General features: G+C 40.7%; 1 protein-coding gene across 2 annotated transcripts; it reads right to left on the reverse strand.

The window, feature by feature from the left end:
• Nucleotides 1–10,328: 10,328 nt before the first annotated feature.
• Nucleotides 10,329–38,379, reverse strand: LOC124137474 (protocadherin-11 X-linked-like). 2 transcript variants are annotated; one of them, XM_046503785.2, is made up of 4 exons: nt 34,168–38,379; nt 16,974–17,138; nt 15,865–16,036; nt 10,329–12,532 (listed from the first exon to the last, which is right to left on the reverse strand). In XM_046503785.2, the coding sequence occupies exons 1-4, from the start codon at nt 36,877–36,879 to the stop codon at nt 12,045–12,047; spliced, it is 3,537 nt and encodes a 1,178-aa protein (XP_046359741.2). In that variant the 5' UTR covers nt 36,880–38,379; the 3' UTR covers nt 10,329–12,044. The 2 variants fall into 2 exon arrangements, with proteins under 2 accessions (XP_046359741.2, XP_046359742.2); XM_046503786.2 differs by having other exon boundaries at nt 15,892–16,036; nt 34,168–38,377.
• Between the last annotated feature and the right edge of the window lie 33,710 nt (nt 38,380–72,089).

Below are 72,089 nucleotides of genomic sequence, written 5' to 3' on the forward strand. Positions count from 1 at the left end.
TATTAATGTCATGTGTCATTGAACTAGTAGAGCTACTTCTACATGTGTGTGCCCTTTGTCCATTACGTTAAAGCTTGTTTTGACTCGGATGTTGTATGACACAAATGCTGATTTCGTTGAGATTTTGATCTTTTTAAAAACATTTTACTTCATGCATCTATCTTTCGGGGTTTTAACTGAAGTGAACTATGGTAAAGTTTCTGTTGGTCATCAGTTCATATTTTTCTTATGAAGTGAACTATGGTAAAGTTTCTGTTGGTCATCAGTTCATATTTTTCTTATATGTCTTATATTTTTGGAGATTTGTTTGTATTCTGCCAATGCTTGAATAAACCGCAGGGCTATCCCACCCTCTGCCTGGATTAAATCTCAGGTAACAAGGTACCAAGAAATATCTTCAACACACGACAAACCGCCAGAATATACGATGGCGATGGGATCAATATGAGCACTGCAATAAAGTAAGAAGACATGCATAGTAAAAACGTGTTCACTGTGTAGGCAGCATTGTGATTGATCCACGACCAGCATAAGGAATACTCTGACAATGTGAGGAACAAAGTGACCTACATGACGGATGTAATCTATATAACATGTTACACGGCGCTGAAAATGTACAGCAGTACTCAGGGATTATAATCAGTAGGTATACCATTTGTTAATCAAATTCAAGATGCCACACTACGTGTACAGTTCTTGTCTGTGGAAAAACAAACAGAAACGAGAAATTTTCAGTGACCACGCGTTATCCCATCTTCCCGAGGAAAGGGAATTAACTAGGTTGGAATTTCTGAGCTCGATCGTATCGCCACCAGTGGATTTTACGAGTTATGTCCCTTCTATGTCCCTCCTATTGATCATATGTCATATCACTTGCGTTGGCTTCAAACAAAATGGCGGCGCCCAGTCAAGACGATCTGATCGATAATCAAAGTCTGTATTGTAATAAAACGGGTCTTACCTAGCGAAGCGCATCAGATCATTTGAGCAAATGATTAAAAATATGTAAAGATTTGGAAAATATCTGTCGACGCCCACTTGATTGTACACGTGCTTTGCAAATCCTGCAGTAGAACGAAATCTGCACGTTGAAATCCTTGTTGTTCATGAACCGGATGTCTAGTTTGTTACGTGATTTTGATTGGACTATGCAGAGACTCATTGGTCCATCTAAAATGTTACTCCACAACCCCAGCCTAGTTCGGCAAGGGTGGTAACTGGACTTGTATAGGTGTCTGTGGTTCAATGTTGACGAAGCGTTTTTCATTTAAGAACCTGATAAAACGATGGGTTTCTTTTATTATTTTGTATTATTTTATACGTTGTATGTTTAATAAATATATTAAGAAACATTTCTTTTCATTCGTATTACGATGTTTTATTTTTAACAAGCACCAAAGGGAGATAACTATACCTCGAAGTGGTTCAGCTGGATTGATGGCGTACTGTTGGGTGCAAAGTACACTAAGTTTGGTTGACTACAGGAATACGCCGTATTTTCGTAAGTCAACAAGCTTTATGTATATTGACAGCAAGTGTTTACAAATCCAAAGACATCACATTTTGAGAACCATATTATCAGTGCACCTTTGTGTAACTTAATCTATCAAGGGAGACAACCCTTCTGACGTTAAGCTTATGACATGAAGCGCCTAAAAATATAATGTTTTGAGGGTAAACGGAAAAGGGGAATGGTGATGAAGATCCATCCCATTTGATGAAGATGAAGATGTTTGGTCATTCGTCTGACCAATGTTTTATCATAACAAATACATTGACAAAACCCATACCTGGTAACAGGAGACAGAGCGACACTCCTAAAAGAGGGGTCGTGTAACAACTCAATGAACAATGTCGATATCGGGTGTGACAACCATTACAGGCGAGGCAGCGGCAGCTAAAAGTTGGTTGGTTTTACGCCGCGTTCAGCAATATTCCAGCTATATGACGGTGGTCTGTAAATAATCCAATATGAACCAGACAATCCAGTGATTAATATCATGAGCATCGATCCACGCAATTGGGATCGATGACATGCTTCAACAAGTCAGCGAGCCTGACCACCCGATCCCGTTAGTCGCCTATTACGACAAGCATAGTCGCCTTTTACGGCAAGAATGGGTTGCTGGAGACCTATTCTATCCCGGATTTTCACGGGTCGCAGCACATGGAAGACACCAGATAATTGAAACAGCCTGAGAGATGTAGTTCTAAATGTTTCCATATTTTTTTATTATTTTTTTTGTAAAACGTTACATGGCGGCGGTCTGTAAATAATCCAGTGATTTACATCCTGAAAATAGATCTACGCGACTGGTATACGATGACATGCATCAACCAAGTCAGCGAGCCTGACCACCCGATGCCGCTGTCGCCTCTAACGACAAGCATACTCGAAGACCTATTCTAACCCGTATCTTCACTGGTTCAAATCACGGACTTTATTCTTATGCAAAGTGACGTTAGGTCCCTGAATTTCCACAAGGACATGATCTCGAGGTAGTACCGGTAGTGTACGCCATTCAAATTACCATTAATAATGATGGGCTGTGAAGCCACCCCTTACTATTACACTTCCACTCCTAAACTGACGACGACGTTGAGTAACGCAAGCGTCGCTAAAACGTTCTCCTGGACACCTGTAGACCCTTGCACGATCATCAGAACTGTCACGATGAAACCTGGACCCATCTGTAAACAGTATACTGTCCCCGTCTTGTCTTCTGAACCTCAGATGCTGTCTACAACAAGCTAGGCGTGCCTGACGTTGACGTGGAAACCTAATTGGGCGTATTGCTGGACGTCGGAGCCGAATGTTGTGCTCTCTCAGCCTGGTGCCAGCTGTTAATGTGACCCGGTGATTTTCATCAAGCCGAGGCTTTGAGTAATCATTATTTACTGTTAAAGAAAAGTGTTTTTGCTTGTTGGGTTTTGTTTTGGTTTTTTTTGGGGGGGGTTGTTGTTGTTTTTTTTTTGTTGTTTTTTGTTGTTTTTTGTTTGTTTTTGTTTTGTTTTGTTTTTTGTTGTCGTTTTTTGTTGTTGTTGTTGTTGTTGTTTTGGGGGGGTTATGAGCACCTGATAGCTAAACAATCATTTTAGTATATCAATGTTTACTATGCTACACTTCAACAAGAGAAGGCCCGCTCTCCTACACGCACGCACACACGCACGCACACACGCACGCACACACACACATACATAATATATAGATAATTAAGTAAGTGGAGTAAGATTGAACACATTTTTTATTGGCTGGCTCTTTCAATTCGAGTCTCATCAGGCCATAACTGAATAACGCACATGAAGTAGTAACATATAGTTACGTGACGTCATAACAAATAACTTACGCCTTTACATTTAACTTAGGCACGTATTTATGAATGAAAGTAGTACTATATTGTGCCTGAGAGTTGTAACTCTACTGTGTTTTTTTCTATATATATATAACCGACCTATAGATCAATCAACATTTTTAATTTAAATACGCATACGTTCCTGTTTACTTGTTGTGCACGCACATGTGCAACGCGCTGTGAACACGTTTCACGTCGTTGGTTTAACGTCACATCGTGGGTGTAACGTCACATCGTGGGTGTAACGTCACATCGTGGGTTTAACGTCACATCGTGGGTTTAACGTCACATCGTGGGTTTAACGTCACATCGTGGGTTTAACGTTGCGTTCAAGACTTGTACTTCTCTTGCGACATGCATGCACGTGTGCGATCGGGCGTGCGTGCTTTGTGCGTTCTCTTGCATTTGCAGGCTTGCCGGTTTTATAGTGCTATGCCACTGAGCTTTTATCATGTACCATCTTTTAACGTCTTTTGGTATGACACGACACAGGTCGAAACATCGACCGGGCGGATGCTGTATCCACTGGACCACAAAGCGTCGGGTCGGTTCAGAATATAGGAAGTCAGCCCCTCGGCGCTGCAACTTCACAAACAAAGCTATGGAAGCAGGATATTTCTCGTAATAGAAATGAGTTATAAAAATAAATGCTCTTGATCATCGTGGATGAGAAGTTACCAGGGAACAATCAAATGAAAAAAGGATAATTTAGGCTATCATGCTTACATAAAAGTACGAATCATTATGCGCATTGAAAGTAAACTCAATGAAGTGCTCGTAAAATAACCTATATTTTCCCTTTGGACCGGCAGTCCGGGCGAGCACAGCAGACACCCACCCACACGCTATATGCGTCGCGACATCTTTGTGCAATAATCGTGAACGCGACGTTAAACCTCAGCTCACTGCATAGGCCCACGGGGATCCGAGGTACTCAGTTAAACGGTGTTTGAAAGTAAGAAAAATAGAAATTCATTATTTTCATAATCGTAAACCCAGATTCGATTTCTTCGTCGGTCGCCACTATACAACACTACTACCCATGCTGAAAATTCCGTTACACGCCGACGATCGGGGACACTGTTTTCAACATTTGGTCAGGTGACCTTGTTCGTTACTAAGCACTGGCGAGACGTAATAGACACTCACTGATAATGATCTATCGAGATGCACTCCCAGGAGGCTGATCGGAGGCTATTCTTCACGCCTCAAAGTCAGATGGTAAATGGTAATAGCCTCCTTGCTGTAGTGCTGTATCCAAGGGTGTCATTGTATCTCCATTGCCTAGCATTATAACACCAGCACAAATAGTAGACGCAGACACACACACAAGTACAGGCACGTCGCTATGTCAGTGCAATATCTTGAATGCGACATTAAACCCCATTTAACCTCACCTGACTGAATGGTAGCTTCTGGAGAAAATATGTTCCGTGCTAGGTAACACGACATGATGAGTTCTGTACCTCACATAGATAGACTTGACCTTCACACCTAATGGTTTATTTTTCTACATAATCCCCTTCCCCACCGATACACTTTTGCCAACGATGCTGAAAGGATTTTATTCCCGCTTCGTAGATCTCCTTCTCTTGGTTGTCCAAAAGTTTCTCCACAGCTGCTGTGACGTCATCGTTCGAGTTCCGGCTGTTTGGGAACAGTTGGAAGTCTGACGAAGCCAGATCAGAAGCGTAAGGTGGATGATGAAGCAGTAGTATTGGATTGTAGTCTAGCCATGTCTGATTTGTCAGTGGCACATTTTTCAGACAGAAGAGCACAGCTTTCTTTTCTCGGTTTCCAGTGTCTCGTGGTTATAATTTCATCCCGTGTTGCCTCAAAAGTACTGCATCATATGCTCCGTCTATTGACTTGCCTTTTGGATTTGGTTGGTTTGTTGTTTAACGCCGCACTCAGCAATATTCCAGGTATATAACGGCGGTCTGTAATTAATCGAGTCTGGACCTGACAATCCAGTGATTGATATCATGAACATCGATCCACGCAATTGGAATCGATGACATGCATCAACCAAGTCAGCGAGCCTGACCACCCTATCGCCTTTTACGACAAGCATAGTCACTTTTACGGCAAGCATGGGTTGCTGAAGATCTATTCTACCCCGGAATCTTCACGGGTCTGCCTTTTGGAAGATAGTCCACCATAATGACACCCTCGGCCTGCCAGAACACGGATGCCATGACCTTTCCAGCTTTGCATTCTTTGGTGGTGGTCATCCCAAATACTTCCTTGGATTTCCTTGTTGTTTGGACTCATTCATTTAGTCACAAATCGTTGCAAGAACATTTATTGATCAGCTTCAAACAGCTAGATTATCACGTGACATGTTGTACCGGGTTCGTTTTCTATTAAATGTCAGTAGCTTTAGAACCAAACGAGCTGATACTTTCTTCATTGCCAAAGTTTCTGTGATAATGGAATGTACTGACTCTCTCCTGGGAAATGTCCACTCAACTAGCAACAGGACACTCAGTCATTCGCCAGCCGGTCATCTCCATATCGTGGATTCTCTGGATCATTTCTGGCTTTGCCGATGGCACAGGCCTTCCAGGACGGGGTCGTCTTCAAGGTGTTCCCTGCCACTCTTAAACTCTGCTTCCACCTCTTTACGACGACATAGGAAGGGCCATACTTCCACAGTGCTCATGTCTTCATGGATGGCTTTTGGCAAGTACTCGATCACTGCACTCGATCACATTCCCCAATACTGGTGTGGCTATTCAGTCTCTACCTCTTCTTTAATGACGGACCTTTAATACAGTACATACACAATGTCATCTACCTCATCGATCTGGAACACCCGAACCATCCGTATCTCCAATCAGTATTCCAGTTATACCACGGCGTGTCAGACTGATTCGGGAGGAAAGCCCGAAGTAACGTTTGCCACTTCGGTGAAACCCACGAACACGGGTATGGTGCTGACAAACCTAGAAACATAATCGGGGTGAACCGACGGATTCAAAAGACGGACAACGATACGGTTATGTTTTCAAAAGATAACCCGGTCACTCAGATCCTAGAGGAATTAAATATATAAACCCACATACATTTGACATCCCGTCATGTTACTGAAGTATTGTTCAGTGCGGCCTTGTACCAAACTTACTCATGCACTCTGGTGGCTTTAGTTTTTATTGGTATAATTACGAATAATGGTCAAATTGTCTTTGTTTAATAATTATTTCTTGCTTGTCAAATTAGGTCAATTGATTGTTTACATAGTTGTGTGTTTGTACTGTTTTTGTATGTTTCAGAGAGTCATTTTTCTCATTATTTCAACTATATAACAACCTGTCAACTATGTACAATCTAGTTTGTTTGAGAACTAGCCTGACCACCCGATTTTGGTAGTTTCAACTATATAACAACCTGTTAACTATATAACCTGTCAATTACATAACAACGTATCAGCTATATAACAACCTGTCAACTTATATAACAGCGTGTTAACTATATAACAACCTGTCAATTATATAACAGCGTGTCAACTATATAACAACGTGTCACGTGTCAGCTATATAACAACCTGTCAACTATTTAACATCCCGTCAACTATATAACAGCGTTACAACTATATAACAACCTGTTAACTATATAACCTGTCAATTATATCACAACGTGTGAACTATACAACCTGTCAATTATATAACAGCGTGTCAACTATATAACGTGTCACCTTTATAACAGTGTGTCAACTAAATATTAACCTGTCAACATTATAACAGTGTGTGAACATTATAACAGCGTGTCAACTATATAACATCCTGTCAACTATTTAACATCCCGTCAACTATATAACAGCGTGTCAACTATATAACGTGTCACCTTTATAACAACCTGTCAACATTATAACAGTGTGTCAACAGTATAACAGCGTGTCAACTATATAACAGTGTGTCATCATAATAACCGCGTGTCTTCTTTTTAACACCCTGTCGTGTCAACGTACATGGGGAGGGGATGGCAGTACTAGGTGATCGGGGTGTAGGTGTATTTTCACTTTGACCCGTTCAGATTCCCTGTTAGAATAAGGTAGTGTGCAATGGGATTTTGACGTTGCAGTCAAGATTATGGACTAATGCCGGCTGTGTAGTGCTAGCCCACCCATACACTGTATATCGACTCCGAGCAACAAATATTCTTACGTCTTTGGGTATGACGTGACAAGGGGGTCGTTCCACCGACCTTCCGCTCCTCGAGCAGACGCTATCCGCTACACCCTGGAGGCGGCCCCTCTCCGGAGTGCCCCATTACCAATGTCCTAAGAGGAGACTTAATGTGTCGAGTGGTCAGGCATGGTGACTCGGTGTGGATTGCGTGTCGATGATGATGATGATGATGATGATGATGATGATGATGATGATGAATGTATTGTATTGCGTGTCATTGTGACCCGACTGAGTAATATCAACCACTTGTTGGTCTGGTCCACACTCCAGTATTTACACGCTGCCATGTGACATACCACAGGGTAATGCAAGGGGCACAACTGTGCGTCGGGCAGCAATGATGACGCCAGTGTATACCGTTAATATAATAGTGTCAGCTGTCAAAATTAAGGCGAGATTGAGCTCGGTCGATCTCAGCACCGACGCCGCTCACAGAACGCACATGACACTTGTTACCATGGCGATGTGGAAAATAAATGAATTTCACCTTCTTACAACTTACACATTATACTCAGATTTCAGATAGGCCATGTGGAAACAAGACAACACATTCCATACTTCTTACATAAATGTATTTCCAAGTGATCATATTCTCATTTTTTCCTGTAGTGTAAAGTATTTTATCAAGATCACTTTGACCAATCAGATCTCATCATTCTGACATGGAGATATGATAACGGTATTTGTTAGTACCTGGCTGCTGATGTGACAGCAATGTAGCAGCGTAGACGGCCCACGGGGATATAATATCACATAAACAACTGGGATAATGTCTACTGTGCCTTTGTATTTGTTTGTTTGATGTTTATAACTCTGCACACAGCACAAATAAAGCTATATAACGGCGGTCCGTAAACAATCGAGTCAGGACCAGACAATCCAGTGATTGACATCATGAGCATCGATTTACGTAATTGGGATACGATGACATGCATCGTCAGCGAGCCGGACCACCTAATTTTGTTAGTTGCCTCTTTCGACAAGCACGGGTTGTTGAAGACCCATTCTAGCCCGGATCTTCACGGATCCCTGTATTTGTATTAAATTGAGTTTAAATACGACACGGATGCTGGAGTAAATTTGATATTTTTTACACTTTATGAAAACATGTATGTACTATGAAAACACAATGTCATTTAGAAACGGTCAAATGTAACAAATGATATATTTGGGTTGGTTCGTTGTTTAACGCCGCTCTCACCAATGTTCCAGCTATATGACGACGGTCTGTAAATAATTGAGTCTGGACCAGACAATCCAGTGATTAATATCATGAGCATCGATCCACGCAATTGGGATCGATGACATGCATCAACCAAGTCAGCGAGCCTGACCACCCGATCCCGTTAGTCGCCTCTTACGACAAGCACAGTCGCCTTTTACGTCAAGCATGGGTTGCTGAAGACCTATTCTACCCCGGATCTTCACGGGTGTTATATTTTGGAAACTTTGGATTTACATGTATGTACTACTACATTTCAACATGTAGCAAGAACGCATCCGTGTATCACAGACCATCAGGTCGCTTATTGCACGTTTATTACGTTAAGTGAGTGAGTATGGTTTTACGCCGCTTTAAGCAATATTCCAGCAATATCACGGCGGGGGACACCAGAAATAGGCTTCACACATTGTATCCATGTCGGGAATCGAATCCGGGTCTTCAGTGTGACGAGCGAATGCTTTAACCACTAGGCTACCCGACCGCCTCTTATTACTTTAAGAATTATTTTTTTGTAATGCAATAACACATGAACAAAATTTTGTTTTGACCGCTACTGTGTGAATCTTTTTGAACCAAGGCATAATGAGCGATGGTGAACATGCGAATACGATATGTGATATGTGTTGAGGAGAAACCTATCTCAAATGATAGTTTGACAAGTATGTAGTTATGCTGGTCCTGCTGGGCGATTTAATGATGGCCAGGCTCGGCGATACGTGTCATCGTACCCTGACATCTTCCCGATTCGAGAGAGTTAACTGACACAAAATGTCCAGTTTCCACCCTTGCCGAACTAGGCTGGAATAACTGGGCTCGATCGTATCGCCTCCAGTGGCTGTTGCTAGTTATGTCCCTTCTATGCCTCTCCTATGGACCAATCAGATTCCACCTCTCGTATCACTTGCATTTGTTTCAAACAAAACGGCGGCGCCCAGTCAAGACGATCTGATCGATAATCAAGATCTATATATCGTGATAAAACGAGTCTTTGAGTGCATCAAATCACGTAAGCACCTTGATTAAAAAAATGAAAAGATTTAGAAAATATCTGTTGACAACGAGTTGGCGGTGTACATGCTTTGCAAATCATCCAATCGACCTAAATCTGCATGACAGTTTACAAACCGGATTTCGATTTCGGGGCGCGATTTTGATTGGACTATGCATGGACTCGTTAGTCCAGCCAAAATGTAACTCCATAATACCAGCCTAGTTCGGCAAGGGTGGAAACTGGACTTTTATAGTCAGTTAACTCTCTTGCCACGGGAAGATGTACCCTGACGGCGTGGATCGGTGTTCATATCAATCAGTGGATTGTTCGGTCCAGACTGGATTTTTGACAGATCGCCGTCATATTGCTGGAATGCTGCGTCAAACATCAAACACACCAAATATGGTGTATCATAGCATAACACAGTCGTCACTGCTTCCAATCACAAGAATCCTATGTTTGGCACCCTTGTTACAGTCACGTTTCAGTCGACTGGCGTCTTGAATTACATGGCGCCTGAATAGGTTCAGAAGTTAAAGGCAAAACGGACTATACAACAAACACGTACATATTATTGTATTGTTTATTTTCTTTGTTGATAAACAATAACACAATCATCGCAAACAATGGAAAACAATGGTTCATAAATAATGCATAAACATGACGAGACATGAAAATAATAATAATAATAATATTCATTACCGCAAAATAATGAAGTAACACCTGTTTTAAACATAAACTGATGGGATGCGAGGCATATTGTTTGAAATATACCTGTAATAAAATCTCACAAAGGTTGCCCAGACCATTGAAATATATTGTGAAGACAAGACCGTATCAAATACTAGGAGCATACACATTTCAAATATTACGTAAACATATACTAAACAGAAAACTATCTTTACAAAAAGTATTTATTAAATATTCGTTTTGTGGAAAAAAAACATTAACGAAGTATTATATGTTACAGAGATTTGGGAAATAAAAATGATTAAAGCCAAGAAAAAAATTATACTGACGGTATGACGTCACGTCTTACGATATTATGACGTCAGAATGGTGGACATGATTTTATCATCATTGAAATAAAACCATGATGATCAACCCAATGACCTTCGTGGTGACACCCCGATTCTCCACAAGAGCATATATTTCATACAGTCGCAGCTGTTATATAATACGCCTAGAAGACATATATGTCACTGAAACACAGTCGAAACGCAATACAATATGCTCGCCGTCGTACATTAGAGGGCGTTTGGTTTGTTTGTTTGTTTGTTTGTTTGCGCCTCGTACGATAAACCTAGGCTACTAGGGCCTAATCCTAACCAAGAAGCCCCCCAAGGAAAGAGAGAGCGAATACTTATTATCTTATCTGGAACCAAAGCAGCCAGTAGTATTTTATCAAGATCACATGGACCAATCAGATCTTATCATTACGAAAAATACAAAAAAAAAAATAATTTGTCAATTTCAATAGGCAAAATAAGACTTCCCTTCAAAATCTTAAACACACAGCTGTTCAAAAAAATATTTCTAATAATGAGGTATTTATCAATAAAATATTAGGGCAAGTTTATTTGTCCCAAAGGAAAGATGTAAATTTGGTTTGGCCTTAAACGATGTGTAGATATGTGGACATTTGCTGTGAAAAGTAGATATGTGGACATTTGCTGTGTTTTCACTGTGTTTCAGTAAAAAAACGTATCTACCCAAATACAACACTGTAAGCTGTTTAATGTATTTTATACATTGAGAAGATAATTTTGAAATTCTTTTTAAGAATAACATCATAATACAATGTAGTGTAACATAATTAGTCAAACTTTGTGTAAATCCAATGAACACATTATTAATTTCATCTTTGTATATATGCACCAATTGATGTTCATGATGAAATTATATTGATTATTCACAACTCGTGCCATTCCGTGACAATCCGATTGGTCACGCAAAGACACGAATGATGGCGAATGATGATTTGACAAGATGGAAACAAATGGACGAGTCTCATCCGGGATATGCTTACTATGCTAGGACTAGACGAAATGATGCCCAGTTCTACGAACTGGCATGAAAGCTGGTTGGAATTCAGTGACTAAAACACATGCATATTCACTCATAAATAATATCACAACACACGTATTCACTTCATGAGAGTGTCCCCACATCCATTCACACATGGTCGTCGGATGCACAGTCGAGCAATCGCAACGACGACTTAGTACCAAGTCTACACGTAAGGTCACAAGAGTTGCGTCCCTTCCCACACAGCGTAAAACACGCTAGACGTACACATCTTTAAGTCCAAACCCGGAAAATGTTATCATTTCGTCCGGCGGATCATCATGGTCTATCGTGTAGCTACCGGAAGTCGTGGTAGTATTGTCATCATCAACACTGTCGTTTAAATTTTCCAACGAATAACCGGTAATTCCTTTCTTGAAGGTCAGATTAGTGTCGGAATTCCTCGACCTTGGACGTGGTTGCGGTGCGAATGTTCCAAGATAGCGAGGTACGTGTGTTTGGAAATCACCCTGGGTATCGTGATCGAAGTGCACTGAATAGGGCTTCTTCCTGGAACTACTGTTTCTCAAGGTCACGGGGTCTATAGGTCTCTGTCTGTAGTCACTCTTTAACGCCGGTGGCAACATGGAAACATCGCCTTGTCGGACCAAGGGAATACTATTTCGTTGTCTATTTTGTGGAATAATACTTGTTTTCTTTTGATCTCGAATGCAGTCGAATCTCACAATAGGGAAGCCAGAGTCATCTGTAAAAAAAAGATCACAGGTTAGTAAAAATATATAAGTTGGTGTCCTGAGTATATACAAATAGTTCACAGAGATTATTAAAATCGAGTTTTTCATGGCGCCTCAACTCCCATGTGAAGAGGGAAATTATGATCATAGCTTCGAATTTCAGATTTCCTAGGTCGACGTGGTCGTGAATTTGACTAGCTGGTAAACATCTTGACCTGCATCTCTGCCTTCCTCCCACATCAAACTGACGGGGGGGGGGGGGGGGGTTATAACTGAAATACAGTTTATAACGGCGTTGAATCCAACAAACTCTCACGTTTCTCACACTGATTTTACGACATGAGTGTCAACTGTTTGTATGCGGAATGAAAGAAATACATGAATTCTGAAACACGTGGTAAAATCAGAACGATACAAACACGAACCTAACACGAAAACGAATTATTCCTACACGTTGATTGTCGTGATGAAGTAGAGTCTACGGGAGCATACACCTTGTCGAGGGGATCACCCATGAAGTCAACACTATGTCTGCCTGGTGTCAACGATGATGAACTGCGTGATTTCATAATTACGCGTGTGTCTCGTAGACGTGCATAGTGTTCAAGATAAGCGTGACTGTTAAAAAGCGATTATCACGTAACTGTGTTTTGAGTATTTCCCCGCGAGAGATGCATCAATTCCACTGACTTTCGCATGACACATAAAAGAAGCGAATTCCATATAAAACACTCTTCATATTTTCAACGCACATTTGTCAGAGCCTATTTTTCTCAGTCAGTTCTGTCTTCAACAGAAACGAAGGGACACACGGGGTAGACGAAATTGTTTCCCCTTTTTTTAGTATAATGTGTTTTAATAAACATTATGTTTATCTTGTGCTATCAATATCTCGAAACAAAACAAAATTCGTCTATGATTCTTTAAATTGTGCTCAAGAATACGTATTCGTTATAGCTTCCGTGGAGGCCGCCATCTTGTTTCCCAAAACTCGCACTGGCGTCTGTTTCGGATCTGGATTCCTTATTCAAAATTCATGTCCGATTAAACAAATTTAAAGCCATGTGATTAAGGAATATATTGATATATCTCAGATATATTTCATAAACTATATCAATACGGAAATGTAGACACGCGCGCACACCCTACAGCGAACCCCACAAGTGACAAATGCAGAAAATCTAATATTTAACAATGAAGGTATAAACGTTACGGCAATCGCAAGGTGAAACGCTGATTCCAGTCAATATGATTAGGTGTAGTGAAGTAGATTGTCTCCAGTAATGAAGCTAACACTACCAACAATGATAAACTGTCACATCACAACTATTCACATATAAAGATAACATTGGTGTCGTTACGCCTAAAGCATTGTCTCTCTTACGTCAACAGTGAATCATTACTACATGGTCGCATGGTATTGACTGACGTGAATTCGTTTATGTTGAACCAACAGATAATAGTGTCAGTTCGGTCTATTGTGTCGTGTTACCATGTATGTTTGAGGACAGGAAAATCGTTGATAGGCTTGGGTGGGGGGTGGGAAGGTGATGGGTGGGGGTGTAGAGAGAAGGTGACTTTCACGACTGACATTACGTCCTTTACAATATGATGTTGTTTATCGTTCCAATCACCTGCTTGAAGGGCAAGGAAACTTCAAAGTTTATGGTCTGAAAGTTTCTTTAAAAAAACGCTCGACTCAGGAAACTAATTTATCAGGCTGCCACTATTTAAAAAAAATCTTTTTATTTAAAGTTTGTGTCTGTCCATCGTTCTATAAATTTAATATATTTCAGATATAAACAAAAAGTATGTAGATCTACCATCGGAAAAGAAGTTCCAAAAAAACCATCAAACTACGTATAATGAGTGAGTGAGTGAGTATGGTTTTACGCCGCTTTTAGCAATATTCCAGCAATATCACGGCGGGGGACACCAGAAATGGGCTTCACACATTGTACCCATGTCGGGAATCGAACCCGGGTCTTCGGCGTGACGAGCGAACGCTTTAACCACTAGGCTACCCGACAGCCCCTAAAACTACGCATAAAGAATGTATTGTCATCATATCTAAGGAAAGCAAAAAAATTACTTCTAAGACGTAGAATGACACCCGGACGAAATGGGAAACAGGTCTATCGACATAGCGTTAACTTACTTTCTCTACAGACACTATGTGTGAGGGCACAGTGTCATCTAGAAGATTTAGTAAATTTTAGTGAAATGGAGACAGCACAGCACACAGCACATGCATAATGCAATAGAAAGTAGGGAAACTTCAACAAAAATCGACCTTGCAAAGCCACTCAAAAGGTTACATACGTGCACGAAAAGTATTAAATTACATCAGCAAAATCAACTTTTTGTGGTCACGAAGAGGCTGATGAATAAAAAAACAAGCACAGCAATAAAACCGTCTAACAAAATTACCATATGATCAATGGATATCGTATTCATCATATGTAATTTGAATAGAGATGCGCGTTGTTGAGCATTTCAGGAAGAACGGAATCACTCTAAACATTATAATGAAATAGGGTAACGGGATGCAATGTAATAACTGCATCAAAAAAAATCGATAAAACGTGCCACCGAAATATGAAATATATGTGTGGGACACAATGCCTACCTAAGTCATATACATGTATATAGATTAATTTGCGGGTTTTTTTACTTTTACTTTTTTATGAACCCTGTCCGTCCCGAAATAAAGATACAGTAAACAACGTTTATAACGAACTGATGGATATAATGAACATATTTTTTGTCCCGGCGATTTGATGTATATATGCTGTACATATGCTTATAACGAACAACGGTTATATCGAACTAAAACCAGTAGTCCCTTCGAGTCGGATATAACCGTACTGAACTGTACTTTAGACACGTCCCTTTTAGCTAAAGAAATTACATCATACAGTTAGCGGACATCGGAAGCCCATAGAAATAGTCTTAAAACATTATTATCCATTGTCTTCACGTGACAAAAAAGGCCAATTAGTTTACAACTACTTTTCTACTTAAATTGCCCATTTCAAATGGATTATGGAGATTTGACAGTATCATGGTGGCTACAGAAAAAAAAATATTGACAGTGGGCGAAGTCATTGTCGCTGTCTAGAATTAACGTTGCAACTATGTGTAGACGTTCGAACCAAACATTCGTGAATGGTGCAGCAAGACCTTGGTTATATCGAATTCAAAACTATTCGAGAAATCTGAACTGTTCTTATAAATAATTGAAGACGGTTATGTTCGTTATAGCGGTAGTTCGTAACATAGTGTTTAATTGTGATTCCGTTAGCCCGTGATATGCTTTGAAAAAAGCAGAAGAAGTGTTAACCTATATGCCAGCACATCCGGATTTCACCTGTTTCTGAAGGGAGAGAACTCCTGCCCTGGCTGTGACTGTCCTCCTCACTGTAGCCCCGGCCGCTGTCAGTGCCAGTTGTCTCCCCTGAGGAGTTACTCAGAATGTCGTCCGTAATTGTCTCCCCTTTCGGACCATAACGAGACTGAAATGAAACAGTCCTTCTTTAATACAATAACTGAATAAAGTTTTTGGTAGCCAGTAATAAGAATTTAGTACAAGACTAAATTAATTTGATCTTGACCTTGTTCATTGTGTGTCATCGGTGCCACAACGGTGTGGGAGGATGCTCACAATATTAACCACTAGTTTGCAACAACCTATCCACTCCAGTCCAACTCCCACACCATATTCTTACTAAACACAAGCCTCCCGACACAGCTACACGAGAAATCTAGAGACCCCCTCATTTCCATGTTGTTTGGAATCAAAGAAACTAGACTTGGTTCAGCTTGATCTCGACTTGCATCGGCTTAAATTGTTTGATAGGAATTTCTTACAAGCAGGCGGATGACAAACTAGACAAAGGTTTATGGACAACTTCTTAATCATACTGTAATACCGACGTGTCGGTATTGTCAATCAAGGTCACTACTTTGCCTCCGCTTTCAGTAAACCAGCCGCCGAACCAGCAGAACCAGCCGCCGTGATATAGTGGAGTATTGCTGAGATGTTATACAACATTCAGACCGCCTCCGTGGTCTAGTGGTAGAGCGTCCGCCCGGAGAGCGGAAGGTCTAGGGTTCGATCCCCGGCCGCGTCATATCAAAAGACGTTTAAAGATGGTACTTGTTGTAACCCTGTCTGGCGCTCGGCATTAAGGGGCTAATACAAGGACTGGTCGGCTCGGAGTCTGAGTGGGGTATTCATGTTAAACTGAGGCATGGTATCTCAGTGAGCTAGCACTATAAATCGGCATCAGTCCGGACTAGTACAAGCAGCCACACACACACGTACATGCACGTCGCTATATCAGTGCAATAATCTTGGACGCGACGTTAAACCCCATTTCACCTCACCTCCTCACCTGTTATACAACATTCACTAATTGGTTACACGACTTTCTATTAATCTTGCCTTACCGAGAGATGCTGACTCGGCCCTTTCTTTGAGCCTCTGATGAGAGCCTGTTGATATTTAAGTGCAGCCAATCGCGTCATCTGTTGGTCGGTGACGTCATACTTGTCTGAGATCACGTGCGATTCTTGAACAGGGTGCTGATCTAATTTGGATGAGGATTCTATTTCCTGAAAGAGAGTAAAAACTTTCAAAATGTCTGTAAAATAAAAAAGTTTCTTGAATATATTCTCCAGGAAAGAGTTATTCCCCCTGAAACTTTCAAAACAACACAGAACACATATGTCAACCTACAATAAGCCATTTAACTTAACTGTCTGTGCTGTAAGGTACTGTTCCGTCATTTTAGAACGCAAAAACAACGCGTAAGGCGTACATTTCATCAATATCGTTCTCGTAATTACCCTTCAAACTTCAGATGTTTCAAAAATGTCAAAGTTTAGGAAACAAACTGGCAGTATATTATGTCGTCCTCGAGTTAATTATTCGATCCCCGGCACCGCTAGTTTCTCTCTATAATAGCAGTGACGCTGACTACCGCCTAGACGTGTAGTAACACTATCTTTAATTGATATTATCAACCTCGTGAATGACGGGAAATCGATAATCTACCCATTAATCATGTCACGAGCGATCCGGTCTGCGTATGATGCGGAATGAGGGGATACCCGGGGGTATTGGATCACAGATTACAACTGAATAATTACTCATTATCAAATAATATCAACACATCAAACCATGCATAAAATATTATCCCCAACTTCGATGATTATATTAACAAATATGTCTGGTATTGTGTTTTTAAAACTGCAAAACTATTGTTGCGTTTCTAACGACATCGTGTGCGTCACTGTATGTTTTTCAACGGAAATGGGTTGGGTTTTTTTTATAACTTTTTAATAATTTTGATTTTCATAAACGTGACACTGGCTTCTATTTGAGACTGTACGACCAGCCACGACAAAGTGTGTCTCACAGTTTGGTATTTAACAAAATCGGGTTGTTGTTTTTGTCAACGTGACACTGGCTTCTATTTGAATCAATCCAACCTAATCACGACATGCTTTAAATAATGTAGTATTTTAAAAACTTTAACCTCGTAATGTGGACATATTTCACCGAGTAAATGTGTTCAAGAACACTACTAAAAGTTGAGGTCAATATGAGAAGCTTATGCTCTCTCTCTCTCTCTCTCTCTCTCTCTCTCTCTCTCTCTCTCTCTCTCTCTCTCATTTGGATCATAATATATCTATCTCCTTGAACAGGAGTTTCAACCTGCCTCACCCATTTGAAATAATCTCCCTCTGCAATCTGAAACACCCAAACAACCCGCATCACACCCTCCAGCTATAACAACACGACACAAGCAACGCGGGAATTCCACTGTCAACTCCCTCTCCGACATGTTGCAAGACGACCTGTTTGATTGACGTGCGTACATTACACTAACTGTTATCTACCTCTCTGGTACATAAACTCCATGTAAATAACCCGATATGGGGGATTATTAAAGAGTGGATGCTATAAACTCGACATACTTCCAAGTACCGCGTTATCAAAACTACCGGCGTCAGTCGATGTAATCCTCACGTAAACATCCGAGTTTACTCGAGCTACATATTAAAGAGATCGGAATACACTCGAGGATCAATTAAGAACCTCGGTTTGTTCTTCCGTTTCAAAATGACGTCATCATGCCTGGGTGTTATGAAGATAGCGGATCGGTGATGTCTCAGATCTTAATAGTGTTGTTGCACTTATTTTGTTGAAGATAATCACTTGAGTGAGTATTGTTTTAACGCCGCTTTTAGCAATATTCCAGCAATATCACGGCGGGGGACACCAGAAATGGGCTTCACACTTTGTACCCATGTCGGGAATCGAACCCGGGTCTTCGGCGTGACGAGCGAACGCTTTAACCACTAGGCTACCCGACCGCCCCTGAAGATCATCAAGATGAAGCTGGCTGATGCTCAGAAGCTAGTAATGACTCACAACAAGCATGAAGCAATGTTTTACGACTTTGAGTCAGAGATGAAAGCGCTCAGATCCGAAAAACATACAGCATCATATAACAAATGTTAAAATGTAATTTTACTGCTGTAATTGCATGTCATTGTGACAGTGGCTTCTGCAGAAATAAATAGCCCAGCTTCAAGACACGGTCGTTAATTCGTTTGTTTGAAAATAACAATACGTCATATTAATGTAACCGGCAAAGAGAAGTCCATACCGCGAGATTAATTTCCGCTTCTTCAAATATGATTCAGCGTAACAGCGTTTGATTGATGAAATGCTTGTTAAAAATGTTGTAATGTTAAAGGTTAGAAGTTTGGAAAATTTAATTTATATCGACGTTGTTTTGTAAAGCAATCATTGTCGTACTTACGAAGTAACGATAAAGATACGCCATAACCCCGACACTGTTTATGCGTCACGAACCGCATCAACTTGATACACAGCTAATCAAGCGAATTTTCCGCAAACCTAATGCCAAACCTAACGGTAATTGCTGATAAACGAGTGTGAATAAACATCGTAAGATCAACAGTTTTATCTGTTTATGAAATATACATCCCCAAACAGCTAGGAATCGATTTAAAAGAAGAAAAACCATTTGACAAAACTGGCTATTATTCCGAAGAGAATTGATACATTATTTCAGGGCGGGCTGTTTCACATCTGTTCCGACACCAGTGTCGATTTTTACGCAGGTTAGAACGAGTTCTTGTAAATATTTCACTAACTTAATGATTAATGAGAGAAATACAGCGCCCCGGACGAAGATTGTAACGCAGGCTCGAGCCCTCAAGAAGAGTGTTAGTTTTCCTGCAGTAAATGTTATTTGTCAGCGAGTTAAATGTTATTTTACATGTGTTCACCTCAATTATATATTTTTTCTCTATAAACACAAATCCTGATGGAATCATCCAGACCTGTATTCACGACGGTTAAACAAAGACCGAACAAAACAGCTAAAGAATTTATTATGTTTAATTTAATGAATAAAAAGATGCTTGCAGACATTTAGAATTTTATCACTGTCTTATCTTAACGAAATGTCAGCTTAAAAAGTTGAAATGCTAATGTAGGTGTTTTCTGTACGTATTTGAATCGAAATACACAGGAACTGGTTGTCAAGACGTTCTTGAAGTAGAACTACATGAATAAAGGCAGTCAAGATACAAGGCAAATGCTCCCAAATATCTCAACACGAGATTGCTTTGATCTTTAACTAAATTCTTCTCTCTTGAATTAACCAACAATCATAATCTTAACATTAAAATGATAAGATAACAAACTCGTCACCTATTATACACAAGAATCGACTGATCATGAACTGAAACCCCCCCTCCCCTCCCCTAACACAATAATAATTTAATCCAAATCAAATCTCTTCCGACTTAATACAAGGATGAGATCCCTCTAAATTCGAAAACGTGAACTTGAATGATAACCCAGAGCCTACCGGCGTTAGACCCAACTCACTCACTCACTCACTCACTCACTCTGCCAGACATCTTTGGGCGTGGCCAGTGCCACTCCAGGCATGTGTTTGAACACAAACACACGGATCAAACTCAACATACCTCGGCAAGCTCCGGTTTAACTAGCGTGGTATCCAGTCTACTGACATATGCATACCATTCTAATTGCGGTCGGCATTCCGACGATCAAGTCAGTTGAAAGATTCAGATAAGGGAAAGCAGTGTTTACTAGAATAAGTGATGCTCACGGTGTTCTCTGGCGATGTTCCACCCGGAGGCAACAGTGAGTGTTCCCGTGGGGGCCCAGGTTTAGAATGGGCCCCAACCTTTGTCGTATGAGCAGATGACCTTTAAGGCTCCCCTGAGGCATAAGAGGTTGCTCATAATATCAGTCACTGGTTTGTCTTGTCCAGACTCGATTAACTAAAGGCCGGCGTAATATAGTTGGAATATTGCCGTCCAATCAAATTGCATTTGTTTGCGAGAGAAGTTCTGTGGGAAGTTACTGATAAGTGGGATTGCGATAGTGACGACACTTCCGGAATGAAGCTATGATGGCAAATTGATCCAGGGTATTCATCATAATAAAATGAAGATAAAAACACATTGATCGAGAACGAAGTCTCTACTGCCCATGTCCGCTAGCATGACATAGTAGATGCAGCATATGACTGGGTTCATTGTGTGTCATCGCACTCAGTTACCATGGGTCGTTGCTCACGCTAATCACCAGTCTACCTAGGCCCAGACTGGAGTTTGTGCAGATGCGGATGTGCAAACTAATGCGGACAGTGGCACAAAACAACACTCACTCTCACATAGACACATTCGCAGGTCTGATTTTCCCACCGCCTTCTCAATCACAATACCTCAAATAATAACAAGTAAAACAAAAAAACTTCCCTCGAATACCTAAAACTAAAAAGTCCCTTTCGTGCTAAGACACCATTCGAGTGTGGTCGCACACGCTGTACACCGACCAACAAGTCACGTGACATATCACCACTGCCATAAGGTAGTTTGCATAACACGTGACCGGACTAATTTCGTGTTAAACAAAAGCGCCTTTACTGAAACCGGAGGAGTCGGTAAAAACTAACATATTTCAATCAGATTTAGTGACTGATTTACATAATAATGGAGATATCGTCCCAGAACAGAATTAGACTATTCTACCAGCAATGTGACCACGCCGACTTTTATACTCCTTGACTCGATATCTGCACGTGGAACCACATAACCACCTTAAAATATGGATAAATGCGCAACTTGAAAATAGTGTTACAAGTGTTATGATATTTTCGCGACGTAATCAATCATCTCTTGACAAATATGCATCTTAATGTGAAGAAGTTTCACTTACATGAATAATGAACATATTCCACCGGGTAATAGACATGATAGATTGAGCAGCACGTGATAGTTCCCCACATCAGGCTTGGCTGTGACAGAGGCACATGGGGACGGGACGCTGGTTAGTTGAGTGCCCATGTGCTATTCACCAGTTCTGATATTCCAAGCTCGTCACGGATCCCACTGCGGTCGCGTTTTACGATAAGCACGAGACACAGGGGCCCAGTGCTACTCCTCGAATCCCCATACGGGATTATGAAATCATATTGAGGATATAATGGAAACTGATCGTCTGTGAGCGGTTGATGCAATAGAATATGCATGTTTCTGTATGCGTGGTGTTTGAGGAGGGGAGCTGGATGAAGATGCTCGCGGTGGTCGCAATACCTAAAGTGGCGGTTGGGTAGCCACGTGGTTTAAGTACTCACCGTCATTCCCAAAACCCGGGTTCGGTTCCCTACGTGGGTTCAATGTGTGAAGCACGTTTCTAGTATACGGACATTGCTGGAATAGTGCTAGCGGTATAGAACCAAAGTCACTAACACCAGACACCATCGCTGGGGATTATAGACTGGTGTGGTTGTTTTTGTTGTTGATTTGACTTGGGAATAATAATGTCAAGATTTAACAAGATTTCATTCATGTCCAATACTTCCAACAATAACAAACTCAAACCATACGTTACAGTAAGGATAAGATATATGGATGAACAACTTCTTTATTACAAAAAGGAACGACGTTTCTGTGTAGGATCAAGCCAGCGATAACGGTGTTAGAACCAACACCGAAACGTCGCTTCTAATTGTAATAAAGAAGTTGTTCATCCATATATTTTATCATTACTTAGTGCTCCAATTTCTAAATACCTCTCAAAGTAGTAACATTACAGATTTGAATGTTTTCGATTTTTTTATCAATGAAAGCGTACTGCCAGATTAGCCATTCCTCGTTCGTTTTAATTTTACGAACTGGGAGGTCTTGATCGGGTAACCCAGATCTTTGTGACAACTTAATTAGTCATTTGTATACCAAAAGTTTAAACAAATTCAGTAGCATGTAAGCGACGACGATAAGCCCTCAGGATACCCCACATATCACATTGAAACCACTACGCTCCTTTGCTTGTTTAAATATACTATAATTTGTCCTTAACACCTCGGCTGGTTCGTATTTCCGCCATTCCTTTGTCAACACCCCTGTACAATAACACGGTTCACGGATCCCAATAATCAAAGCTTTAATCACACAGGGCAATGATCAACCCAGATCGTGTTTTGCTATTTATTTACACGTCGGTCACAGTAATCGACCGCGTTTACACTATAATTCAGAAGGGATGTCGTTCACGCTAATCCGCCGAGTACAATCGGTTATTTTCGCCCGTGCTCGTGACAAATCGGATTACAACGATGGCCTCTGATCTCCCGTTTTATATTCGGAGGAATGGACTGTGAAGCTGTTTACCGTTAATCACATACATTAGCGGATCTCTGACTTATATCAATACGCGATGGAAATCTTTGAGAACGTTTTAAGAGATTTAATCTTTTCGACAAGTTGAGTCTAGTTCAACGGTATCCTGTAACACCACTCTCGATTAAACACAAGCCTCGGGCTATCGACACGTCCATCGAATCTGAGCGAATTGGTTGAAGACAGTGATCTGATTCAAGGTAAATTTCTATGTAAGCGATGCATTGGTATCGCCAGTGATAAAAGTGGTTGATATCGATAAGAATGGGTTTCTTGCGTGCACACCGTATGTGGGTTTGTAGTGCGGTAAGTTCGACTGTAAAGACTACACTCAACGTCATGAGTGGAGACAGCGACACCACCTATATATTGAGAGAGTTAAGGACATTGTAAGCGTTTGCTAAACGCTTAATATTTGATAGATATAACGACAATTAGATCACCGCACGGAGTCAAACTGGCTGGTTTGTTCAATATTGAAATCGATCGTTCCTAAACACTCAGATATTTACAATAGATTATGAAAAATGGAATCAGTATTCCTATGAATAGTATAAATGTGGTTCATAAACGATAAATTACTCATGTTAGTCATATCTGTCAGCTGTCACTGATTCAGGGGCATACGACTATTGACAATTTTTTCATAAAGTCACATAAAGACTTCTATTTAACGGCAAATTGTGTTTTGTTAAAGGTTTCACATTCCAATCAATATTAATTATTATTATTGATCGGAATGTGAAACTTTTGAACAATGGGTATTGATTTGTATGCGTGCAGGTTTTCGTTATGCATATGCACATGAGTGCATGTCAAGCGTGCATGATTGTGCACCCTTAACCCGCGTGCACATGTGATACTGCATGGCTCTCGCCTGTGTCTATAATGCAGAAATCATGAGAATCATCAGATTCGATTGACTTCTCTGACTTAAGCCATGCTATGGTTGATACATAATATAATTTTGCATAAGCCCTAAATCAACTGCGACAAGATTAGCATGACGTCATCACCAGTTTAGCATGACGTGTTTCCTCCACGTGGGTTCAGGCAAGGCTATGTTAGAGGTGCTTCTATCAGACTCTACAGCACATTCACACAGGAACTGTATGATGTAACTATAAGATCACAGGAATATATTCCTAAACACAATATTTACATCTAAACAAAGAAAATGTTATCTTTGTGAAAATCAACCTCCACGCGCCAAGTCCGATGACTGGGTTCGTTATTTCCGTGCTGTGTCAATATGACGTCACGCTATACACACCGCTAGTAATAATACCATAAGATTTATACAAATGCCATCCACCACATTAAGATATCGAAACGCCAAGGTAAAATATTTGCTGTACAATTGAAAAAAAGACATGATCCCCATCAATTACTGTCTTAAACGTGACTGAAAGTACCAAAAAAACACGCGCTCTATTTGTTCCAAACAAAAAACAATTTGCAAGCTCCGCACAGCGCACACGTAAAGGCCATTAATTCCGACCGAAGCCTTTATTTAAACTATAGGCGTGAAAGCAGCCAAGAGCGATAGTGGTCATGACCTGCAAAGAGTATTAATTGAATGCAAACTAAACGACGCTAGTCCTGCAGGTTGTCCGTAAGCCTGGTTTGCGAATCCGGTGATCTGATTTCTGATGTTGAATTACGGGACTTACAGTCAACATTTATATTGTCCAAGTTTGTGTAAAATGTCGGTTTAATGAATGGGGAAGCCAATTTGTACTTCCTGTACGGTTTTGGGGTCATGTGTCCATTTAGATGTCAAACCTTGTGACAACCTCGACGTCTTGCGTTTCTCGTTGCTTTAAGAAGAACGTTTATACTTGTCATGTCGATACTTTTTTTTTTAAATACTTATGTAATTTCAAGCATCACATATTCCCCATTGTTCTGGGTGCCTTAGGTTTGGTACCTCCCAATCTGTTGACTGACACTGGGAGAGTACCCGGGTTTGCTGCCAGGAATACAGCCCTTCTGACAATCTGGGTAATGCAGAGTGAGTGAGTGAGTATGGTTTTACGCCGCTTTTAGCAATATTCCAGCAATATCACGGCGGGGGTCACCAGAAATGGGCTTCACACATTGTACCCATGTCAGGAATCGAACCCGGGTCTTCGGCGTGACGAGCGAACGCTTTAACCACTAGGCTACCCGACCGCCCCGGGTAATGCAGAAGGCTGCAGTGTTAGGGTATCTTGACATTGTCCTAAAAGTTCTGTGTGGGTTTGACTAGACAGCGCTTCGTGTGGGAACGTGCATATTAATTATAATAATGTCCTATATACATACTATACGCTCAAAACGCTACATTATTACCCTAGTCAAGGGATCAGTGTGCACACGCCATTCATTTCATTCTCAGCTCCCTGGGGAGTATTCCCCCAAGCTGGTAATACGAATATTAGCAATATATATATAAATAAAGAGAAATTTATATTATCACAACGATGAACCATATTTCGTTATTCAGAGAATGTGTTAATCCGGACTTTTTAACCTGGAACTGTACTGTGCGGATAAAGGTGGTTACAATGTATAGAAATACCCGGAAGTATACATTTCATCATCGAAAAAGGAACCGCCCACTTCTTCCAATTTATAATCAAAGTGATTTCCCAATGAACAACCTGTTTGTTTTTGTATCGAAGTTGTGAATAAACGTCTTGGAGATGTGGCAGACATACCCCTGATGTAAAACACAGCGTCTTTGATTTCACAAATGGAATTACACTCACTGCGGACTGAAATAAACCTTCCAGACTTAATGTCTGCCATACGATGTAATACATCTCCGAAAGAGGAGATCAGTAAGTTCGAATCATGGTGTATATTAAATCCTCTCGCCACACGTTAGTTCTGAAGCACGGTCTCAAGCACCGTTCTGAAGCACGTCTCGAAGTCGACATTCAAACCGACTTGAGCCACGGGTCTGCCAGTCACCTCGTAAACACGGCTTTTATCACTGTGCATTCTGGAACTGTCACTGCTAGAGAAAATGCTTGCTGTTATAAAATACAAAAAAAACTAGGTGAGACGATATGATGGAATAATTCGCCTGTTCAGAATGCCCAGGGTGTCAAATATCATAAACGAAAGCGTTGTCGTTTTTTATTGTAGTTGGTGCGAATGCTGTTTCATGTCAATCAATTCGTTCACCGATCAGAAAAAAGACACCCTGTTGTTCGAAAATAAGGTAGACCCTGGAAAGAATTCTGTGTTTGGGATAGGCTAGACACCTAGATTGATGCTGATTTTATTGCTAATGGAGTTCCGTTTTTCAACTGATTATCTCGAGGCCAATAGACAGTTTTGTCAACGCTGAGTTCCGCGTTCAACATTGCAACGTAATGAATAGTTCAATCATTGTCTGCTGTCAGGCATTGCGGAGAGCATTTTCCCCTAAAACATTGACAAGTCAAATTCGTCATCATCAACCTCATCGCCACCGCCACATCTTCATCCTCATAATCACCATCAACATGATAATCGCTACCACTACCATCATCACCATAATCACCATCAACAAGATCATCGCTACCACTACCATCATCCTCATAATCATCATCAACATGATAATCGCTACCACTACTATCATCCTCTTAATCACCATCAACATGATAATCGCTACCACTACCATCATCACCATAATCACCATCAACATGATAATCGCTACCACTACCATCATCACCATAATCACCATCAACAAGATCATCGCTACCACTACCATCATCCTCATAATCATCATGATAATCGCTACCACTACTATCATCCTAATAATCACCATCAACATGATAATCGCTACCACTACCATCATTACCATAATCACCATCAACATGATCATCGCTACCTCTACCATCATCCTCATAATCATCATGATAATCGCTACCACTACTATCATCCTAATAATCACCATCAACATGATAATCGCTACCACTACCATCATTACCATAATCACCATCAACAAGATCATTGCTACCACTACCATCATCACCATAATCACCATCAACAAGATCATCGCTACCACTACCATCATCACCATAATCACCATCAACAAGATCATCGCTACCACTACCATCATCACCATAATCACCATCAACAAGATCATCGCTACCACTACAATCATCACCATAATCGCCATCAACAAGATCATCGCTACCACTACCATCATCACCATAATCACCATCAACAAGATCATCGCTACCACTACCATCATCACCATAATCACCATCAACAAGATCATCGCTACCACTACAATCATCACCATAATCACCATCAACAAGATCATCGCTACCACTACCATCATCACTATCAACAAGATAATCGCTACCACTACCATCATCACCATAACCATCATCAACATGATCATTGCTACCACTACCATCATCACCATAATCACCATCAACAAGATCATCGCTACCACTACCATCATCACCATAATCACCATCAACAAGATCATCGCTACCACTACCATCATCACCATAATCACCATCAACAAGATCATCGCTACCACTACAATCATCACCATAATCACCATCAACAAGATCATCGCTACCACTACCATCATCACTATCAACAAGATCATCGCTACCACTACCATCATCACCATAACCATCATCAACATGATCATTGCTACCACTACCATCATCACCATAATCACCATCAACAAGATCATCGCTACCACTACCATCATCACCATAATCACCATCAACAAGATCATCGCTACCACTACCATCATCACCATAACCATCATCAACATGATCATTGCTACCACTACCATCATCACCATAATCACCATCAACATGATCATCGCTACCACTACCATCATCATCCCCATCAGCAACATCAACATCAGCAGCAGAAACATGATCATCGCTACCATCATTATAATCATCACAACTCACATCAACATCGACGCCATAATCATCATCATCATCAGCAGCAGCAGCAAGATGATCATCACTACCATCATTATAATCATCATTGTCAGAATCATCATCGCCGTCATTGGCATTGTTCTAGAAATGTTATTATCAGCAACAAAAGCATCACATCTTAAAGGTGCGACATCGTGTCGGGCTTCCTCTTACATCAAGCTGACACGCCGTCATAAAACTGGAATATTGTTCAAAGTGCCGATGAACCAAATTCACTTACTAATCATCTCTATCGTCAACATTTCCATTATTAATTTCAGCATCATTTTAGATTATCACGGACTCAATGAAGTACATTAATGTGCAGCTACAAACGGTCGCCATGGCAACCGTTATCTCAAACTGTTTCAACAAAAAGGATATTCTCATTGAATAAATGAACGAAAAGTAAAACAATTCCATGAATATACAAATAGGTCATGGTGTAGCGTTAATCTCTCTGGGTGATTTTAGCTATTAATCGATAGCTTCGTATCTATGTATTATAGAACGTCCTTTGAAAATCAACTATTTGAAGCCAAGAATCAAATACAGTCAGTGTCAGGTCACGGTAGACAAAGATGTGGATCCCTGGCTCATAAAATTTATCCGTATAATCGATATACAGGTGTAATTGATTGCACAGGTGTAAGCAACAGATTGCAAGCCACGCGTATCCGCAATTGTATCCTGCTTGAAATGTCTCCATTGTTGTCCATAAAGCCTGGGACAACTGGGTCTTTGTTTCCTTGACTGTTAACTGGGAGAGAGAGAGAGGGAGAGAGGGAGAGAGAGAGAGAGAGAGAGAGAGCTTGCATAAGCTTCTCATATTGACCTCAACCTTTAGTATTCTTGAACACATTTAATCGGTGAAAATCGGTGTGAGAGAGAGAGAGAGGGGGGGGGGGGGAGAGAGTTCCAACACTATCAATGCTGGGGAAGTAGGAATGCTTACAAAACAGTTTACGTCGGGAGTAGAACCTGGGTCTTAGACAAATGCTTGAACCACCTAAGTGGTAACATCTGAGGCCTGCATCAGTTCACTCCCACATCACGCTACACACCCTGATATATCTGAAACACTGCTCAGGACGGCGTTAAACCAAACTCTCCCACACCGATTATGTATTTCAAATGAACGTTACGTAACTGTGAAATAACAACTCGCATTATCCTCCACCCTCTTCCTCTGATCTTCCCATGGTCGTCTCCAACACTTCCTCTACCTACCTCCTCGAGTTTACTCTGCAGCTGCACTGCCGCACGTCTACGTGTGAGTGAGTGAGTGTTGTTCAACGTCAGCCAGCAATACCCCAACTAGTGGTTAACAGCATGAACACTCGTCTACGTCATCGTGGCGCAGAATGTTGTGACGTATCACTGGATCAGTCTTTTACGACAAACAGCGTCTTATCCATGACCAAGTGTCGTAAACCAGTGACGGAACCAAAAATATGTCCTACTTAGACAGACAAAAGATTATAGACGCAGATTAATTAATGTATTACATTCATTAAATATATTGGCATGCCGATTGATATCGCCCTCTAATCTGCACGGCCACCAAGATCGTTTTATGCGTTAATGTACGTTATCGTACGTGAAATTGCGAGATTTGTTCACTGTCAGTTGAATGCAGCATGTTGGCATCGATCTGCTTAAACTATCGACCACAGATTTGTCTGGTCTAGAGTCGCTTTCACTTACACAAAGAGAGTTAGCGAATATAGTTTAAATATTGATGATCAAGACGTAAGAAAAAGGTAACTCTAAGTAATTGCCTGTAATTATCGCTTTCAACTCGTTCTATCTCTTAACACTTCACCATGTCTAACGCCGTCTGTCCCTACCCCCATCACCGACACCCAACCCCTAACAGTCTTTATAGGGGCTATATATAGCTACATGACGACAGCGTTGAGCAATCGCCATTTGAAGTACTAGCTTAATCAATTGACGTATCTTTTCTTGGATACGCCTGCGCGCTTACAATATCTAGGGAGATATACAATATGCACAGTTCGGTCTCGAGAGTTGCTATGCAAATGATAATTGATTTGCAGCCATGTTTACATGTAAAAAGGGCCAAGGGATTGCTTTCGGGATCAAAATGTCAACTGAAAAATGGCAACGCCGCATACGAATGTTTTGGTGATAAAACAACCCTGGAAAAAAGTCCACTTTCCAAATGGCATTGTTTATTCACAACTCGGAATAATGTCCGCTCTTTACTGTTCTCAATGGTCTGATTGGCATTTTCAACCTTTCACAACAGATAGGGTTGGGTATATACAAAGACCTTGTTCTGAAATTTTTGTATTCCCCAGTAAGCGGGCTGCTTTATACGATTTTGACAAAACAGCAATTTTCGTAAAGAACATATACTCGTCACAGATTGAATTCTTCCTCGATATAAAGGGAGTAATACGGTTTCTGTGTACGTTCATTGATTTTTGAGAGCTTCATCTATAAACCATGATATTTTTAGTATCAAACTATCTTCTTATTTGTCTAAGTAGGCGCCGCGACATTATTTAAGTGAATTGGGAGTCGTGGTTATTTCTTTCCACAATAAAATCTCAGTTCTGAATATTGAACCGAACTCAGTGACAAACGTAACATTCGAGCAATATGAGTGATTGATGGTAGTGCTTAAACATACTAAGTATCCTTATAAATCGAATTCCTTGAAACCGCGGATTGCGTTCGAGTTATCCGAAGTAAGAGTGTCAATATTAAACAATTGGGATTAGTGAGAGAATGTGTTTTCGCCGCTTTTAGAAATAGTCCAGCAACATGATGGCGGGAGACACATGGAATTAACTTCCCGTGTTGTAATCGAACCCGGTCCGTCGACGTGATAACCGAACCCTTTAACCACTACACTACCCAATCGCCTCCATAGTGATAAAGATTCTTCCTAAATCATGACAAGATTAATTATATTAGTTAGCAAACGCTACAGCCGGTAGTGGCATGAACATTGATAAATCCGTTAAAAAATTCAATGTGCTTCTACAGTCTTTAACTCGAAGAAATTCTAAGCAATTAGTTTCAAAAGTATCTACGCTAAAAAGGAAGCGATTCTGTACAATTGAAACAACAACAAAAAATTAACTTTCGTGTACAAAACAGTTTGGTTGTCTGGAAACCGCCACAGTTGCCACACATGCAGAAGAGCGGTGTCACTGTGACACCGTGCCACGAACTGATCCCCCTCGATACAGCCATACTTCCACTGACGACCCGCAGCAATGTACACTGCGACTGTCATGTACATTGCGTGAGAGGCTGTAATCAACATCTCCGCGTGTCGCTTTATCAATAGCTTATGCCATCAGTCAAATTGTCCATATCACTTCTTCATTTCACAGCTGTGAAACGGAAACCGCTTTGTCTCATTCCGCGCGGCTCAGTTACATGTTTGAGATTCGGGTACCAGGATGAAGGACGTCTATCAAATGTCTTGTTTTGTACAGATGACGCTAGTGAAGATTCACTTGTCGTGTGTGTGTTTGTGTGTGTGTGGTGTATATTCCCTGGCCGTAAAACCACGTGGCAACTGATATCTTTTTTTACGAATACATTTGTTTCCACCATTGACATGCTCTCATTTGTGTAGACTGTTACAGGTTACAGCAGTAAAGGGTTGTTTTTTTGTTTATGGCGAGATGTGTCAGTGTGGAGGAACAGTTGGGTATTGATTTTTAGTTTTAGTGAAATGCAAATAACACTCCACAGACGTTCATGCGGTGTTGCAATGAAAGAACACTACATTTCACAAACAGGTTGGACTGTGGTTGTTACTTGTCATGATTAAATATATTGTACTTTGGTTTAATTCACTACACGGGGGTATACGTAATCATTATCAAGGACACCTCGTTAATACGGAAACAGTAAGCCTGTTTCCGTATTAACGAGGTGTCCTTTGACGGTAACTTTTCAACGTCTGTAAAAAATTATGTACATTTCTTCAAACCTTTGTCTCGTTTATCTGTAAATTCATTATCCCGAACGATTGCACTGGGTAATGAAGTTTCGATGCATATATAGTTACGGCGTGTTTTCGAGTTTCTCATTAATTGTGTGAGGGCCGGTCGGGTAGCTTAGTGGTTAAAGCGTTCGCTCGTCACGCCGAAGACCCGGGTTCGATTCCTGACATGGGTACAATGTGTGAAGCCCATTTCTGTGTCCACCGCCGTGATATTGCTGGAAAATTCACACTCACTCACTCATTAATTGTGTACAAGGACACCCTGGTTAAATGGAACACACCCGGGATGAACAGACACAATTATATATTAAGAAAGAAAGAATTTATGGATGTCAACTTCTTTATTATGAGGAACACAACGTTTCGGAGTATATCCTTACTCCTTCATCATTCACCTGATGAAGAAGTAAGGATATACTCCGAAACGTTGTGTTCTTCATAATATAGAAGTTGACATCCATACATTCTCTCTCTCGTGTGTGTATCACTTCTAAATTCCAGTCAAAGACAAGATTATGTATTGTACAAAGGTGAACTCGATCACGCACAGACACAGCCAGGTATAAAAATGGGTTTTTTTTGTCTTGCCATTAATCCCAATGAATTACATGTACATTTAGTATTTCTCTCACCATCTTTCTACCGCTTACTGATTGATAACCGAGTCGAACTAATGTCAGCTAGAATTTCATTGTCATTAATGTTATATGTCGTGATTAAGATTATCTTGAAATGATCTGTAAATTTCTATCTTAAGCAGTTCCAATAAAATAAATAGATTATTGCATTATATATATATATATATATGAAAATCACATTCGTGAAACCGGTTGAGTAAATTATATAGCTCTTTTATATATATATATATATATATATATATATATATATATATATATATATATATATTTAAATTTTTAAAATGCAATATAAAATGCAATAAAAAGTAAATAATAAGACACCAAACTCTTTTTTGAATGGAGCCGGATATTACATTCTAATGCCATTCAAATCTCAGATAGATAGAAGTGCCGGATGTACAATGTATATAGTAAATCAAACACCTTTTATAAGGGTTCCGCGAATTACATTGAGACGCAATTCAAACGCCAAAAATATAGATCCTATGTCATACCAAGAGGCATCAGCATTCATATGTAAATAAAGAAATCATTGATTTTTCCACAAATTCCCTTATCACCCAAAGAACCAGTTCGCGTGCCAGGTACGTTTACATTATCGGCGTTACCGAAGGACGAATCTACCCACATCTATCTCCCAGAGCGAATTACTGGTTGTCGTGTTATTTCTAATCTACCCTGCTTCACCTGGTTTAAAGATAAAAGTGACACAGCTGGGACTAGGGTCGTCACGAGATGAACTCAATCGATCCCCAAGCACTGGACGTGATTGGGTTATCGATCTCATTTGTCACCTGCGTGGCTCCTGTAACGCCGAGTATTAACAGGTGTATGCGGCCCGGCATTGAACTACCTCCCTTCACGGTGCTCGAACAGCAATGCAAGACTGACCCGGGTAATTTTCACATTTTAAAATTTAATAAGATTTTAATTGAGCTGAAACTATGCGTTTTAGTATTTATAAGACGACCGATAACGACTGGGTGTTGGACGGAGGCGTGATTTAATTCAATTTTAAAGGTTAGGTGAAAACGGCTTTAATTTTAAATTGATGAGATCAAATTGATTTTTAGATTTTGGGGGAAGATTGGTGTTTAAAATGAAGGATAATTTGTAAAACTGTTAAATTAGAACTCTTCATTTGCGTTTGTAATTCGACTAAAAGAATAATTTGAGACATAAAGCTTATTTAATTAAATGTTTCAAATTAGTTTAGAAGAATTTCGAAGATGGAATTTAGAACACAGTTAAGTAATATGGCACATTTATGGCTAAATACACACACAGCTCTCACACCTGAGATAATGCAATATTCTCACCTCTAGTTTTTCCTGCTCGCGTTGTTTGTATTGCTCTGCCAACTGCATCTTAAACAACAGCAGCTCGTGTTTGTTGATGTCTTTGGGCAAGGTGCTGCTGCTGCTGCTGTCGGTGACGTCCTCATCCTCCACCTGGACGGCTTTGTAGCTGCTGAACTGCCCGTCACGCTCCGTGGGGTAGTCCGGGGGGGACGTCCGGGGCAGGTCCTCCAGTGTTACGTCAGAATCCGACTTCTTCTGTCGATCCCGGCGTCGTATCCTCAGCAGAACGGTTAAAACAATGGCGGCGATTATGACGGTGAGGCACAGCAGCGTGATGACAATAAGAGCGTTCTGGCCGGGGGACACCCCTGACATCAGCGCCGTGCTGTTTCCGACAAAGACGGTGATTTCTAAAATCCTCTCCCCTGAGGATCGAGGCGGGGTGCCTTCGTCCATCGCGGAGACAAACACAACATATGTTCCCACGTTTTCTTCACGTAAGTGTTTGTTTACGAAGATAATCCCTGACGAGCCGTCAATAGAAAACAGAAAGGATTTTTGGGGCGAGTCCTGTCTCATAGAAAACTGGAGATGAGCGTTTAAGCCCGAATCCCTGTCCTCCCCTTTCACAGCCGTTATCTGGGTACCCGGTGGGTTTTGGAAGGGTATTTTAGATGTCATATTGACTTCGTTAGGGAAAGTGATGATTGGCGTATTATCGTTAACGTCAATGATTTCAACAATCACTCTGACCCTGTTTGCTAAAGATGGATACCCATGGTCACTTGCTTCCACATCGAAACTATACTCGTCTCTCTGTTCCCGGTCGAACACGTCATTAGACAGCAAGATCCCCGTGCTGGTCAAGATAAAGGGCACATACTGACCAGTGTCCACTATAGAATACGTCACAAACCCACCCCCGTCCAAGTCGGTATCGTACGCACGCACCCGTCCCACATGTGTATCAATAGGCTCATTTTCAGGAATTTTAAACAAATACACGGCTTCTCGGAATTTGGGTTCATTGTCGTTTTCGTCCAGAATAAAAATAGTCAAAGAAGTGTTAGATGACATAGGGGGGTCCCCATGATCAAAAGCAATAACGGTAATGTTCAACCTGTCAAACACTTCCCTGTCAAGCTTGTCCACCGCCGTGACCACCCCGCTCACTGGGTTGATGTTGATGAAGTTGGTAATACGTGGGTAAGTGGACGTGATGACGTAGGTGATCCTGCTGTTCTCGCCAGCATCCCTGTCCGCGGCTTTCAGCTGTGTGATGAATTTACCAATGGCGTTGTTTTCAGTAATGTTGGCCACGTAGCGTCGTTGCTTGAATATTGGTGGGTAGTCATTGGTGTCGATCAGATTGACGGTAAAGCTAGACGTTGCTCTCAACGTCGGGCGGCCGCCGTCCTGACACGCGATGGTCAAGTTATATTGGGGTGATGCCTCTCTGTCCAGCACTCCGGACACGACCACCTTGTATTCATTGATCTTCAGACTCTGTAGCTGGAACCGGTCACTCATAACAGAACAATTCACCTGACCATTCGTCCCCGAATCTTCATCTGAAACCACCATATGCGCCACCGCAAACCCAACGGAAGAATGTTCCATAACCTCGGCGGAGGTTACTCCGTTTAAAATATTCAGCTGAATATATGGGGGATTGTTCACAGTGTCAAGAACCTTAATAAACACAATGGACGGGGTCACAAAAGGATCTGACCCACCATCGTACGCCTGTACCACCAAACGTACGGTCTTACCTTGCTGAGAGGATAAGGGTTTTCTGGGAGTTATCTCCCCTGTGAATCGATTGATTTTGAAAAGTTCTCTGTTAATAGCCGACTGCTGTGGACTTAACATGTAAAACACTCTGCCATTATCACCACTGTCTAAGTCCGTTGCATGCACTGTTAAGATGATAGAAGTATTCGGTAAAGCCTCGCTTATATTCGTATGATAATCATCCTGTGAAAATATTGGTGGATTGTCATTCTCGTCAGTTACACTGATATTAACTAAAAGTTCACCCACATTAGGTGGTCTACCGCCATCTCTTGCCTCGATCCTCAGCTGGTAAAAGTCCTTGGTTTCTCTGTCCAGGGGAGAATTGACTATTACTCGAAGGACGTCTCTTCCAGCTACGTTTTTTGTCACTCTTAAAGCAAATGTCCCATTACTTGGGAAAATGTCATACGACTGAACCGAGTGATTCTCGCCGCCGTCCGAGTCCTCGGCAGGCTCTATAGTATAGGATGATCCGACGGAAACCGACTCGGATATTTCCAACTGGATCGCCGGATGTGGAAACTCCGGAGTTTCATCGTTGATATCCTCAAGGAGTATATTAACCAAAATTGTTCGGAAGAACGGCCCCGATTGCAACGCTATGTATATGCTGAATTTACAAATCCGTTTGAATTCACAAATTGTAATATTTTCCCGGTCCAGAACAGATGCTGTCGTTAATACACCCGATCGGTTACCGATCAGAAAATAAAAATTGGGTGTCTCTCCTGGCCGTAGAATCCGATAACGAACAGAAGCAAGGTCCTCTCCAGCGATGGCTGATGAAACGTTGGAGTCCCTTGCAACGTTGCCGACGAAGGTGCCCGGGGCTTGTTCTTCCTCCACGGTGTAGTTGAGAACATCTCCCTGGGCCCCACCCCCGGGGATGACGGCCACACAGACAAGGATAAACAACCCGCGAACACACAACATCGTGGTGATATAGACTAAGAAACTACACACAGGGAAGATGCGCTGAGTTCCATTGACAGTCAACTCTACGGTGAAGACCCGTGTGAATGCACCAACTTACGGAGAATTGAAGACATGTTAAAACAAAAAAGTCCTGATCGATACAGGAGTATCACTGGGGAGTACCGCCATATCCCACGACATGTCCTATATGCCAGCTCCGCTGTTGTCACAAAGTCAATGTCTTGTCGTATTGAAAATCCACGAATAAAATTATTTGCTTTGCTTTGTGACGAGTTCAATACAGCGAGAGTCGGCCCAGCTGTACTGAATGCGCGTATTTCCATTCAATATATACCCGTATCAATTGTTGACTTTTTTCACTTCTGTGAATGCCAGATCCTCGTCGTTCACAGACCAAGTCCTTTCATCAAAGGCAATATTACATCAATGTATGTATTATACGTTACACATAAAACTCGCATACACATGTAGGCAATTGAAGCGTCGCACGTTAACTACACACAGATCCGCTCTCGGGTCAGGAAGCACATTCATATAGTCGACACGCACAAATCGTTCTGTATGCTCTGAAAGTCTTCACTGGCTCGGGAAAAGACGCCTTGTCTTGTCATGTGAGAATATCCCGCTGGTAGAAACAGTCGGATGAGAAAAACATAACTGTCAAACTTTCACTGACACCCAATTTTCACAAGTGTTTAGAAAACTGCTTCGTGCAGGGTCTTCTTGCATAAATGGACCATTCCGTGCTTGAACCACTTGTTCCCTAAAAGCGAAGAAATTCCAACTCCCAAGTGATATGTTTAACAGTCTAACGTAACATGCATTGGCCTCCTCCGCGAGACGTGCTCAAGCCACGCGATACATGGCGGTGTCACAGACCCCCGAGCTAACTCCCGCCTCCTCGGCTTATTGCGTTGATTCAGTCTCCGCACAGGGTAGAGGTCGATACGGAGACGTGGTGCGGAGCTTCCACAATCTCCACGCACTGTAGCGAGAAGACAATCGACACTGAAATCGCTTGACGACTCGTGTCAGAGACTGGTAGCAGGCTTCGCGGCTGTTATTTAATCCGTCTTCATTTCAAAACAGATTTAGATACTTGTCGGAATTTATTCTTACCTTCATAGAATCATGCTTGTTTTCTTGTCATGTTAAAGTCACTTGACAATCGACTCTCGACTCTCGAAACACTACAAAGATGTTCCGCAAATTGCTTATACAAATTGCAAGGTTATTTTCTTTCAAGAATTCGGAAAGAGCAATACATGTCGATGAATGTATAATGTTCCTCCAACACGTGAGTTATGATTTAAAGGTATCCCTTTCCACTGAGGTGAGTATTTCAAAAGAAAAATCGGATCCAATCTTTTAAAGGTGCAGATAGCGTGTTGCTTTTCCCGGTCAGAACGCTTCTCTCGTGCAGAGACGACAGTGGTGCGAGTCTCGCGTCCAGGGCTGCAGTCGGTCTCCTCGTCTTGTTAATCAAACACTCCCAGCTTCTGTTCTGCTTCAAACAAACTTTCAGTCTCGTGTTAGCCTGTCTTCACCTCGCCTGCAAAAGATCAAAGTTTGTGTTAGTGTTTGCAGAAATGATTAACTCTGCTTAATGAGGGGCGCTCCACCCATTAACTTAATGATGTTTGTATTTCTCCAAATCCCAATGCATAAATATTAGATGTTCAATACTCTTGGTACAGAAGTCTGGAGTTGAGCACTTTTTCAACATCTTCCATCTCATCGAACTCAAAGTACACACACTTACCTTCAAGTCAAGGTACTCAGGTGAGTTAATTGGAGGATTATCTCTGCAGCCTGAGTTATATTTATGTAATCCTGTAATCCCCTGCCAACCCCGCCCCTCTGTCCGCAGTCGGCCAATGGTCAGTCTGGTAACTCCATTAGAGGTCCAGCGTCAGAACGGCTGTTTACAATAGCTACGCGGGGATGTATTAATTGACGGTGGGACGGGATTAGGTTGAGGGGGTAGGGAAATCCCCAAGGAATGTATCCCGTGGGTCGGGGACAGATCACGCACCGGGATGCTGCGTAAATACGGGATAATCCGGGCTGTGTCACCGATCCGAGTTAAAAGTATATCAGAATATCAGCTACCGGTACAATACGTACCTGTAATTAACGCCTTTGATGTTACCCGTGGAAATTATCACCTATTGTTGAAGAATATGGACAGGGGGTTCCCTGCTGGAAGTTGACGAGTTTGGTGCCAGTCCGGCAGAGTTTGGTAGTTCAGTTGAGTAAATAGTACTTGGTGTTAAGCGGTTCTAACGGTTTATTTTAAGAAAAGAACGTAATGAGGACAGGTTCCAAACAATTTACAAGAATTAGGAACATGTACATGTATATATGCATTATAGTATATATATATGTGTGTGTGTGTGTGTGTGTGTGTGTGTGTGTGTGTGTGTGTGTGTGTATATATATATATATATATATATATATATATATATATATGCATGTTTATAATAAGATATAGACTCCGACATATATTGTTGTTATTTGTATTGCTACGTCGGTTCCAGCGTGGTATATACGACATTATTGAGTCAGTGAGTGAGTTGGGTTTAACACCGCTGTTAACAGTATTCCTGTTATATCACGGCGTGTCAGCTTATTGTGAGAGGAAAGCCCGAAGTGATGCAGGTCTCAGACGTACGACATTATTGATGTGAGTGAGTTGGGTTTAACGCCACTTTGAACAGCATTCCCGTTGTGTCACGGCGTGTCTGTTTGATTTTGGGAGGGAAGTCCGAATTGATGCAGGTCTTTACCACTTTATTGAAAGCCACGAGACCAATATTGATGTATTTCGTAAGAACGAACGATAGGTTCAAATGATCATGTGTGTTTGCCCCATGTTTGTCTCATACCGGCCATCCTACTATTACTAATGATAATAATCCTGATGATGATGATGATGATGATAGTGGTCGTAATGATTACGAGGATGAAGAAGAACAACCACACTGTCACTTTGACGTGCACCGCCGTCATATCGCTGGAATATTGCTGAGTGCGGCGTTAAACAACAAACAAACACACGTTGACGTGCAATGCACTTGAAGTTCAAATCTCAAACCAATTTTTAGTAGTCTTAAAGCTAACATTAAGATGGCTACTATGTTAAACATTTAGACGTAAACAACACAAAAACACTATTTTCAAGAAAGACGAACATATTTTCTAGCAATGCTATTTCTTCAGGTGAGGATTTTCCTATGTAATGTAATATTCGAGTTGCGCATGCCCAAAGAACCCTCTGAACACAGGAGTGTCTATGAAAGTTTTGCTCTGAGTTTATCACTGCTCAACTTGGGAAGTAATCAGAATAGGAATAGATCGAACAACCTCTGATAAACCAATCTCTAATCACGCACACCACATTACAAGCGGCAAACTGTTTATTAAGTGAGTGAGTGAATTGTTTCAAACGCCACATCAATATTCCAGCAAGGTCACGATGACCTGACAATAATCGGGTCTGAACCAGTCAAACCAGTGATTGATAGCATGAGCAGCGACCAAAGCTGTCGGGGTAGGATGACACGAAATCAACCAAGACACAGATGCCGACCACCCGATCCTCTTGTATGAGCCCTTACACGAATTTATGCAACGTAGGTGGCGGAGAGTAGGTGGATGGGTGAGTGTCTTCGACAGCAAAGAGTTTCCAGGGCTATGGTCCTTCCCCACACTGAAACACTTTGTTTGAAGTATGCCGATGTTGACCCAGCAGCGAATGGGTACCCAGTAGGATGAGATGGTAATGTGACTTTCTAGTGCCACATAGGCAGCTTGAGTTGCTGAGGGAGCTGAGGAGGAAAACTCGTGTGGTCACTGATCAACTGGCGGGGATAATAATATAATGTGCGCCGTGGAGTACCTATCCAAATTGGAAGTCAGGCGCTTTATAAAAACACAATATTGTGGTTATAAGGGCTATTAAAAACACACCCAGCATTGTTTTAAAACTTTGGTGCGGGTGTACTGCTCATTTTGTAACAAAAATGCGATACCTTTATAATCAATTCATGTTTCCAAAATCAATTTAAAATGTTGTTATGCGGGTAAGTGATACTCAAACACATGCTAACCACAAATATGACACGTGACATTCGAACGCTTGGAAGATTAATGACAAATTATTAGCTTTTCCAATCTTTACAATATCTAGACGTTTATCTAACATTCATATCAACTTAAAATATATTTTGTTATTTTTAATACGTCCTTTCTTTGTCGACAACCTTTATCAGGTTTTTTAAATGCCAGATCGCAGATCGTATGTTGTTGATGATGTTTTGCAGCATCCTATGATTTACGAGTGATCAGCTTGTACGCTGGTAGGTGTATCATATTCTTGCATGTATAGTTCAACATGTTCTATTTCAACATTCAAGACGAATGCACTTTTGAAGCAACAATGTCACAGGAGATTAATCTTGGACACTCTATACCATGTCGAGTTTCCCCGAAATAAGGCTATGGACCACCTGCTGTCATCACAGATTACCTGTGTTTCTCTATTTTCTACTTTTTCCGCCCGATGAAGTCTGTACGGAGACACTCGAGACTGATCGCTGTCAGGGGTTGACGTTTTATATTCAATGTGTTTTATATTTAAGTATCAAATTTGTGTTATGCATGGTTCAATTTACTGAAAAAACTTGTAGGGAAATAAATACGGAACCCTTACATCGATCTGACCATATGCTTTCAATAAAAACACACATGAACATTCAAGAACCAATACGTTCCGTTTGATCTCGCCGCTTGCACGTGAAACACGCATTAAATATTCAAATACGTGATTTCAAATCTCTAGAGTTAGACACAGGCATTACAAATTGTCCATCTTAGCGGTCAAGCATGTCGTGTACCTCCCCAAGAGCTGTATCAGAAGGTTTCGTTTACACGTTGACTATGTCTACCGTTTGAACCTGGCTGCGGCGCCGCACGAGCGTCACCATGGGAACGGTGCTATGTGTATGAAAATAAGAATTCCCTATATCAAAGAATGGTCGCATGTTCGGCGTTTCGGATTCCTAAGAAACGAAAGCCTGAGGTTAGATTGAATCACTTTCGTTTTTTCGACACTGAAAGCAAATAATTTTATTGCAAATAGTTGGTATTATTTTTACGATAATGATCAATGATTTCTACAATCGATGATATCTTATATTCGCAATAACATCATTTTCTTTCAAAAGATGCTGCATGACAGCGTACGTTTCTATGAATATTTTATACCCCTTCTTGTGTATTTTACTGATTGAGGAAGAAAAATCAATAATGTTATACACAAACAGTACGACGTTAAGGTCATAAAAGGAATTCGCAAATATTCTTTACATCTTCGATGGGTTTTCATACAAAGGTGACCTTTGAATCAAGAGCCACTTGTGACTTATCCATTCAATGCTTGTAGAGAATGAAGCTTTGATATCAATGTTTAATGTGCTGAAGTGTTTACTATGATCACGTAAGTATTAAGTCGTGATCATGAGTGTTTTTCTTAAAGGACATCCTTTGGACCGAAACATAAAGGCGCTCTCTTATCAGCTGAAGTGTTAGAAATGTTTCCAATTAGCCGCCATGATGACGTGATTGTTTCTTTAGAAAGCGACAACAGTACAAGGACAGGCAACAGATGCTACACAGTGTTAACTCAAGTTAGAGAAGCGTCGAGTGGTAGATAAACAATGAATGAACCTCATCCAGGGACTGTCAAGGCCATTGACATATGCATTCAGTTCGTATGTGCCTAACTATGACTCGTTGGAGGCTTGTGTGTAATTTGAAATCATCTCTGTGTTCCACAAAAGGGGACCCAAGACCATCCAATGCACGGGCAAGTGAAACTTCGATAGAAGCGTAGTTTTGAGTAAAAGGAAGACTGTGGTATGCTTCTATATTACTGTAGGTGTGAAAAGAAGTGCGAATGAATATTAATGAGGTCGTACAGAACTGTCACTGTCGTTGGGCTACAAAATTTATCTTTGTAGGTGATTCGTACCGCTGAATTTAGCGTGTTGGTTGTGCCCCTTAATCACCAAGCTACATGCGATCCCAGATCATGCAGAAAACATTTAGGTTCATTCAATGTATTGTTAAGTCTTTAACTCGAACTCTTATATCGATATGCCATTGAACACGATGTATCTTTATGAGCGACGCAGGCGTGTTATCGGGATCTCGGTATGTTTTCGGTTGTCCCGAGTACTTCGAGATAACGAGAGTTCTCTGTATGTACAATTGTTCAGATAATAGGATTCGAGAAGATGAGTGAGTGAGTATAGTTTTGCGCCGCATTTAGCAATATTCCAGCAATATCACGGCGGGGGATACCAGAAATGGGCTTCACACATTGTACCTATGTCGGGAATCGAACCCGGGTCATCGACGTGACGACCGAACGCTTTAACCACTAGGCTACTCGACCGCCCCTTCGAGCAGATGACCACACACACTAGACGTACACTAGAGCACCATGCTTGTTGGTGCTGAAAACAATGGCTGGACACGAGATACAGAGTAAGCACTGGACATGCAAGCGTGCCAACAGAGACATCCAGTTGCACTCCACAGCTTGGACATGACTTGTGTGTGTGCTCATACTATCGACCATTGGGTGAATGAGTGAGTATAACGCCACTGAGAACATTATTTCAGTTGCATTATGGCTGTCAGCATATAGTTCGTAGAAAGTAGATCGTAGAGCATGCTGATGTGGCTAAGTGACCAAGGCTCATAGTCGGGAACCAGGGACCAACTATCAGCGAATCCTGGTGCAGCTAAAGGACTTCATTTTGACATATAACTTGGCTGTAAAAATCCGTATATTAGGAACTACAAATGACCTTGAACGTATGTCGATAAATCGGTCTTCGATATTACGAATAAACTTGAAACTCTTTTCTCGTGTATGGATATATCTATAATATATCATGTACACCAGAATTATTCATTTATTACTTTGCTTTATCTAGACTTTGAGTTTGAATAATCAAATAACAAATTAATGTTAAATTATATATAAATTCCTCGATACTAGAGTATTAGAATTCCTTATTTAATAATTCTCCATTACAAACTAGGGTACATCTAGACTTGAGTCTGCATAAAACAAATTACAAATTAATGTTAAAAATAATGTATAAATCAAATATGGAAGATGACACCTAAATAAATATACATTACACTCTAATAAAACAGCCTGCATACCTATACTAACAACAATACAGCAACACGTGTCATGTCGGTTACATGTCAATTTCACCAGGCTCGACAGATCCCTGTCGACATTCCACAATATAGCCCTATGATTACCAGCACGACCGTTGTACATTTCAGTCCACCTAATGATAGGTATGACACATGACTAATACATTGCTACATATACCCCTCGTCATTTTCTCCTTAAGTCCAGTCGCAGCATGAATTCTGGGATACGGTCCAGTAATAGAATACCTGAAGCGATGATGGGGGTGTGGCCATCTTAAGCGTGAAACGGACAAGATCGCTGAAGCGGATAAACGGGTTTTAATCCTCTGAAATGTACATATGTTTGTATCAATTGCTATTTGTGTACTGGAGGGCATCTTGGTTTAAATGTCAGATTTGGATACGGTTTACACGACGACAAGGATTCGTTCCACAAAGCGATCGTGAGGCTACGGCTGTCGTAAGGCGATGTTATAGTATGGGAGTACGATCGTCTCAGCGCTAGAACGCTTTGTATGTAGAAAGATACTGATCGGGAGGCATGTTAATAACAGTGTAGCATTTAGAGTGTACATTTACTTTGATGTCGTTTCGATCGGGTTAAAAACTATGTAACAGATCTATTCATTTATATAGTAGTTGTTTTATTCGTTGTTGCTTTTTTGCATCACCGAAGGCTTGTTTGTAAATAACCTGAGTAACAATCAAATTAAAGTTTAGAAGAAGCAAGCAATCAACTGGAATGTATTATCCGAGAAACTCGACAGTGTTTATGCGGGATTACTTTTTATTCGGGTATCTTTTTTAATTATCTTCTCATAACAATAAATGTTATGATGTATAAATGTTTTGTTGTTGTTTTTCTTTGTTATTTTACAATATGCTGGGTTTCCCTCGGGGTTGGACTAGGGTGGGGGTTATTTTATATGTTTTATGATTATTTATTCACATTTACTCTATATTGGTGGGTGTGGAGTGGGATGGGGTGGGGGTATTTTGGCTTATTTCTGAGGGTGGGTGGGGAATGAGAGGGAATACATTTAGAGTAATTTGTTGTTACCATTCGTTAGTATGGGGTAGGGAAATGTTCTTTGATCAAACCAAGGTATGCCCGTATACTATTCAGCCACGACAACCAAGCTGCAAATGACATTCATAGAGAACGATTGCCTTCAGACTGGACACAACTATAACCATCTGATCCGAGAAATTATTTCTAATCTGGATTTCCTAGATTAATTTGTCTGCTCTCAAGCACACTGTATGAAATGACGCCTGTCTGTATCGAGATTGTATTTTACCACGGAGGACCCACACACAATGCGCCGAGTGTACCTTACAAATCCGACAACAAAACTCGGATATGAAATCGACAACTAATGCCATTATTTTCTATCAACTATGCCGCCTTCAAGCCTATATCAATAAATCCCACTTCAAAAATTAATATTCGCACATCCCGTCGTGAAATATACAAAAAAGCTGCGTAATTGTCGAACCATGCGGTACAAGTATTTCATAATCCCGAGTGCAATTTACAACCACAGTTGTCAATTTCAAGCTTGATGTGTCAATTTGAAATAGACGCCGGATTTTATGAGTTACAGTGTTGTGATAAGGGCCACGGGTAGCCAGGGACATAGATTGGAATTCGTCCCACCCCCTGTTTGTGCACAGGTAACAGTTGTCGGCGATTTCAATTACCGACCTAGCCATGGTCAACGTTGTCTATATCGCTTCTATTGATGTGTCCCCGACATACATCACTTTATGGGGTGCGCTAGACTTCATCGGATCGTAAATCAGACGTCAACGACCATGGCTTACAATGAATTGACGTTCTTCTTATTCAGGCCTTTGTCGGACATGAAATGAAGGGAATGAAATTAACATAAGATTGAGTGACATACACAAGGGTATATACATGTAGATTTCATTCATTGACATCTCACAGATAAACATGTGTCGGTACTTAGGGAAGTAGATTTATGTGGACATGGGTTGGAGATTGATAAATATCGACACGTGTTACTGTAAGAAAACTTTGACTTGAATCTAATCCTTTAACGACACTGAATATAAATGTAAACTGACAGATATTTTTTGTTCCAAATGCTTTGAAATCTTGAATTATTCGCATGTGATTGATTTCTTTATTTTCCTGTTACATATAAACATTTTATTGGACGATGAAACAGAAGAGTTCAAGGTCGCGACTTGCATAACTAGAAGAACGTTTCTTAAAGAACTGACAGTAATGATCTCATATTTTGTTCCAGTTGTGGAAGATACATGCACATTTATTAAAACTATTTTTCTCCTTATCACGATCAAAACACTCGTAAGGGTGATAAGGAGAACAAATTAAGTTTACAGTGGGCATCTGGATACACGTGGATATGTCAATAAGGTGATGTTCATAAAAAAAGATTGCTGATGTTCATAAAAACAGATGGCTTGTTTTACAAGAATAGCTAGGGAAATTAATTTAACCGTGAAGATCCGGGGTAGACTAGGTCTTCAGCAACACATGCTTGCTGTAAAAGGCGACTATGCTTGTCGTAAGAGGCGACAAACGGGATCGGGTGTTCAGGCTTTGACTTGGTTGATGCATGTCATCGTATCCCTATAGCGAAGATCGATGCTCATGACATCAATCACTGGATTGTCTGGTCTAGACTCGATTAATTACAGACCGCAGTCTGTAATGGGAAATGGGAATCAGATGGTTACCCTGTTACCTGCTGTGTGTCATGGTAACAGGAATGGGGATCAGATGGTTACCCTATTACCTGCTGTGTGTCATGGTAACAGGAATGGGGATCAGATGGTTACCCTGTTACCTGCTGTGTGTCATGGTAACAGGAATGGGGATCAGATGGTTACCCTATTACCTGCTGTGTGTCATGGTAACAGGAATGGGGATCAGATGGTTACCCTGTTACCTGTTGTGTGTCATGGTAACATGAATGGGGATCAGATGGTTACCCTGTTACCTGCTGTGTGTCATGGTAACAGGAATGGGGATCAGATGGTTACCCTATTACCTGCTGTGTGTCATGGTAACAGGAATGGGGATCAGATGGTTACCCTGTTACCTGTTGTGTGTCATGGTAACAGGAATGGGGATCAGATGGTTACCCTGTTACCTGCTGTGTGTCATGGTAACAGGAATGGGGATCAGATGGTTACCCTGTTACCTGCTGTGTGTCATGGTAACAGGAATGGGGATCAGATGGTTACCCTGTTACCTGCTGTGTGTCATGGTAACAGGAATGGGGATCAGATGGTTACCCTGTTACCTGCTGTGTGTCATGGTAACAGGCATGGGAATCAGATGGTTACCCTGTTACCTGCTGTGTGTCATGGTAACAGGAATGGGAATCAGATGGTTACCCTGTTACCTGCTGTGTGTCATGGTAACAGGAATGGGGATCAGATGGTTACCCTGTTACCTGGCTGTGTGTTATGGTAACAGGAATGAAAATCAGATGGTTACCCTTTTTACCTGGCTGTGTGTCATGGTACCAAAGATCGCTGCGCATGCTATTAGCCGCTGGGCGTACTGGTGAGACACGATTTTAATGATATAACTTTACTGTTAATGACTGCGTCGTAAAAAAACACATTAACCCTTCATTCAAAAGGGTGAACGCATTGAACGGTTGAAAGACGAAACGAGTGATGAAGAAGGAGATTTATCACATATACACTACCGGGCCAAGAAATGATTCACCCCTCTTTGATGATGAATATAAATGAATCAAACAAGAAATGGTTATTCGAAAGTGATGTATTTGATACTGGTGCCATAGTTGTATTTTGGACCTTACGTTTTCAGTGTTTCCGCGACAGATGTCAGCCCAGTAACGTTTTGATAACGTTTGTACTTTTGTCCCTCAGTTTAGAAGACTTCAATTAACAGGCTCAATAGATTTAAAATGACGTTTTAATCGATTTCTAGTTTAAAAGTTTGATCAGCGTATCCTGTGGAATTATACTGAAGAATGAATTCATGAGAAACTGTGTTCCAGAATAAATACACACAACCCCCACGTAACACGACTGACAGTGTTAATCCTACCCGCAGGTTTAATGATGTTTGATTGATAACTGTCAAATGGACACGTCATGAAGCGTAATCAATTACAAACATTTTCTCCCAGCTGATCACCCGCATGTTGCCAATCGAACGATGTACGTGCTCGAAATAGGTCGTTCTTTAATCCCTGATCCTTTTACTCTTTTATCGTAATCCTGAATACAGTCAAGGAAGGCCTTTCTTTATGTTCATAAAGTATTTGACAAAAGTGGAATTAATATCATGTGGATTCTCAAAAAGTCAAAGGATTTGCTTGAATTTTTGCAATTGCAGAAAAAAGCAAATTCAATTCTGTCAAAACATTATATTCTTCAACTTTGTACCCTGCTTTCCCACGTGAAAAACTTAAGGAAAAACTTAATTCCTCGATCCATGGGGCTTTTGTTACAGTGAGTGAATGAGTATGGTTTTACGCCGCTTTTAGCCATATTCCAGCAATATCACGGCGGGGGACACCAGAAATGGGCTTCACACAATGTCCCCACGTCGGGAATCGAACCCGGGTCTTCGGCGTCACAAGCGAACGCTATAACCACTAGGCTACCCGACCGCCCCGGCTTTTGTTACAAAACGTGGTGACCATATATATAGTTATCAATCTTCAGAGGTTCAGGTCAATTTGTCAAAACTGAAAGCAAATGTTATCTATAAAGTATACTGAGAAAACAATATGTGAAGTGCCGGACTTCCTAATTGATAACATCTAAGTTAAATTGGGGAAAAGACAATCAGACAAGAAGTAGGCATCCTCATGGGCACTAACTGTGCTCCTTTTCTTGCTGATCAAGTCAAAACAAGGTAATCTGGCCAAGAGGTTTAGCTTAAGTGTCAGGTATATCGATGATCTGACATCGTTCAATAACCATCACATATCCAATTCCCTTCCACTGATTTACTCATCTGAACTGGAAATATAGGAGACCAGTGAGACCACCTCGTCTGTTTCGTACTTAGATCTTGGTATAAAGGTTCAGTGTGATAAACAAAACTCTCCACAAGACTTTCCAACAGTCAAATTTTCCTTTATGGCGTGCTATTTTCCAGCAGCTCCAGCCTTGGAGTCTACATTTCAAAACTTTTGAGTACAATCGAGCATGCTCTTTCTACGACGATTTCAAAGAACATCATACGACTCTTACTCGGAAGTTGTTTGATGAACATTCAAGGCCTCAGAAAAGCTTTCAAAATGTTTTATGGCAGACGTGGAGGGCATTTCTAAATTTGACGCTTCAGAGACAAAAACTATGTGTGAGGCAGTTCTCTATTTGGACTTGTACCATGTTTCCGTGTTGTTTCAGGTGAACAGTTGACTTGCCTTTGCATGTGTTTGTGACGAGTGCCGCTAGTGGGACAGGATAGGCTCATATTTTCGCGAACACCTGGTACCATCACTATATGATAGTGATTCATAAACACATGCTCATGACATAGTCGGAATCGTGCAATCGACTCAGAGTCTGCTTTATGCAGAGATTTCTATTGGATATGGAAAGGGTTTTGTCGCTTTATTCAGAGCAGAGAATTCATATGAATATGGAAAGGGTTTTATTCCACATTTATTGGTTATAATGCCAAACTTGGTTGCACTGCGAGATTTGAATTTTTTTCACTCTGGTCCGTTTCTAAACGTGATTGTAATGCAAAAATAGTTATAATGCCAAATTGGTTTTATTTCAAACTGGTTATTATGCAAAACTGGTTTTATTTCAAACTGGTTATTATGCAAAACTGGTTTTATTTAAAACTGGTTATAATACCAAATTGGTTTTATTTCAAACTGGTTATAATGCCAGACTTGGGTATAATGCGAAACTCTTCATAATGCCAACTTTGTTATAACGCGAGATTGGTTTTATTTCAAACTGGTTGTCATGCCAAATCATCAACGGACCACGTGACCACTTAACTTACGAACAAGAAAAGAAAACAAATAAGGGAAGTCATTTGACTAGTTTTGACAGAAAGTGTTCTTGTTATGTTAATTTCGTGTAGACACATAACAATACAACATTCTTGCAAACAACAAAACCGATGCAGTAATAACACAAAAATACTAGGGCCATGCCCCTGCATGCTTGCTGTCGTTCATGGGCGTGCCAGCGGAATAATACTGATACAAATCAAAATCAATATTTTATTTACAACCAAATGATACGGTACGTACACTGGCAACATAATTACATTATGAATATGTATAATGGAAAAACGTTTGCGAGAAAATACAGTAGATATAACTGATTGTCCTTAATGATATATATTATTTATACAGAGAGAATTCTGTGCGAAATGAAACATAATACGTTGATGTGTGAAAAAAATCTATATTTTTTCAGTGTAGTTTAGACAAAGATAAGCTGTTCTCAATTGAGGCGATACTTGCATGAATTCATTATACATTACATCGGTTCGTCATAAAAACTGAATTCACTCTGCCGGGACATCATGACATTAAATTCACTCTGCCGGGACATCATGACATTAAATTCACTCTGCCGGGACATCATGAAATTAAATTCACTCTGCCGGGACATCATGAAATTAAATTCACTCTGCCGGGACATCATGAAATTAAATTCACTCTGCCGGGACGTCATGACATTAAATTCGCTTTGCCGGGACGTCATGACATTAAATTCACTTTGCCGGGACGTTATGACATTAAATTCACTCTGCCGGGACATCATGACATTAAATTCACTCTGCCGGGATATCATGATATTAAATTCACCCGCCGGGACATCATGACATTAAACTCGCTTTGCCGGGACATCATGACATTAAATTCGATTTGCCGGGACATCATGACATTAAATTCGCTTTGCCGGGACAACATGACATTAAATTCACTCTGCCGGGACATCATGACATTAAATTAGCTTTGCCGGGACATCATGACATTAAATTCACTCTGCCGGGACATCATGACATTAAATTCGCTTTGCCGGGACATCATGACATTAAATTCGCTTTGCCGGGACGTCATGACATTAAATTCACTTTGCCGGGACGTTATGACATTAAATTCACTCTGCCGGGACATCATGACATTAAATTCACTCTGCCGGGATATCATGATATTAAATTCACTCTGCCGGGACATCATGAAATTAAATTCACTCTGCCGGGACATCATGAAATTAAATTCACTCTGCCGGGACATCATGAAATTAAATTCACTCTGCCGGGACATCATGAAATTAAATTCACTCTGCCGGGACGTCATGACATTAAATTCGCTTTGCCGGGACGTCATGACATTAAATTCACTTTGCCGGGACGTTATGACATTAAATTCACTCTGCCGGGACATCATGACATTAAATTCACTCTGCCGGGATATCATGATATTAAATTCACCCGCCGGGACATCATGACATTAAACTCGCTTTGCCGGGACATCATGACATTAAATTCGATTTGCCGGGACATCATGACATTAAATTCGCTTTGCCGGGACAACATGACATTAAATTCACTCTGCCGGGACATCATGACATTAAATTAGCTTTGCCGGGACATCATGACATTAAATTCACTCTGCCGGGACATCATGACATTAAATTCGCTTTGCCGGGACATCATGACATTAAATTCGCTTTGCCGGGACGTCATGACATTAAATTCACTTTGCCGGGACGTTATGACATTAAATTCACTCTGCCGGGACATCATGACATTAAATTCACTCTGCCGGGATATCATGATATTAAATTCACTCTGCCGGGACATCATGAAATTAAATTCACTCTGCCGGGACATCATGAAATTAAATTCACTCTGCCGGGACATCATGAAATTAAATTCACTCTGCCGGGACGTCATGACATTAAATTCACTTTGCCGGGACGTCATGACATTAAATTCACTTTGCCGGGACGTTATGACATTAAATTCACTCTGCCGGGACATCATGACATTAAATTCACTCTGCCGGGATATCATGATATTAAATTCACCCGCCGGGACATCATGACATTAAACTCGCTTTGCCGGGACATCATGACATTAAATTCGATTTGCCGGGACATCATGACATTAAATTCGCTTTGCCGGGACAACATGACATTAAATTCACTCTGCCGGGACATCATGACATTAAATTCGCTTTGCCGGGACATCATGACATTAAATTCACTCTGCCGGGACATCATGACATTAAATTCGCTTTGCCGGGACATCATGACATTAAATTCGCTTTGCCGGGACGTCATTCCTTCAAATTGACGTCATGACATTAAAATTCGCTGACACCATTCGAGACACCATGAATACCTTATTAATATTTTACATCACCTAGGCCCGAATTACCATCAACAAACAAACAAACAAACAACAATATTATCGATATCAAAATTATCAGAATCATTACGCTGACGTACGCGTATGCGTAACGTACGCTAACTTACGCTGGGATGTTATATACTGGGGAAAATGTTTCTGACGCATATTGATAACAGAAGGACTATGCTTTAGATTTGATTTCAGGGAAATATTATGAGTCTTGATATAACGACTCGGAAACAGATTTCGTTTAAGAAATGCCACGCATCATATAGCCTTGATGTTTATTTCACTGAAGTCCGTTATCAAAGTGATATTAAAGATTAATAATGTTATTACGGGGAATGTAGGTGGCAAATACAGATTACTGAATGTACCTTATGATGCCTTAGGCCTTTGATGTTATGAATGTAATTGGATTAGCAGCTGGGCTTTGTTCGATCTCAATATTCAGAAACGTTTGAAATCTGAAATTGTCTGCGTATTTCTGAGCGATGGTGGGATGTTGATATAGACATATACGTATATGAAGTATACTTGAACGTGTCAGCTGTTAAATTGAACGAGCGTCTCATGATGTTCTATCCTGCAGCTCTGAATACAAGAAACTGCAATAAGTCATGTACTCTATGTAGTTGGCATAATGTCTAACTACAAACATGATTGGCTTATTTACTTAAAATGTCCTTCATACCTATCGATTTAGATCCCTGACTATACAGTTACGCACACGGGAAAAGGTAGTGTGTTTTATGTTTTAACGCCGCTTGCAATGGTTTCCCAAGACTATTTTAGTTATATCGGGAAGCAGGATTGTCTGGTTGTTGAAGCATCCGCTCGTCACTCCTTAGTTCGATTTCCCACATTGTACATTTGTATGGAGTTTATTCTTATTGCCCCTCGCCGAGATATGACGGGAAAAAATCTATAATAGGTGTAAACCTAATGTCCCCAACTCCCTTTGATATGTCAGCTCATAGCGGAAAGAACACCCCACCCCTACCCCCACCCCCAAAGCAACGCCGTTTACCGAACTACAAACAGGATCTGGCGTTCATTTTGACGGAGGATCATTATCAGTTTGTTTGTTTGTTTGTTTGTTTGTTTGTTTGTTTGTTTAACGTCGCGCTTAGCAGTATCCCAGCAATATGACGGTGGTCTGTAAATAATATGGTAAGGACCAGACAATCCAGTGATTGACATGATGAGCATCGATCCACGCAATTGGGATACCATGACATGCATCAACCAAGTCAGGAGCCTGACCCCCCGATCCTGTTACTCGCCTCTTACGACAAGAATAGTCGCTTGATAATCAGAGTGAATCTAAAGAGATCTTATATGATGTTCGAACCCACGACCAGCTGACCATGTCCGCTACGTCACTCCATACCGACGCTGTAACCACAGAGCCACCGTGTGCCAGGTTTAATGGTAAAGAAGACCACGTGCGAAAGCTATTCAATAATTAATAGTCTGTCTGAAGGCAGATTTGAAATGTCAACACCAATATGCAGCTCCCGCATGAAAAACTCGGAATTCACTCCTACTTGTGTCTAGACGGTGCTAAGCCTATATGCCGATTATGTGGCCAATCATTAAAGACGCCTATGTGATAGCCCCACTGAAATGTAAATGCTTTGGGATGCAATAAACACATGTTATAGGGAATTCACGTCGGACATCAACTGCATAAACCTGACGAAAGCCAGACATAGCTTCGCCATAGCAAGGGTCATTTCATGGGTGTTAGGGGAGCTTTAAGTAAGGACATATATAGGACATGCATTCCATCAAACATAAGTAAGTAATATTTGGGATTTAACCTTAAAAGCCGGGAGATGGGTATCGTGGATACGTGTAATCTCTGTGAGTGAACTAGTATTCAGATACGATGTCAACCCGAAAACCGACCTAATAATGTTCAATTTGTCCCACGCATATATTTTCAGAACTGGAGTGGTCACGACATAAATGAAAGCTACCATAAAGTATTGAGGCACCGTTTGTATCTATTTACGACATCTAACGGAAGCGAGTTCCAGAGCATTACAGCATACAGTGAGCTGACGGCTGTCGCGATGGGTCACGGGATATGTGTATGTTATTACCGTTGGTGCAGATTCAGTTTCAGCGCATTTATTTCTGATCGATATCAGAAGTGACAGTTACACTGGGTTGAGAACGTGAGTTGACTGCTTACAACTCCCGAAGTTGTCGTGTTCCTCTCTGTAATTTCCACCAACTACCAGTCCAGTTGATAAGATGTACGTCAACACGGGTTCGAATCCCAATGAGTGCAATTTGTTGTCCTTACAAAAACATGCAAAAAGTATCAAAATAACAGAGGCGCGACAATGCGATATTTTGACAATTTGCGCTTCGAAAAATAGTGTTTGGTTTGGGGGGTTTTTTTTACCAAGGGGCGATATTTTGACCAGTTGTCGCGTTTCGAATTATGTTGTTAACTTTGGGTTTTTTACCAACGGGCGACAAAGCGACTTTTTTTTACATGACCACCTCAGCTAAAATGCGCCAGAAAGGCGCGACAACGCGATTTTGATATTGTGGCGTTGTCCGTCAAATGTGCGCATGTCGTAAATGAATTAATATACGTATGCGCCGAAATTGACACAGTCAAACTCTTTTCAAACTCAAGTGAACATTTTTGTAGCTCCAATGATTCCCAAACTACCTAATTAACTGACACGCAATTACAACGCTGTTATCCTCGAACATGTTTCGAGACAAGGGTAAAGGCCAGAGTAGAGGCAATCTTATATACCCAGTTGTTCGAGATAACCAATGTTATATGTGATATAGAGTAGCACGAGTGTATTGAGGCCCGACGCACTATAATGTATATCCGATTCAGCAAACTTGAAGTGTGAGTTAACTGCGGACAATTAGCGGCAAATGTACCAGGGTTATCAAATCGACAGAGTATCTACACATCACGATATTTTATCCACTGATCGATAAAAAAACCAGAGAGCTACGAGACTACAAATGTAGAAACTGAAATCAGTTGGGCGAGATTGCGTTGTTCTCTAAAACGGACTTTTCGCAATATGAACGTTTTGAGTTTGAATTAGGGTATCAGACTTTACAATAATATATTTTGTTCTTGTTCAAAGTATTCGGAATCTAATATTTTGATTTCTGATATTCAAAATCTACGTGACCCGTAAAGATCCGGGGTGGAATAGGTCTTCCCATGCTTGCTGTAAAAGGCGACCATGCTTGTCGTAAGAGGCACCCAACGGGATCGGGTGATCTGACTTGGTTGATGGATGTCATCGGATCCCAATTGCGTGGATCGATGCTCAATTACTGGATTGTCTGGTCCATACTAGATTATTTACAGACCACCATCATATAGCTGAAGTATTGCTAAGTGCGGCGTTAAACAACAAACATACAAAATCTACGCAACAATTGTAGCTAATACGTTTACCGTTATGTGACACAGCTAGTTCCCCGACTCAGAAGAAGACGTTAGAAACAAATCACACTACAAGCAAAACACGACACTTGGCATTTCGTTCAAACATACAATGTTGCTGCTTGTGCTAATCCGGACTTAGGCAGCTTTGTAGTGTTAGAACACTGAGATACCATGCCGCAGTGTAACATGAATACCCCACTCAGACACAGTATACTGACTCCGAGCCGACCAGTCCTTGTTTTAGCCCCGTAAAGCCGAGCGCCATGCAGGGAAACAACAAGTACCATCTTTTGGTATATCGCGGCCAGGGGATCGAACCATCGACCATCAGCTCTCCGGGCAGACAGTGCATCCACCTAGGTATATACAGTGAAACCCCGTTCATCCGGACAGCTCCGTTCCCTGTTATATCACTGGGAACAACATGGTCCAAATTAACGAGGTTGTTACATAGTAATGCTACCTATATCAACGCAACCAGGAAACGTCCGGGATGTAGGATTTCCGGATTTACAAGGTGGACTAACCTGGTGTTATTGTAATTATGATCACCAGGTTCAGTAAGGAATACAATAAAAGTTCAGACCTCGTTATTCCGGAAACCCTGTTATCCAGGCGATCACATAGAGCTAAGGTCGACATCCAGCTGTGACATTACAGCCTACCACTGACTCGGTAATCTGGAAATGCGTTCATCAAGATGATTTTATTGAATCACAGTTCGGTTTGACGAAGTTTCATTGTACAGAATATTGTTACGATAGCATGACATACATCATATCATACATAAGGAAAAATTGCCGGATCAGCATAAAGTGCACAGCTGCATCATCTCAGTTCTCGGCAAGTCTCGCGAGATGATGCCAGGAGTATGATGCATTTCCGGGAATACAAGATCGTGGTTTAATCCCCCCGCGGTAGATAATATTCTGCAGAAGAAAGAGTCTGCTCTGACAGCGGGTACTCATCTTGGAGAAGCATGTAATGCGTGGTCTAATCAACGCTTCTCTACATGCATATTAATTATATATTTACATAACTGTCAAACATGATATACAAATTAGGGTTGTTTTACCGAAGGCGGCAAGGACGAAGTAGCTTATGGATGAGTGTTTTTAGTGTATGAATGTAATAACGGTGGATTTAGAAGTACCGTTATTACTGCATCGCCGCCAGGAAGATAAGCTGTTTTGAAGAAATTATGGCATTCGATCGTTATTCATGCAACCATTTTCGCCAATAATGTCCTCCAGCCATATGCATCATCTTGTGATAAATGTATTTCTTCCAACGTATGTAGCAAGTAAATGATAGTTATTATATGCAGAGAAATGACGCATATACGCATGAGAAAGATTATTTGATTAAAATTGAACTGTATCCTACAAATGCGACGAGAGTCGAACGTTTAAAAAAATCTCTTAGAGATGAAGCGGTAGAAGTACACATCCAATCTTATAGGCTTTGATTTAAAAGACTACGTCTTTTCATTAGAACGGATTTTCGTTGAGCTTAAATTAAACGTCACTACCGAAACCTCAGGTGTAAAAACGTGAAAGACTACGGCTTCATATTTTTAAAGCTATAAATCGATAGCGACCGATTAATCAGAACCTAGGCAGGCTGTATTCTAATTGTGGATCTACGCATGTTCTTCATTCCCCGAATGACGTCTACACTGAGCATTCGGAACCTACCTAATGGTCAAGATATCACGTTTAGAAAGATCAATCATTGCTTGATACAAAAAAGTCAGTTTTTGCCGACAGAGAAAAACGCCCTAGATGGTTATCATCTGCAGAATTCGTGACCATTTTCGTCATTCCGGGCCAAGCCGAGCGCTTCTTGTACGGTACGAAAAGACGCGAGTGGCGACGTATTTAATCTAAGCGAACAATCGGAGTTTTCGCAAGTGACTTGTAAACATTCGTCGTCTTCCGGTTCTTAGCTCGGTGTAAAGGTCCATTAAAGGGGCACTCTCCCTAGACGTTGTAAGACTTGAGGTAAAGTTAGACATTGTCTCCGCGTAATCTGGGTAATCAACTGCCAAATTGATCAACGTCATAAAATGTAAGATATGAGACAAGCCTAGTTGTATTTGAAGGACGTAAGCCTAACCTGATGGGACTGACAATTTCCAGACTCAAGTCCCCCTTTAAGGCGAAAGATCCTGATGGATCGCCACCAACATTTCCAGCGAAAGCCGATTCGTCTTCCCTGAATCACGATGCATTAAACATAGCTACGTATCAATGTCTGAGAACATTTTTGTGTTGTTAAAGAACTCGCATAATAATGGTAAACGATGCTTAATGTGTATCCTATGGACTATGCTTGTCGTGAGAGGCGACTAACTGGATCACTGACTTGGTTGATGCATTTCATCGTATCCCAATTGCGGGGATCGATGCTCATGATATCAATCACTGGATTGTCTGATGCAGACTCGATTATTTACAGACAGCCGTCATATAGCTGGAATATTGTTGAGTGCTGCTTCAAACAACAAACACAAACAAACATATCTTACAAACATCAGTCACACTATAACACCAGGCGTTTGCAAAGAGGATTCCATAATCTAGACTTACTCATAGGCGTCAGACAATCAAGAGGACCGAAGTTAGAACTATTCCTCAGTAGTCTATGTTTGTCGAAGGGAAGACGAATTTACATTAGATTCGAATCTCGGTGACTAGACTGGCTGGCTGTAATCGTACCGCGACGGTGTGGCACGTTTACAAAATATCCATCTTTGGTCCAGACTTCATCATTTACTGGCCGTCGCAATATACTGTTGACTGCGACGTACGCTCGTAACAAAACAGGGTGCCGTTGTACAAAACAACCTTAGCGCTAAGGTTACCTTATATCCTTAGTGTTAACCTTAGGCCTTTACTAAGGTTGACCCCCTGTTGCGTGAAACTACCTTACGCTAAGGTAGCCTTAGTTAAGGTGAACATTTTAAGGTTGGTCAGACCCAACCTTAGCCACGCTAAGGTTGATACTTCATTGAATATCAACAAGGCTACTTTCTTGTTGACGTGTGAGGAATGATAGATACACAAATTTGATCTCATTTACAAAGTAACGATGCTGCATCAGCTAGGTTGAATGTATGGTAAAACTTACTTTGCGGCTATTGCATCCCACTCCCTCATTTTGGATTGATTGGTGATTGTTGAAGAAAATGCGCCGAATAAAACATGGCTGCGACACTTGACTTCATCGGCCAAGAGTGTCAGCTCACTTGATGTAAAGTTTGATTGCCGACACCGTTTCTGTGCACTGGTAGACGGCTGTGTCATGTTGAAGTAGCAATATTAGTCGTCTGCAGATGCGAGCAGGGGAGATAACTCTCAACCGTAACTACGGACATAATTGAGTCTCCCACACTAAAGAGTTCAACCTTAGTTAAGGTTGCCGCTAAGTATCCTGTCCACGTTAAGGTTGTCCAAAGGTAGTTTTGTGCAACGGGCGTAACTTTTTGATAAGGTTACCTTAAGATTAACCTTAGTAACTAAGTTCAACCTTAGTAAAGGTTGTTTTGTACAACGGCACCCAGACGACCATGTAATAGCCTTTATACAGAGGGAAAACCGCTTCCGTGATCCAGTGGGTGGCATTTGAGGGAGAGCGGAAAGTTGGCGGTTCGATCCCAGTTCGCGTCTGACCGAAAAACTGAGTTTGGGAGGGTCCACTGATGGGTGGTTGGAAGACAATCTTGCAGGAACTCATGTTCGGGAATACCGTTTGTGTTAAAGCTTTGTACAAATTTTGAGAATCGAACTCAGGTCTTCAGGGTGCTGAACAAATACCAGGCCCTTTGTAACGACTATGCCCTGTCAAACTCAGGTTGACACAGAGATGACGACAACACTCTTTGTACAGGCATACACATTCTCCACCTTTCATCAATTACATCTTATCACGCTCGTTATCTTTAACAGATTTCTTGTCTTGTATCACTTACAATATACATCCAAAACATGTTATCTTTTCCTGATTAAGATAAAGTTTTTATCTCGTCATATCACCATTGCAATCCAGTCACGCACAAGAATATTTTTTTCATGCGAAGTCACAATTAATTTTAAAAAATGATTGTAAATGTAACTTAGCACCATCTAATCTGAACAGAAGGCACATACTTTAATCAGATAACGGGATCGCGGAGATACCAGCACAGTGGAAGTGATGCCTTATTGATACTGATCCTGTATCGAAATGTTAAATAGCTGGAGGTAGAATTGACATTTAGAATTAATATCGATAAGCCCAAATCTTTCCTCGCTACTTTAAATATTGATATCATTCTGTCTACTTAACTATGTGAGCGCTCACCAAATGATTCTATGAATAATACAGGCCATTGTTGTATCGTCCAGCTGCTCTATTAGCGCTCTTAGTGATGCCATTTATCCAGGGCAATGGGTCGAAGTACCCGACAACATGGCCAGGCATGAGAGATAGATGTACTGTTGAACACCGCTGTGTCGAAGTTTTGGATGTGTCGAAAACATTTGAAACAAACGATATTAGGCTGAAAACAATAGCCCGTATAAAATACATCACCATCGAATAACCATTCTTGTTTGTTTTAGGTTTAGCGACCATCAAACATGGGTGTATACGTTCTTTTTGCCAGCCAGTTTAGTTGTCCGGTCTCAAAGAAATATATTTGTCAGACCTCTGATAATCGAATCGGTCGAGCTGGACACAACGGTGTTCGCCGTGTTCACCTTCAAGTGTTCACAAACTTTTGTTTCCTCTAACAGACACCTTCATAATTAACCCTGTGTGTATTATGGGTATATGTGTCATCCCAATGACCTGACCGCGGGTCATCTTAACCGACGCTCTCGTTATCAACCACTGGTTCGCCGCTCCTGACCTGGCATAGATTTATAAACATCCCGTTACATTTCATTTCTCATCTACATACACATGATCACGTAATTACTTAATACAATCCAAGATTCAACAAGGAAGCTATTTTTTTTTTTGCAAACACGTAAAAAGATCATACTTTGGTATTTAAATATTTTGAAAAATCAAATATTAATATTTCAACGAAATAGATGACAATCGACACGCTATCCGGGATACTAGTAATTGTGGCCTGTTCACAGATGTCAAATTATTTCCGAATCCCTCGAGACTACAATGTGCATTCCCCAGTTTCCCCCGACACAGAGCCATCAATTGGATTGCTGTTATAGGACACTGGCTTATCACATTCGTCACCACTCGCCCCTTTCCGAAGCTCGCCATTCGGTTTATCCCGGAATACAAGAGTGGTCACGAATGCACCTTATCTGCGATGAGCGTTGAAAGATTCCTTCAGAGTGGCGAAAGACTATACTACCCGATAATGACAGACAAGTAGCATTGATTACACATCACAACGTTCATGATAAATAATCGGCCATGATCTGTTCTTATCGATAATGAAACAAAATACACGACCGATAACTATGTTTGTTGACAGTGATCGTGACTTGTATCTCATGACCATTGATCAATGAAGCGCTATCGCATCCTACAGCACAAACGATTACGGTTGCCGTGTGCTGGAGGTATTTCATCAGCTGGTTCGAACCCGATGGCGAACACGTACCAGGAGATGACGGCATTCCCGAGCGTGTCGCGAATACCCCTTTAATACCATTGTCAATTTGCATTCGGGGGATGGTATTCTTAATTCAGTGGTGTCGAAAAAGGGACAGAGTTTTAGATGAGTGGAAAAAAGGTCTTCAAACAAAACTATGTAATTAAACTATACCTCTCAGTTGGTTTTATCATATGTTTGATTATAATTGAAAATATCTAACAATATAGAGTGTACTGGCGCTTAGTCATCACTCAAAGAATACTTGTACATAAAGTCTTTGAAAGGCATTTAGAAGTGATAAACATAAAGAAGGGAATTTATGGATGTCAACTTCTTGTTCCTCATAAGAAAGAAGTTGACATCCATAAATTCTCTTCCTTACTCTACATGTTTTTGGGTTTTTTTTTAAGTATAATATGATTTACAACTTTTTAAAATTATGTAAATTCGCATCAGACACACCTGCTGATGGGTATTTTAGACATCCAATCTTTGAAAATCAATCAATTTGGTTCGTTCGGCACAAATTTACAACATTTCAAATTCATTTTTTGTCCCAGTCTTCATTAAAACCAATGTATTTTTACAAAAAATTACTCAGCCACATATCATTTTTTTACAATCTGTTGCAGGAATGAGTGATGGTTAAATAGACATCATCAAATTTAACAACAGTTCTTTCAATTTTCAATTACATCAAAAACAAACTCGGTATACTTTCTTTTGCCCCTCAGTATATGAACTGCATGTACACGAGGTTTAGGTTGTACTTGTACTTGGTAGAACCCGAATGTACGTATTGAGTCCTTATTCTGTTGCATTCGTGTTGCTATGGGGACAAAGCACACTTTGTAAATCAATGCTTTTTCAGTGAAATATGAAATAACATTGAAACCCATTTTCCGTCAGTGACGATGTTCAAAGTATTATTTACTTTATTATTTCCTATCAATTTAATTAAAACAAAGTCATCATCTTTCTTTGATGCTGAGGATGAATAGCAGGGATATCAATGTCCCCCTGTTGGGGCTAATTCATTCTATCCACAAATATGAGTAACTTTGTAATATTACGCTTATCTATCCAATATTTAAACGTTACGCGTATTTCTGAACAATTTATTATAATAGATTGTCCCGAGGGTGTTGCGTCTATTTAACTAGTACTCGTTGCCTCGATATAACGCCTCAGCTTCAACATGATCGATAGTCGTGTGCTTCTACTTCTCACCCCGTCGTTTGTATGTTTGTCAATTGTTGCTTCTTTATCAGAGCACCCTACGACCCCCAAAACGCAACCTCGGCAATTTATTATTTATCCGCCTGCAAAGAGTGGCATTAATTAATGTCGTCACAAGCGACCTCTGCGAGAAATAACGCGGTACGTACCGGGGAGGCCTATTGTTTTGAAAGTTATATTTTCGTGTCGCAATAGTAATTATTTTGAGACGAAACAGTGAAATCTGTGTTTCATTATTAATGAAGCAATTTATTTCGAGTGTGTGAAATTCAATGCACTGTTGCAAGTGGTTAGATAAAAAAGATATCGCGGTTTTGGCTTAGAAACTATTGTTATAAGCAGAATTTTTTACTAAATCTGAACCGAAATGTAAAAAATATTTTCTGAAACGAAACAGAACTAAAAACTGAAATGCGATAACGGCCTTTTTATGAAAAAAAGGTGTTTTTATATGCAGAGTTTGTAAACACATTTTGAAAGGAAGCGTCAATGCTTACATAAATGAAGAAATGCAATGCAATTACTTTACTGTAAATTCCGTTTCCTTTGGCTTTTAAACCCTTAATTGTTCAAAGGTTGTTTAAAATACTTTTCAAAGCGAAATCACCCTATCCAACCTATTATAACACACATGGATATTTACAGCTTTCCCGCCCACCTGCAAAAAGCACGTGATGTGTGGTCATTGTCCGGAGTCAATCAATCTCCCCTCGCCTTCCAGCAAGGCATTATGGCCACACGGATTAAACTAGATCTTAAAAGGTTAGCACATGCACTTATAAGGATTAAGCCTTAATCTACAATTTGAACGGCGACCACTTTGTCCTTTTGAAAAATGCTTTTATCGATGTGCGGTGACTGACCAGAGGTCACTTTTAATTGTTGCAGCTAAATGACCGCGACTTTTTACAACGTATTGAAGTTTTCAACGAGAAGATAAAATGATGGGGACAAAGGAACGTGTGGATGGGAATGGCAGTCGTAAACAGTCTACAAAATGTCCTCGTTTCTTGACCACCGGTCAACGCTCCTCCCAGATTTTATTCTCCTCATTAAGATGTTTGGGAAGAAAGCAAAAATCCCGTACCCAAACATGTCATGTGGAGGATCTGCCGGTGTCTCCAGACGCCATTGTTCGGGGGTCACAGGATATAACCTATGACCGTCAGAGGTCATCTTTCTGAGATCTCTGCGGGGCTATTTGCGCGTTACCTGCTTTTTGGGGACAATGTCATGGCAGTTTCTGGGGAGAATTGATGAGCGTCTTTCCCAAATACAGTCATCAAATCAAGCAAAAGAATCCTTGAAAAAGAGTAATTAAAAATATACTTTATCTATCTGGACGATGTACGATTAGAAGTTCATTTTAAGCTCATTTCAATCTTCACCAAGGAATTTGTAGATTTTATTGCAATTAATCTTTGCAGTGTCATTTCATAATTTGTGATTAATTTAATAGCCTAAGCAATGTATCAATGTCAAATTTGATCTCATCCGACTTCCTCGTAAAGCTCTTTTCAAAACAACTTTGATATTCGTTGCCCGCGTAGAATTTCTCGGGAAAAACGTCTTGATAACTTAATACACGATACGTCTATGTCAAATTTCTTTGAGTTTCCTTGAATTATTGAAATGTTTATTTTTAAGGAGCGAGTCTGGAGGGAAAAGGGCGTCTGTATTTCATCATGGATAAATCTGTGAAATTTCATCTGCCACCTTACAAAGTGTATAGATTCTGATTCCGCAGGGCCTGACCTTCAGTATAAGAAGAACATAACAGAATTCTAATCAACAGCATAATTGTTCTGTAAAACAAAGGCCAAGAGATTTTTCGTTTTTCACACATTTCACATATCACAGCGAGTACGTGAAGCCTTAAATACTAAATACATTGAGCCATATTTATCAATTGGTTGACGGAACAAAAGCATTTATGCTTGAAAGGCATCATAATAATCTGCTATGAATCACCGTAGACTTATAAGCTGTTCGTTTAGGATAACTATTGTCGTATAAACATCAACTTTGTGTATTCGCAGTTAATCAGGTTGATTTGTGTCAACGTGGGAACAATAACGAGGAAAATATTATGGCGATACGACCGTGTTGGTAATAGCTGACAGCCATGTCTACTTCGCTCACGAGATCAACACACACTGGAATTCCTCTGCCTCCAGGGGAGCTATTAGGGATGTTACTCATCCCAGAAAGAATTATGTTGATCCGCGCGATATATACGCCAAGTCAAGACAACAGACTAACAAATTATGAGGACCATGGTGATTCGATGTGAAGAGGAAGAAAATGTAACAAAACTGACCCCTTTAGGTATATTCTAGTCAGCAATAGTCCCGAACTATATATATATGATATGTATGGTTTGAAATACATCAGTTCAGGACTGGTCGTTTATTATTGCTTCACACACAGACCACAGAAACATGTACACAAATGTCGTCAGCAAGATCTCACACGAACCACAGAAACATATAAGTGTCGTCAGCAAGATCTCACACACACCACATAAAACATGTAAATGTCGTCAGCAAGATCTCACACACACCACATAAAACATGTAAATGTCGTCAGCAAGATCTCACACACACCACATAAAACATGTAAAATGTCGTCAGCAAGATCTCACACACCACATAAAACATGTAAAATGTCGTCAGCAAGATCTCACACACACCACATAAAACATGTAAAATGTCGTCAGCAAGATCTCACACACCACTTAAAACATGTAAAATGTCGTCAGCAAGATCTCACACACACCACATAAAACATGTAAAATGTCGTCAGCAAGATCTCACACACCACTTAAAACATGTAAAATGTCGTCAGCAAGATCTCACACACACCACATAAAACATGTAAAATGTCGTCAGCAAGATCTCACACACCACTTAAAACATGTAAAATGTCGTCAGCAAGATCTCACACACACCACATAAAACATGTAAAATGTCGTCAGCAAGATCTCACACACCACTTAAAACATGTAAAATGTCGTCAGCAAGATCTCACACACACCACATAAAACATGTAAAATGTCGTCAGCAAGATCTCACACACCACTTAAAACATGTAAAATGTCGTCAGCAAGATCTCATACACACCACAGAAACATGTGAAGTGTCGTCAGCAAGATCTCTCTCTCTCTCTGTCTCTCTCTCTCTCTAACACACACACACCACAGAAACATGTAAAGTGTCGTCAGCAAGATCTCACACACACTACAGAAACATGTGAAGTGTCGTCAGCAAGATCTCACACACCAAAGAAACATGTGAAATGACGTCAGCAAGATCTCACACACACACGACAGAAACATGTAAAATGTCGTCAGCAAGATCTCACATACACCACAGAAACATGTGAAGTGTCGTCAACAAAATCTCACACACGCCACAGAAACATGTGAAATGTCGTCAGCAAGATCTCACACACACCAAAGAAACGTGTAAAATGTCGTCAGCAAGATCTCACACACACCACAGAAACATGTAAGCGTCGTCAGCAAGATCTCTCTCTCACACACACACATACACACACACATACACACCCCAGAAACATGTAAAATGTCGTCAGCAAGATCTCACACACGCACACACCAAAGAAACATGTAAAGTGTCGTCAGCAAGATCTCACGCACACACCAAAGAAACATGTGAAGCGTCGTCAGCAAGATCTCTCACACACACACACACACACACACACACACACACACACACACACACACACACACACACACACACACACACACACACACACCAAAGAAACGTGTAAAATGTCGTCAGCAAGATCTCACACACGCACACACCACGGAAACATGTAAGCGTCGTCAGCAAGATCTTACACGCACACCACAGAAACATGTAAGTGTCGTCAGCAAGATCTCACGCACCACAGAAACATGTGTACGTTCTCTGCACGAGACCCATGCCATGACCCCCGCGCCCTCACCCCAACCCCCCTTCTCCCCATGGCATTGCGGGAAAGCTTGGCACACACAAGGATTATCATAGATTGTACCTGCTACTCATGTCATGTCATTTATACTTTATTTTATTACACGTGTTAATACATAATTCAAGAGCCTCGTTATATTGTAGCGATCCTCGTGATTCCGTATCAATAGTCATGATTCATTGTGTAATATATTCCACTACAAGCCATACAGACAGCACATAGACAGGAAGAGCTGGGACTGGTGGGTATAGGCTTAGACTAAAATCTAGTCTCTGAAATGAACATATCGTACATAAAAAACAGTTGTTTAGTTATCTTAATAAAAATATAATAAAAAGGAGCCCAGTGACTCTCTTCATTTTCAGATACTGCAGTGATCTAGACTTGCCAAACATTATAAACTTGCATGGGCTGTATTTGATATATATTTGTATCAGGGTCTGTAAGACAGACTGTGTGTGTGTGTGTGTGTGTGTGTGTGTGTGTGTGTGTGTGCGTGCGTGCGTGCGTGCGTGCGTGCGTGCGTGCGTGTGTGGTTCTTGTTTTGCTCGGGCATGGTTTTAAATATTCATTATTATTATTCATTACTCTCTGTGTTCTGTATTCATGTTATTTGTCTACGTCTGTATTTCAGTATGATATAACTGAAATAATGATCAAAGCTCAAACCTCACTCACTCCCTCACTGCATTTCAGTGAGCTTACATTTATAATTGAGAATTATAAACGTGTTTCGGTGGATAATCCTCACTGGTTATTCTCTTGCATTGACATTATAAATTTATATTGTTTTTATGTTCTGCCCGTTTGAGTATTCTGAACTATTAAAACCGCAAGGCTGTTCCAAAACATAATTTCAGGTCGAAGCCAAAAAGAATAAACTGATCATGTGTTTACAAAAAGACATACCTGCGTTTCAAAATTTTATCAAACATTAATGTCATCTTTCAAAGATCCGACTCAAGTTAAACTGTGAAAATGATGACTGGCTCTTCGTGAAACAAAATAGCAGGGATGATTCTGTGTTGAATTACCAGTGAGGTAGCGCAGATAAAGTTAATTTTTTCTTAAATTAGTTTAAAATTTCATGAAATATGATAGGGCGGGAAATGTTAACAGCTCTTATCTAGAAGGCGAGATCGCCGATTAAAACAGCTTTATCTCCAACCAGCACAAATTGATATAATATTACTGCGCGTTCGAAGTGAAAGGTTAATGTGTGTTTCACGAGACAATGAATATTCTTTGGGGGTTTTTTACTCTACAAATTGAAGAATTAAACATATATTTTATGGTAATATATCTCTAGATGTGGTCAGATTTAGTTGGCTCGAGCTGCGCGAGTGGTTGTGACAAATAGAGTATTATCTCCGGGAGTTTCGAACAGAATCGGTAGCCATAATGCGGGGGGGGGGGGGGGGGGGGGTCATTGACTGTGCTTATCAACTATTGTCTGCCTCGTTCAGACCTGGTTATGTACATACCATCGAGATATAGGTGAATATTACTGATGCGGCTTAAAACAACATTAGCTCATGGCGTCTATATCACAGAGTGATATGAACATTCCTGGCAGTGTCGGATCGATCATGTCATGTTCAACAACACATCCATTCGTGAACGCTCGTGCACTCCGGAACAAGACGAAGTGCGAGTTACGGAAAGAGGCGATTGCCAACGAACGAGATATGTGGCATCAATGAGCTATCTCGTCCAAGTTGTATTTTACGGAGAGCTACGGGTGGTGACGAGTAGGTCCACACTGTTGTTACTAACATCGGGGTTGATGCCACATTAAGCAAGTTCCCAAGACTATCACGGCGAGGGAAAAGCGTTTCTCTCACTGGGGAATCGAACCGGGACGTAGGCGTGACGAACGAACGCTTTAACCACGACACTCGCTGATAACGAATCCCCAGCTGTATGTTACAACCACCGTTGATGACATCATCGCCGCCTACATCATCAGCGAACAAATTACACAGTAAATCTACACAGGCAGCATGATGTCTACATAAGATGGGAATGAAAAACAATAAAAAAAGAAATAGTACCACCAAAATGAGAAGTAGCAACATGATAGGCAATCATCTCGATTAACGAGGGTTTGTGGCGTTATCACGTCCCAACATTCCCTGTTTGTGGCTCCTGATGCGAGACAGCAAAATGGGTGAGCGTTTCAGACACATCGCTGTTTATTTGACTGATTGGATTATATAAAATGATGTTTAACGTGGAGGGCAACAGAGAAGAGTGTTTGTGGTAAGAATTAATCTACCTATAGAACTTTCGCATCTTTCGGTCAGACAAAGTCTAACGGTTATGCTGACATCATAAGAAAGTACCGAATTATTTTTGGACCTGGTTTACGTTATGGCACGCCAGATAGGTGACAGAATTGTTCAACAGAACGTAACAAATTAAACAATTTCACACTTCGCTGCGTTAAATGAGTGAGTATGGTTTTACGCCTCTTTTAGCAATATTCCAGCAATAATACGGCGGGGAACACCAGAAATGGGCTTCACACATTATACCCATGTGGGGAATCGAACCCGGGTCTTCGGCTTTAACCACTGGACTACCCCATCGCCCCTGTAAAACTTGCAATGCACGCGAAGCATGGTATTCTAGACTCACATTTAGTCCCGGAAATAAATCTTATTTAAAAATATATATCTACAAAATATAACATAAAATCAAAATTGAGCCCAGGGCTGAGGCAACCTAGACTTGCTAATCAATCAAGTCTTAATTTCATCTCTTGGGCCTGGGAGAATATCCGTGTTAATATAGGTACAAATAACTGTGGCATGACAAACGAACGTTATCAGTCAACAAATACAAAGGCAGTGATTGCTGTCTTTAAACAAATAGGTCCACATGTACCAGTAGCTAGACTCGTAGCTAGTAGCTATTACCACATGATTTGAAACACGTAATGCAATTGTAAAAAGTTTTGAAAACATATCGAAAAATGTTTCAATAATGCGAAAAGGACGTATTATTCTACCGCGGTATTAAATCACGCTCGGGTACCAATACGCCTTGATACAAAGTCTTAAGGAAAACATTTTGCCAGTTATTTGAAACCAAATCTAGCTATGATCACGGCTCGGGATACATGGCTTCATGCTCTGTAATAAATAAGATTAATCGAAATAAATCCGTTGACAAACAAGATCCATATCAACTCTAATACCACCAATACTTCATATAAATTACATTTAATATGACAGAGACCATACACACTGTTGTACAAATAGCCTTATCTTCACCCCCCAATATATAATCCCCGGGGGTGGAGAGGACGGTCACCGACAGATCAACAAGTGTAAATCATACCCCTGCTACCCCGACCTTTGAGCGAAACAACTACATGATAGACCGAGTAGAGCTGATTTCCTCTTAAAGTACGAATAAATTAACGGTAAAGAATTCTAAGTACCCGATTCAAAGACTACCAAGGTTAATGAATATCATTGAAGATTTATTGCGATACGCGATTACGGTAAATTGACCCGTACGCGTGATGGCTCTATGTTGTGAGACGCTAGCCTCGATTGCAATGAGCAACATAAAACGGGTGTCGGTTTCAGACAAAGATTGACAGCTCACAGGGCGACGGGTTTCGGGTGGAGATAGACGCGGATGAGTTGAAATCTACAAAGGTGTATTATCATTCCGAAGCACCCCTTGAGTGGGTAGGAAGGCGTGTCGGTGTGATTTAAGATGAGAACCAGCGGGGACTATTTTGGCACAATCCTGACAGTGGTATCTTGATTATCAGACAAATGTTCACCTGACAGAGAATTTAATCGCTGATATCAATGGCTTTGATAAGTCGTTTAATGTTAGAGAAGACCCTTGTCGAATATCATTTGTATTTTAACAAGAACTTGTCAATGAGCGAGCTTGTTAACGAGGGATCACGTGGTGCCCTCATCGTATCATAAAAGTTGCAGGGACGATATCGTTAACCTAAAAACGGGACACACAAAGCAACGAGCCAAACGTTACTTCTCATAGAATTTAGTTTCTTTTCTTTAGTCTTTTTGAAAGCCTTTGTGTCTGTTTGATCGACAGTGCAATCGACAAAATATTGTCAATCTCATTTTGTAATTTTACTCGCTATAATTGGTTATTAAAATCCAGTAGCTCGGCCAAGGTCAGGGTATGATGAGAATAATGTTAGAAACAGAAGAAGGCCACAGCTAGACTCATGTCGTTCTCTTTTTTAAATGCCACTTATTGCAACTATTCACACGACAAATAGTTTTTGTTTTCTTTTGATCAAATGTTTTGGAATTATTAGAAACTTTAAAACGAGAGGTTTATTGGCGTTTGCCTAAAAGGCAATTCCAAATATGTTTTGAAAGATGTTTTATCAAAACGTTTAGACGAACAAGTGTTTGGTCCAAGCTGCACTTCTCAAGAGATGTAAAAAAGGGCGGTAACGATACATCGTAAAAAGTCGGTTTGGTCCAGAAATTGCTGATTTGCCAATTTTTCGAGAGCAATGAGCAATACCTTTTTTCACAGAAAGCAGCAATACTTTCATGCTCACCATTGTTCTGAATCCAAATTGAAAATATATCAAAGCGTTTTAAACCGTTTGGGGTTTTTTTCTAAAAAAAAAGGAGCCCTTATCCAATCTGTAAAGGAAAGTCCCCTGTACAACCGTATTCGACATGGACGCGGTGATCGATAAAAAATAAGGATATACGAAGGATGACTGTTGGATAGTATCGACTCTCTTGTCGCCTTATGCAAGCTAAGTGCTTTTAACATACATGTCAAGACGTAGTCCCGATACACTACCCTCCCTTCGACATAGATAACACAGGCCTGGAAGGAAGACGTGTATTTATCATTCTAGACTACGCTTACTCTATGGAAATGCATAATTCTGATAGAATAAAAAAACCTCCATTTAAACTGCAAAGGAGACCCAGTAAGGATAATCTAGACTTGCTTCATTTTGGGCCTCTGTATTGCAGAAAGAGCTGGGCGTTAGGGAAAATAACGGTTCAGGTACTAAAGTTTAGTGCGCTCCATTAATTATACCAATAGCAGCTAATCCTCAACGAGCATATAGGTGACGTACGTGTGACTGTGCTTTTTGTAAAATGTTCAATGTCTGAGATTGTTTCCACTTCATGCTTTACCAAGAGCTTGTTATACGTTTATGTCATTGTGTGTGTCACTGTCAGACGTCTGTCAGTCTTCAACAGGTTGAAAGCTTTGACTGTGTCCGACATCTCTGAAATCCCCGTGTTAATAGGTTTGAAACTAAACACACCAGG

This window comes from Haliotis rufescens, unplaced genomic scaffold, assembly GCF_023055435.1.
Source record: "Haliotis rufescens isolate VD_foot unplaced genomic scaffold, xgHalRufe1.0.p SCAF_7, whole genome shotgun sequence".
NCBI lineage: Eukaryota > Metazoa > Mollusca > Gastropoda > Lepetellida > Haliotidae > Haliotis > Haliotis rufescens.

What these genes read in the sequence shown, in the direction of transcription:
- LOC124137474 (XM_046503785.2), bottom strand. Translation starts at nt 36,879, where the DNA reads ATGTTGTGTGTTCGCGGGTTGTTTATCCTTGTCTGTGTGGCCGTCATC. An exon ending in GCGAGCAGGAAAAACTAGAG is followed by an intron (nt 17,139 to 34,167) that starts GTGAGAATATTG and finishes ACTCTCTTTCAG; the next exon opens with GAAATAGAATCCTCATCCAA. An exon ending in GGCCGAGTCAGCATCTCTCG is followed by an intron (nt 16,037 to 16,973) that starts GTAAGGCAAGAT and finishes GTTTCATTTCAG; the next exon opens with TCTCGTTATGGTCCGAAAGG.